Source organism: Protobothrops mucrosquamatus, unplaced genomic scaffold, assembly GCF_001527695.2.
Source record: "Protobothrops mucrosquamatus isolate PMUCROS unplaced genomic scaffold, P.Mucros_1.0 scaffold1983, whole genome shotgun sequence".
Classification (NCBI taxonomy): Eukaryota; Metazoa; Chordata; class Lepidosauria; order Squamata; family Viperidae; genus Protobothrops; species Protobothrops mucrosquamatus.
The window spans coordinates 182606-254005 of NW_015388099.1; the positions used below are offsets into that span (position 1 = coordinate 182606).

The following is a 71400-nucleotide window of genomic DNA, read 5'->3' on the forward strand; positions in this document are numbered from 1 at the left end:
TTTTTTTACTCTACCTCTCTCACTGTTCCCCCAGGATGGCCTGACTTCCCAATGCAAAAAGCAGCTATTTCTTTGTGATTATGGGATGGAAGGAGTGAAATTGGTAACCTCTGATTACTGTTACTTCATGTTTGATCTTCAGGCTTTGCAATCCTTCAGCATACCCCTCTCTAATATGACCAATTGATGATCTGAACCAGGATGGCTTAAATCTTTGTCATTACAGATAATTGTCTAAATGTATGCCCAGAGAAAAGCTCCGAACAACAAAAGCCAATTAAGGAGAGTTGTGACATCAAAGAGACCTTAGCCAATTTAGAAAGAATCGTTTTTCTCATCAGTGATGGTCCCTGTGCATATAGAATCAAAAATCTAAATGGAAGAACAATTGAGGAAATGTATATACTAAAATCTTTCCACATTATCTGAATCTGAATGATAAAAATCTATCTTTAAGGGAAAGATTTGCCATGTTCACCCTAAATGTGGATATGTAATTACTTCCTATAAATAAAATGGGCTGCTATATAAATGTTTTAAATAACTAATGTCAATGGTAGGGGGAAGTCCCTGCTTTTTAAAAGAGAATATTTGTAGCTCAAGGTTGAAATGAGGAGTCCTTAGAGTCCTCTCTAAGCTTGGTAGTTTTCTTGCAGACGTTTCATTACCCAGGCTAGGCAACATCATGAGTGTTATTCCTGATAATGTTACCTAGTTTGGATAATGAAATGTCTACAGGAAAACAACCAAGGTCAGATGTCTATGGAGATTCTCAGTCATTAAGAAGAGACTGGACAGCCATTTGTCTGAAATGGTATAGGGTTTCCTGCCTGAGCAGGGGTTAGACTAGATGACCTCCAAGGTCCCTTCCAACTTTATTATTATTATTATTATTATTATTATTATTATTATTATTATTATTATTATTATTATTATTATTATTATTATTATTATTATTATTATTATCATCCAGATCATGGTTGTCCCAAAGGTGCTTTTTCAAAAGGCAACTGGATGTTTCGCTTCTTATCCAAGAACTGAAGAACTTCTTGAATGAGAAGCGAAATGTCTTTAAGGAAAAACAAAGTCCAATTGCCTTTTGAAAAAGCACCTTTGGGACAACCAAACTCAGAGAGCACCAAGGACACCACCCTTTGGCCTTCATATATTTTCGAAATGAGAAAACCAGATCCAAATAAGCCATCTTCGGAAACATCTCTTCCAAAGTTGAATTAGAATAGTTTTACCTCAGCCTGAAAGAGAAACATCAGCAGAGATTCTTCCTCTGTTTTCAGATATCAATTATCTTCAAAAGATGAAGAGTGACAAAAATATACTGCTCACAAAAATAAAGGGAACGCAAACCCTTTCAGTTCCATGGTAAAATGTTCCCTTTATTTTTGTGAGCAGTAGACTTCTGAACATTAGACTATCAGCTCTAGCTAGGATAGTGTACAGTTATTTCCTGACTCATTAAATCTGTATTTTATTTTTTTTTAAAATGAGCCTCTTTATAAACAACGAAGACTAGATAAATTAATGTATAGGAAAATTCATACAATCCTATGCAGTTTGTTAGGAGCAAAAACTGCTGAATTCAATTAAACACGCACAAGTCACTAATATATAGCCATATACCTATAACAGCTTAAGTGTAGAAAAAGTCTTTGTGCAATTTTGTATACTAGTTGATATTAGATCTAAATGTATACATGTGGAATCATGAAGTTCCTATTATATTCCTATCAGGGAGAAAATATTTAGCCTTCTGAGTTGTTTGTCTTGTAAGACTTCATTGTAACTATGAAAAGAAACTCAATGCACTTCGGCCGTTGGCCAGCAATTAATTATATTGGAAACCACTTTGAAAATAGATCAAGCTTATTCAGCCATAATTTTCCTGGCTCAAGCGAACAACCAAAAATGTATCTTGCTGGACAGGCAGCTGGAGGACCAGCTCGGATTGTTATGTTAGTCCTCAGATGACTTCCAATTGCTGGCCCCTATAATTCTAACTCCAGATAAGAGGCTAGGAACAAACATTGGGCAAGACTATTCATTTCACATGATTATGATCTCCTCATCAACCTCTGGCCACTTACTGAAGATAAAGAGTTGGCAATGTACCTTCGGTTTGATCCAGTAAAACAATAAAAGAATCAGATGTGAGTGTGTAAGAAGGATGTGTTCCTTAGCCTTAGGAAAACAAGCAGAAAAACAAAATTGCAACGGTTCCCTCAAGGGCTAACGATTGCACTGGGAATTCTGGAGGTCTCGTTTTCCAATTCCTGACAAAGGAAAAGGCAAATACAATGCTTTCATTACAAGTTTGCACACGGAATCCTGAAATCAGTCTAGCTTCTCATGTTAAAAATAAAAATGTGTTTCTTGCGTTTCTTTTCCTTCTCCTAAAAATAGTTTTCTTTTAAAAAAAAAAAAGTGACTCAGGTCATTCAGTTGGAAGAAGAAACTTAAACTTTTTTTTGTAACTTTAAAAACAGAAGAATGGTCAATATTATATCTTCCTCTTCAGATAGCACGGAACCAAAAAAAATAGGTTTGAAATATTTAGTTTGTCTTGACTTGACAAAAATATTTCTCTGTTTCAAAGAACCCACTTAAACACCTCATATTTCAAATGTTGCTTCTCTGATTTTCTAATTATAAACAATTAGCAACATTAAAAGTTGGACGTTTCAGAATATTCTAGTATTAGAGTAATTGTGACTGATGTCATAGAACTCTTCTGTTTGCAAAGCAGAGTATGTTTTAGAAATCAGGTCAATACATTTTAAAAACTTGTTAACCAAAAATATCCTCACAATATGACTGCCAGTGTCAATTCCCCAGGTTACAGTATATTAATTCTTCTGGATTTAGAATAAAAAAAGTAAATGTGCTTCTGGACTGCATTTTTAAAATGTTTGTTTTAATTTTTTTTAAAAAAAGTATGTTTTTCTATGAAAAATGAGTAAAACAATTATTGCACTTTAGGCCTTCCTTCTTTGCTTGTTTTTATTTTACAAGATTGAGGCACTTTGCTGATTGAATCAAGTATAAAAGATAAAAAATAAAGAGAAAGATAAAAGGGAACCAGTTTGATCTAGTGGTTAAGGCATCAGGCTAGAAAATGGGAGACGGGGGGTTCTGGTCCCACCTTAGGTATGAAAGACAATTGGGTGACTTTGGGCCAATCACACTCACTCAGCCCAATCACAAGGTTGTCGTTGTGGGGAAAATAGGAAGAGGAAGGAATACTAGAGATGTTTGCTACCTTAAGTTACTTATAAAAAATAATGGAGGGATAAATAAATAAATAAGTAAATAAGTAAATAAATAAATACGACATATAGAACTCAAAATCTAAAACTTCTAGAAAAGCCACACCTTCCAATTCAAAGCACAGTCTGAGGTCTTTTGCAGCCTGAGGCAAAAGACGAGGTGGCACCAACTCATCCCAATCCATATATAGAAACTGACTAGACTGCTAGCTGAATGTCATGTCAAGATTGGTGGCACCACAACATTCACCATCACATCTGAGGACTTTGGTCTAGCCTGAAGAAGGCAAAGTAAAACTCAACACCCTTATTTCTCAACACTTTCAGTCAGTGCTTTTTTTCTAAAAAAAAAAAAAAAGGGTGCCGGAACTCACACACTTCATACAACCCACCTTGCCTACCCTACAAGGTTCCATCCCAAAAAGGTGCTGGAACTCTGTTCTGGGCGTTCTATGAGAAAAAAAGCCCTGCTTTCAGTTATCACCCAACCACATTTTGCTGGTTGGTAGGCCCTGCCCTGACTAGACTAGACCTTGAACACTCTTCTTCCTCTTTCTGCTCAATATCCTCTTTCTGCTCAATATCCATCCTGGTAATGCAACCAGTTTCCAAGCTTTTTGCTTCCTCCAGTTGGTTTTCAGACACGCTCTGCTTTAAAACTTCTTTTCCCTCAGGCTGCATATCGACTCTTGAGGGCCTCGGTTTTTGTTCACCATTTTGCTCATTTCTTGTTTTTATGGTTGAATTGTCTCCTTAATGGGGAAACAGCTTCAGGTTAAGGAGATGTTATTTCCTCCTGTTTTTATTTGTATTCTCTCTGCCAGCGGCATAACTGGGATATGGCTGTTTGTTTCACAAAGCACCGTACATCTATTTCCTTGCAAGCCTTTGTGTAGAGATACCATAGTATATTCAGTATGGTCTCTGCCCTTGTGACCAGGCTTAAGATTTTGTCCCAAATGACTCAAATGGAAAAGGATAAAGTAGCAGGCATGAAAGTGTCTTATCAACAGGCTGTAACTATAGCCAGAAGCATCCCTTGGTTAGTAAGCGAAATAATAATCTCTGGCCATCCGTGATTACCTGCGAGATGCAATCCCACTGTAGATTGTGATTAATTGGACAGCACACAACTGCTCTCCCTATTACTGCACCTGGTGATGGAAGCTGTTATAAAGGTAATAGTGCCAGTCCCCAGGGTTGGCAAGCTTTCCTGGCAAAACGTTTTTATATCCTTTTGCTTGATACAGATTTAGGCTGTAAAATCTGGGTGGCCATCCACTTCCTTGCAAGGAAATTGATGGAATGGAATCCCAACATGTCATTTTTTCCCCTTTGTAAGAGAAGAGCAGGCAGAATTGGGGGGGGGAGGATGGGGGGCAGAGTTAAGTGCATCATTAAACTGATTCGCATTCCCACAAGCACTCCAAATTCCACCCTTCCTGAATTCTGTTGACCCTTACCTAGCGCCAATTTAGTGTTGAGTTTAAGTTGACCAGATTCTTGTGTATAGGCTTGAATAGATCTATTTTATTTTTTTTATTTATTTGTATCCTGCCTTTATTATTTATACAAATAGCTCAAGGCGGGAAATACATCCAACACACTTTCCTGCTCCATTTTTTTCCTCACAAGAACCACCCTATGAGGTGGGTTGGGGGCTGAAAGAGAATTGACCGGCCCAAGATCAACCAGCTGACTTTCATGGCTAATCTTCTATGCTGCAACCTTATAAGCGGTCCTGATTCTTTGTGCCTGACAGCCTTCTTTGCAAGGAAATTGATAAGACTAAATCTCAGTGGGTTATTTCTCCCCTCCCCAGCTCAGAATCACTGACATCAAGTTGATCTAAAAATGCAAATTAAGGGAGCTGGTTTCCAGTGAGGAATTATCTGTTCCATTTACAACCAGCAACTGTTCACAGAGACTTTAAGACAGGGGTCTTCAAACTTGGCCCTTTTATGACTTGTGGACTTCAACTTCCAGAATTCCTCAGCCAGGCACGCTGGCTGAAGAATTCTGGGAGTTAAAGTCCACAAGTCATAAAAGGGCCAAGTTCGAAGACCCCTGCTTTAAGACTATGGCAGGTGGGAGCTGTGATTGAACACATCTGAAAGGGCCAGTTTGGATGAGGTGAACTTAACATTTCAGGCATAATGAGTATTATTATTTGAATTACGAATGTCAACTATATGTAATAGCCGTTCAAATCTTTTCAATATGTAACTTTTCTTGCACGGATGAAGTAAGTCATGAGCAAAGTAAACAAACTGATAGTATGCAGCAGATCAGCAATTCTCTTTTCCACCAGCCAGCCTTACTTCATAACACAGCCGTACTACTGAGCCAACCAAGACAATATATAACTCATGCAATTAGCTGAACATTTTTAAAGGTAACTTTAGGTTCAGTGTGTTCAAAGCAACTATTCAGGAAAATTACAGCTTTCCAAAGCACTATTGAGTTTGCTGCCATAACTTCCCCATTCTAAACTTCGCCAGCTCTGCTTAGTAGAGCTAGGATAACAGTAAGTTAGCACTGTCTTCTACATTGGAAAGACCCCACAGTAGCAAAATCATCATCATGATAATCAACATCATCATTTATGATCCAATAAAAACTTTTAATGTTCACTGAAAAAAGATCTGAATCCACTTGTAGGCTTGTTTGCTACCTTTTCCCAATACTGCTTTCCTTCCTTCCTTCCTCTCCCTTCCCTCTCTTCCTTCTTTTCTTTCCTCTCTCTCTCTTTCTTTCTCTCTGAGTGTCTTTTCAACACCATCTATAAAAATCCTATACTAAGCTGCAGCAAGACACACAAAAATACCAGGCATTTACCAGAAATTAACTAAAATGTTCTGGTGTCATCTAAACTTTCTTATATAAAATAATATAGAACCAGAGTGCAACTGTTTGCACCCATTTTCCTGACCTCTCTCCAAACACTGAAACGTTTATAAGTTCCCCTTTGATCACTGATTCCAGATTTTTATCTCTGGGTCATCCAAATGGGTCTTTTTGTTCTTTGCCCCTCAGAAGTATCAGTGGTGGACAGTGTAAAACAACATAGGAACACAGATGTAATCAACGACTAAACATTTTTTATTTAAAAGAAAAATAAATACTGCAGAAACAATAACCAACCATACAAAGTGACCAACATTTGTTAAAAAGTGATGTTCTGCTGAAACAGTTAACTTATTTCTCATTTTACAATACTTAAATACGGAAAGCACTTGCCAGCTTGTTTGTTTGTTTGTTTGTTTAATACTGCCATAAGCATACCATTGCATCAATCAAAAGCATTATCACGGTGGCAATAGATCTGGACCTTTCGTGTGGAAGTACTTCAAAAATGAAGCATTGGAGAAAACGCTGGCTTTTGACAAGCCAGAGAGACGTTCTCAGCAGAGCTTTGCAGTGTGTCTTCCAAAGCGCAACAACATCTGCAAACTATTTTTGAGATTGGCCTAGTAGATGTAACAATAGTCATCAGTCAGGGAAAAGGAATTTGACAGAATCTGGGTCACCCAAGTAATGTTTAATGATCACTGTCTGGATATGCTTGCATTAGACCTTCAGGATTAATGCAATATCCTGTTTCCACATGGGACCTGTTAAGGCTCCAACATTCTTTGGGCTCCTCCCCCCCATTTCCTCAGAGTGCTCATTACAAGTAAACAGAAATGTGTAATAAGAGACGGTCATCCATATGCAGCCATTTTTCCCCTCTCTTTCTCTTTCTCCGAGATACATTTTAATGGAGCTAATTGGAGAAGGTTGGTTCATGTGCTAGTTGAAACAGAAAATACCCAGAACTGTAGAAAAGGTCATATAGCAAAACAGCACTTACTCTCTTACACACAGTGCTGTGGCTGGCTTCCTTCATACTAAAGGAGCTGGTTAGGAGGGCAGTAAGACTAAACTCCTTTATAACTAACTCTTAGCACCATTTGTTGGAGGTTACTTTTCCGTCTATGCCATTCTTGTTGTATACAATTCCTGAAGAAGCCACTGAAATCCAACTTAATTTTCAGCCCATTATCCAAAATGATGGTCAACATGAAGGGAAAGATGTCGTATCCAAGATCTGCTCTGAAAAAGAGATTCTTAAAACCCTCTTCCTTATCCATCCGTGTTTTCACAATAATAGCTTCTGAACAATCTGAAAAAAAGTATTTAACTTCTCCCTTCACTCTAATCCTCTCACACAACATATATTTTTAAAGTCTAAGAGCATTGTCCTCCAGAATAACTCTTCCTATTTTTAAGGTTCAACTAAAAGGCAAAGATATATTCTTTGGGAAAAAACTAAAACTGCATCACAAGGCCAAAATTCACAATGAAAGGAGTAGGAAAATCTTGACTTTAGATCTGAGAGTATCGTTTAGAACGTAATCAGACTCAAAGTTGGTATTCAAAATAGACTGAAAAAAGCTTCCTCCAGAACATCATTTTCTTGGATGCTACTTAATCCTTTAGCCATGTTAGCACATTCAAATAGTTTCGCTCATATTTGGTATTTCATCCAAGTAGCTTCAACAACCCTTCAGGATCCATCTTTTCCCACTGATTCCCTACATACTGACCCCTCAAGTACAGTTCTTGCCTACTAAGGGGAAACTGTGGCCTTTAAGCATTGGCATGCCCACACAATAGGCCATTTTCACTGGGCACTTCTTGTTGAGTTGTCATCTATCCCCCCAAACACATGGTCCTTGGCCATCTTGAGTGAGAAACTTGAGTCTTCACATCACTGTACAGCTCTTTGCTTTGTCCTTCCGCAGATCTGTGGTGACTGTGGTGAGTTCTGGCCGGCCTGGCATGTGTGAAATTCGTTTTGTTGCCCTCTGCGACTTGTTCCGCTTAACATTTTTATTAGTTTTGTTCACACAGGCTAGGGTCGCCACATGAAAAATGTCTCGTACGCTGTTTTCAGACTGCAAGGCTGAGCATTCAATATAAGTGGCTGCTCCAATCTGTTTGGCCATGTTTGCACCCTAGGAAGAAAGACAAAAGAGAGGCAGATATTAGCCCTCAGTAAAAATCAGTTCAAATCTAAACAAATTCATATTTGCTTTTGGATACTGCTTTTATATAGAACAATTAGGCACATAAAAACAGACTTCTACACCTGGATATAATTCAGATGTGTTAGGACTACAATTCCCAGAATCCCAACCAGCACAGCCAATTCTAGGAATTTTAACCTTGATGAATTTGGAGGACACTCAACCAATAAAGGCTGATCCTAGGTCTTATTGTCCACATTACGGCCTTAAAAGATCTTTGACAGCAATTTAGATAGTGGAATTTTTAAGTAGTTTGATAGCCTAACAATAGTCCCATTGTTTTAAACAGCTCTTACTGAACCACACCTATTTCAAGAGAGTACTCAAGGAAAGCGATCGCATGGGGGACAAAAGAAGCGGTACAAAGACACGCTGAAAGCATCTCTCAAGTCCCTGGATATCGACACCCTCTCTTGGGAATTTTTGGCGCATGATCGACCGACATGGCGTACCCTGGTTTACCAGGGTTGCCAGACATATGAACACAGAAGGACAATCTTGGCACAAGAGAAGCGAGCACTCCGTAAAGCCAGAGCTGCAAATACTGAAGCAATAGTGTCCACATTTCTCTGTTCAGTATGTGGCAGAACATTCCATGCTAACATTGGTCTCATCAGCCATCTACGGACACACCGCTGATGGCCCATAATCCATAAGATGTCAAGGTCTTCATCGAAATCGATGGACGAACAACACTCATGGAGAAGTAACAGAGTCAGAGATAGGCAACAATCATCAGATCCTAAATTTTGGCTCAATGGTCTGAACATTTCATGTTCCTATCAGCAATCCTACAGTGAAGTGTCTGTGTGTGCTCTCATCAGCAGACCTTATGAAATGGATGAGATACGAACGGTAACAAGTAACAGCAAGGGGGAAAAGATCTAAAGATTCCTAGCACAATTTTATATGATGGGTTCATATACGGATCCAACATAGCAGACAAAGACACATTTTTCTTCCCAAGTTGAGCAAATTGCTTTAACTGCTGTGGTACAGACTGCTCTTTATGGGGCAACCAATGTAGTCTTTGGGGTTTGGGCTGTCTGCTATCTTTCCCTCTAAATACAAGGTTGAATAGTTCAGCTAGTTTAGATTATGACCTATAGTTGTTGACTTAAAAAACCCAACTGGCTTCATAAGATGAAGCAAGCCACTCAAATGTGGTGAAGTTAATCCACTTTCTCTGTTCTCTTAAAGGAATAGGGTAGAGCTCCTTGAAATAAGATTCTTGACAGCAGATGGCATCTTTTTTTTCACTGCTAGTCAAGACTGCTAAAACCTGTAATTTGACTCTAAAATCACCCATATATGCTTCAACATAGAAAAGTCTACTGTTATACTATGTAGGCAAAGAACAGTGTTTTCTAGAAGCCCTCAACTTTCACTAAGCCAACAATTAATAAACAAGATATATGTTGTCTATCAATCAGATTTATAATTTTATTCCTCTGAGCCATTTAGTGCCTTAAAGCATCCGGAAGGGATACAGGCCACGTAAAACTGGAAGAAAAACAAATATTTGACTTTCCTGCTGGGGTACTAATGCTTATTTGCTCAGCCTGGGACAGGGGAAAAATGTTGTTCAACTAGAACTTAGAACAGTTTGCATATTCTGGTTGTACAAATACGAGTCTCGCTACTGATGTTAGGAAATGTCTCCTGTACTTTGTCACTGACTGGAGAACTTCATGCCTAATGGAAATGATCTGGAAGGCATTCAGAAACCAAAGGTTGTTGGTTGCTTAGCTAATAAGAGCTGGAACTTTGAGTTGACTTTTGGAGCAAAGCTGGATAATTTTGTGCAAACTCAAATGTTTTGGGAGAAAAATAAATCAAGATAATTAAATGGCTTGTCTCATTACAACTGAAGGGGCAACCAGATAGCTTTTGGATTATCCATGACAATCAATCTGCAGTGAGAAAGTTAAATTCACCAGCACTAATGGGAAGCCACAGAGATGTATTTGTTTCATATGTTATTTTACAAAGCTACAATTTGGTGCCCACAAAAATGTAGTCCTCAAAGGCATAAGATTGTGGTCATGCTATACACCATAAAGCCCCGATTTAAGGCCATATGATTCTAGTTTGAAACTATTATCAAGATCACCCCACCCCATGAACCAAAAAAAGACTCTTTCCCCCATTTTATCACAGTATTCATCTAGGTTGAAAACTGTAGGTATTTACTCCTATTTGTTCCTATAGATTCTGTATAGCAAGGGTGTCAAACTCGCCGCGTCACGTGACGTGTTGCGACGTATTGCAACTTTTTTTGCATTGCCGGAGCTGGGGTAAGCGCGGTCTCAGTATGATGCAACTGGCCCGCGGGCCAGCAGTTTGACACCCCTGCTGTATAGGAATAAATTTGTTCATAAGACTCAAATCGCAGCTTGATAAAATTTAGAAAGCAAACATTGTGTAAAAAAAAAAATCCTGATTATTTTCTTGACAATTCAAATTGAACTAATTCCTGTCTCTTCAAGACAAAACTGGTTTCAACTGTAACTTGTTTTAAAAAAATAGGGAGGACTCATGACATAAGCTCTGTCACTGTTTTGCTTCTCTGCTTTTAGCAGATATCTCTAAATATCACCTTTGAGATGTAATCATTGGGGGAGGGGGGGTGGAGGCCAAAATTTCATGTGAAGTTTTGTGAACATTCAGCACTGTCTAACAAGGCCTTGTAACAATATTGCCAAGATCTCATCAGATGTGGTAGACGACCTAAAAAGGTTGACAAATATCCTGAAGCTGTAGGATTTGAAGAAACCTCAAGACTGGAAGGGAACTATGTTGTTTTCCAGACATAGCTGGACTGCAGCTCCTAACATCATCACCATCAACCATTTGGCTAGGGTTGATGTGATTTGGTGTTCAACAACAAACAGAAGTCCACATATTGTAAACCAGTTGTATGCCAGCTGAAATCAAATTTTTCTTAAAAGTATAATTAGTGTTTTCAATGCAGTTTGAATCCATTCGCCTCGGGAAATGTTCTGGAAGTGGATTATTTGACGTTTGTGTTACATCAGTTTTAGGATGATGCAGCTTTATAATAATATAAAAAAGTCCTCTGCCATGGGGGAGAAGGATGGTAATTCTCAGCTTGAGACATTTGTTAGACAGACTCCCTACTTTTTTTGCTTCTTTAAAGAAAAACAGCCAGTTTCTGCCTCATTGCTTATCGTGACAAAAGGAAATACACATTCAGTTCACTCTTTCCACAAAAGGGAGGAGAACATTTTGAAGCCAAATGGGACTCGTGCCCGGTTTAGCAATCTAGCTCAAGCAACATAGAAAAGAAGAAGGGGGACACAAAGCCTGCAGTTGTTGATAACATATTCTGCAGATTATACTCTGAGTTGTCAAGGGGAAAAAAAAAACCCATTTCCTTTTGAAGAGGATTCTGTTCACACAAAAGCTCTTGCACGAAGTCCTCAGAAGTTGTTGAGCAATTGGATTCTGGTAGGATACGTGTAAACACATTTCTGCTATTGTGCTTTCTTTATATACTGCAGAAGCCACAGCTTGCTTTAAACTCAACTTATGGAATAAGCTGCAATGGGTAGGTTCATATAAACCACCATGACTAGGTTTTACCTAACACGCTAATGAGTGTTGTCATAGCAACATGCAATCATTCATGCATAGACCATTCCTTTTATTTTTATTTTTTTGAGCTTCACAATCTCTGTAGCAATACTGGCATTGTTCAAGAAAAACCTTCCTACAAAATATCCACTTTCTGTATCATGATTTCCGGTCCAATGTGGAGCCTGTGCCATAGAACTACCTTCCCTGAGTCAATCCATTAGTCCATTTTGCTAACTTACTGGGCAACATTTCATTAGGAACGGTTGGGGAACCTGCCGCTCAAATTTACTCTCCTCCAGGACTTTATTTGCAACCCCCACCAGAATGAATGGAACCAAAATTGTAGACTTTCATTTGTGTTTAGGGGAAGTCTTTAAAGGAAACAGGGGTCCATATGCATGTCTGTTGCCCCAGACAGAACCCAAAGAAAATGTGCAGGCGCCCAAATGAAAAAGACTGACCACTATTGCACTAATAGTTCAGATTTCTATAGCCCTATCTGGACACACTACAAATTGAACGTGGGCTCTCTTAATGCAGGGTGAGCTCTGCGAGTAAGCAATGACTCTACAAGCACCACAAGTCAATAATTCATATTCTCTGGTTTCAAGAAATTCAACACAAGTTCTCAGTGGCCGTAGCAATTATGAATGGTTAAAATCAGTGTAGCGTATATGTCTGTCTTTTGCTACACTGTACTACAAATAGTGATGGGAAGCATCAGTAGAAAAGTTTGCCCAAGTAACAAGCAAAATATGGAATCTTCAGAACTTACCTGATCATATGACACTGGTGTCTGTCTGTGATTGGACAACTCTACAAGCGTACTAACATCTGTGCGCAGATCAGACTTGCAGCCAACCAAAAGCATTTTGGTGTTGGGGCAAAATTCTTGAATTTCTCCTTTCCACTGTAAAAATAAGATATTCTTGATCTTACCAACGCCATAAGAACAAAGTAGAGCATCTTGCTTCACTGAGAAGTTTAAAGTGTTAATCCCTATCATGATTAGCTGTATACTTGAAGTGCTATGTAACAGTAAAGCATCCAATTAAAGTATTAAATAGTGTTGGATTGTAATCCTATACACACCCTTATCTGTGAGTAAAATCAGTCACAGGTAATAAAAAATTTTTTCTGAGTAAACACGCATAGGATTGTAAGGTTCTGCTCTATTCTGGACTCAAATCGTAAATGTCTGCCTTGTGGTGTCAGGATGGACATTCAATAATTTTTGCATCATTTACATCATCTGCATTTGCAGATGCCTAGCATTTAAGTCCTTTTCTTCCAGTCAAATTTGCATGAATCCTTAAGTACGCATGGATTAGATTTCAATAGCTTTTTTCCCCACAGTCCAAGGTTCTCAACTACATTCATTAAAGAGTGCAGGATTAGTACAATCCATGGACCATAAGTAGCTCCAGCATCCACAGGAGTGGACAGAGTTAAAAAATAAATAAATCAAGAGTAATCACAGCATGGTGAACAAAGTCTTGTCCCTTTGATAAATATATGTAAAAAGGCTGGAGCTTTCTTTTATTTTTGTATTCAATTAATACGCCATCCATCTCATTATCTTGACTGACTCTGGGTGGTTTACAATAGTATACTACTGCTTTGCCAAGATCTTAATTTCAACATTTTTTTTTAACCTCTGGCCACAGATGTTGACCCTAATATCTTTCTCTTATCATCCTTTTCCTCCTTTCCCTCCTTTTTTTCCCCAGTGTAAAATCTCCCAACCATGTCCAATGCCAAATAACAGCAACAGATGGCTCTGAAGCAAATAGATCTTATAGGTCTAGAAACTGTTTCACTCTATCTAAAAATCTACAGTGCTACCTTGGTACTATTGTATATAAACAGGGAGCAAATACCACACCCACTAGAACTGATAATGTTATCTAGTTGGGTTATAAAATGTCTACATGCAAACAACCAAGCTCAGAGATCACCAAGGACTCCACATCCAACATAGTAGAAAGATGTGTGTGTATGCCAAGGGTCTTCAAGCTTGGCTCTTTTATGACTTGTGGATTTCAACTCCCAGAATTCCTCAGCCAGCCTTGCTGGCTGAGGAATTCTGGGAGTTGAAGGCCACAAGTCATAAACTGGCCAAGTTTGAAGACCCCTGGTCTATGCTATTTACAGCTACTGTATATCTATATATCTTTACATATATACGACTATCACCACTACTGTGTTTCTATGCAGAGTTGTCTCTTGTGGTTCACCAAAGATCGGAAGCCATCTTATGGAGAATGGGAGGTTTTGGCCTGTCAGGACAAGTCTTAAAATTTCTGTAGTGCTGCTAATTTTAAACCCATCCAACTCCAGAGGGCTGAGGAAGAAAGGCTGGCAAGATGAGCCTCAGCATCCCCTACAGATAGTGGCCCAGCTGCCCTGCATTTGAGTCATCACATCAACTGCCAGCACAGATCTAATCATGGGAGTTTCTGAGAGAACAAGTTTCAACTGCTCCCTAAATTTCGTGTACTGTAATCATTAAGATTAAACTGTGGCCTCAACCTGTGTCATGCGCACACACAAAATGCCAGTCCGTACAGTGTGAAAACTGGCTTGCTTTTTAATATAAAGCAGCTTAGCAGCAAGCACCTAGGTGTATATTTCCTTCCCACTGCAGAAAGGTGGAATGTGTTAAATCAGCAGCAGTTCTAGAAACGGGCTAGGTTACAAAATGGGTATCAGCAATGCAGTGAAAGAAAAAAAGAATGCAATCCAATTTAGTCACAATTAACCACAGAAAACACGGTAACTGAATGATATACAAGGCCTGGGCAGTTGTTCTTTTAATATATGTAGAAGATCACAGGTGCTTTCCCCTACTTCTCCTTATGGCAGAAAGTTTGCTTAAAACTAGAGCATATCTAATATACATGAATATATTGCTTGTTCAAAGCCCTTAGTTCCTGGGATTCCCATCTATTTATCTGTGTTGTTGTTAGTTGCGAAGTCGTGTCTGACCCATCGCGACCCCATGGACAACGTTCCTCCAGGTCTTCCTGTCCTCTACCATCTTCTGGAGTCCATTTAAGCTCACGCCTACTGCTTCAGTGACTCCATCCAGCCACCTCATTCTCTGTCGTCCCCTTCTTCTATTGCCCTCAATCTTTCCCAGCATTAGTCTCTTCTCCAGTGAGTCCTTCCTTCTCATTAGGTGGCCAAAGTACTTGAGTTTCAACTTCAGTATCTGGCCTTCTAAGGAGCAGTCAGGGTTGATCTCCTCTAGGACTGACAGGTTTGAACGCCTTGCAGTCCAGGGGACTATTTATCTGTAAGATCTACTGAACATAATAGACTGAATTTGCTTGATTACATTCCGAGTAAAGTTATCTTCAATTGATTGGTCCTAACTTATAGGAGTATCACGATTAGCACTAACATTTCTCTAAATATTTTTGTCTGGAAAGTAATGAAAAATCTACTTCCTATATAATAAAACAAGGAACAGAAACTTGGATGTTGTCAAACTGGCATTCCTCACCCATACTGCTTGGTTCAGCAATATTTGGAGGATTAACAGGTGAACCACCGCAGCAATACTAATGCGAAGGTGGATATAAATAGCCATGTGTTTAAATTGTAAGATGAAACCTTTACGCTGCAGGTTGGAGTTAGAGGCTTATTTGGGATCTAGAGAGGCTGAAGGTAAAAACAGGAGCCAAGATACAGAAATTTGTCAAGGTTTCTCTGTAGGTCAGAATGTCACTTTGCAACCTGAACTTTTCTTATTTTAACATCATTCACCTCTGTAATTGGAAGTAAATATGAAAGGGCCCTACTTTAAAAAAAATTCTATTAGAAGGGAGAAATATTAATCTCCCCACTCTGTTCCTCAGGGCAAAAGGGGAAGAAAAGGATTCTAACAAGGCCTTCATCATTTATGTTAAATGGCAGATTCTAGCTTGCTTCTAGTGTTTTGGGAAGCTGAAATTCAGTGTCTTCTGGAAGTCTCAAAGGTGCTTTTTTCTTTAAAAGGCAACAGAACTGGTTTTTTTCCTTGAGGAAAAAGAAAATGTTTTAACTCAGCCAAGAAACTTCATCAGTTCTGATGGCGGGGGGATGGAACTGAGGAAGCTTCTTGGACGAAAAGCAAAACATTTTCTTTTTTGTTCCTCAAGGAAAAAAACAATCCAGTTGTCTTTTAAAGAAAAGAAAAAAAAGCACCTTTGAGACTTCCAGGTGATACTGAATTTTAGCTTCCCCAAAAAGCACCTTTGATGCAACCATGACCTGGATGACTGAGAATCTCCACAGACATATCATCTGGAAGGACACGGGTTCTTAACCATTATCCTGTTGCATTAAAAAAATACAGGGGAACAGTATCCTTGTGCAAAGGCATCCCAGAAAACTAGAAAATAATGTTTCATGTATCTCATTGGCTTGAGATCCCGCCTTCATGCAGTTTTACAAATGCTTGATTAGATATCCTCCTTCTCCTTATAAGTATCCCAGGAGAGGAGAATGTTCCATTTTTTTTTTAAGACTAGTTCTTCAAATAATGTTTCTGGTCCCTCCGTAATTCAAAGAAATAAAGATGGATCCTTCTAATTTTAGTCCCTTTCAATTACATTTCTGGCTGCTTTACATGTCATTTCTTCATTAATCTTCAAGCATTTCAAGCAATCGCTAAAAGCAGATATTCCTCAGTATGTTTTATTTATTGATATATCTCCAGTTGTTCCTAACATTTTATGAAATTTTAATACAGTGTTAGGATTAGACATCAAAATATAGAAAATTATGAATGAGAGAATAGTCAATTATTCATAATGTATGAGATGAAAAAGACGTCAGATCATATTGCAATGAATAAAGATAAAATTCTACCCAAATCTAACAGTGATTAATTTGCAGCCTAAGCGGAACACCTTCTTTGAGTCAACCAAATTATTTCAGCTTCTGAGTACTTAATTTATGGGTTATTTATTTGATTTCTGTACAAACCCCCCCCCCCCATTTGAATCAATGACTCTGGGTGGCATACATCATAAAATATAAAAAGAATTAAAAACAAATGTTATATTCAAGAGGGAAAGTTGAAGAAGCAATGCTTCATGCCTTTAAGAAGTAAGCAGCTGTAAGAAATTCATCATATTAGTCAATTAAAAAAAGACATGGTTTGTAATTTGACTAATAATCAGATATTAATTTCAGTGTTCTCCTCCTTTTGAGGGCAATGGCTCTTTTTGTTGTCAATAAATAGTTTAATAATAACATTGCCTTACACTAAATTTGAACCAATGGGGAACCTGTTTTCTTCAGCTGTAGTCTATTGCAGTTCCTGTCATCTTGGCCAATGGTGAGGATGCTGGGATTTTGACAATCTAGTTTTCCAAGATTCAGATTATATGTTCTTCTACTGAGCTATGATTCCTAGATTGACAATCTAGTTTTCCAAGATTCAGATTATATGTTCTTCTACTGAGCTATGATTCCTAGATTGACAATCTATTTTTCCAAGATTCAGATTATATGTTCTTCTACTGAGCTATGATTCCTAGACTGACAATCTAGTTTTCCAAGATTCAGATTATATGTTCTTCTACTGAGCTATGATTCCTAGACTGACAATATAGTTTTCCAAGATTCAGATTGTATGTTCTTTTACTGAGCTACAATTCCTGGCCAACATATAGACTAAGAGATACATTCTTGATCCCTCTCAGCATTAAGCTAAATGTTTGCACTCAAACCCCAAGTAGAGAAACAAAAGTGGATGCCCAATGCTTATCATCAAGAGCTAAATATGCTTGGGAAAATGATGAACTATTCTTTTTTTTGTTGCAATCATCAGCCTAGAGTACGTATTTAAATATATAAAAATGAAAACAGTAGCATTTCATAGTTATGCACATTTCTAAAACACCTACCTTTTTCAATACACTGTCAAGAGTTTCTGGACGGCTAATGTCAAAGCAAATTAAGACGGCATCAGAATCTGGATAGGAAAGTGGGCGGACATTATCATAATAAGGAGACCCTGCAAGAATAAATTAAATTAGGGTTATACAATAGGAAAAAAAACACATAGGTATCACAAAATTATGTGCCCCAAGAGTTTTAATCGTGGCACATGACAATCATTTCTAATCGTGTGCTCCCCAAATGCACTAGACTTCAGCTCTGATGACAGTGCTAACAAGTGCAACCCGATCCAATCTGGAGAATACTAGATTAGAGAACTCTGTGTCACATGTACCATGACTTCCTGATCCTCACCTTGAAGTTTCTATTATCCATCAGAATTAGCACAACCTCATATTCTCAATTAAATGTCATACCATTTAGACTAGCTTCAGATGAAATGGTCACCATATTTTGAACATGTTTTACATTTACTAATAGAGAAGGCATAACCACATAGGGTAACCAATGGGCATGCAGATCCTCTTCATCCCATATGGGTAAGTCTTATGGGCAAGCCATAAATGAAGGATGTGCAACATTGCTGCCCAGAAACAGCTCTCACATACAGTTTGGACGGGAAATAACAATTTGAAATTGTTCCCGTCTCCCCAGAGAATTAAAACATGATTAAGCTTACTAAAATCTCTTTGCATTTATGCCCAGAGAGCCCAGGAGCTGTCTGCCTTCTTTTAAAAGGTCTACAGCTGTAGTCAAATGACGCACACCTCTAAGTTTCTGTTGCATGACTAATGTTCAGCTATTGTTACCTCAGCGTTTTTCAGAACTTGATTGAATTCTAGATCTAAACACTATATTAGGTTCACTTCAAGCCCGAACCCTAGAGAAATATACTCTCTCAGCATTGCTTTTGCAATACCCAAGATGGCCAGTTCCAAAATGGGAAAATATATATATGCTTTAGCCCAGGGGTAGGCAACCTTGGCTCTTTTATGACTCGTGGACTTCAACTCCCAGAATTCCTGAGCCAGCCATGCTGGCTCAGGAATTCTGGGAGTAGAAGTCCACGAGTCATAAAAGAGCCAAGGTTGCCTATCCCTGCTTTAGCCTATTCCCATAAAGCTGCTGATCCTTCCCAAGCATTATCTCCCTATTATATATCCAACTACTATAACTCTGCAGAGCTTTGCTGCTACAAAGAAGAGTGTTGAATGACCATTCAGTCAGTGACCGTTCAACAGCCCTGAACGATGGGGACTTATGATTGGTCCCGCTGCAGCAGCCTGCAGTCATGTGATTGCCATTGGCAACCTTCATTGCCAGCTTCCAACAAAATCAATAGGGAAGCTGGTAGGAGATCACAAATGGCAATCACCTGACCACGAGAGGCTGCAACCACATGGGACTCAACTAGGACTGCCACAACGGTCATCACAAGTTGGTGCCGACATGTGACGCTGCACTTTACAACTGCCTTGCTTAAGTTACCAGTTACCATCATTAAGCAAAGAATTTTAATTGTAAAGCTCTATGCACTTACACCTTTAGCTTGTCACAACTTGTGACCCGATAATGCAACCACCAGAAACTCAATAAACCTCTCATTTATGTTCCCTGCCTATCATCTAGCCAGAAACAACATCTACAAAAAAGAGAAAAACTCTCTACAATCAAAGCCATCATTCACTTAGCTTAGCATCCCATCTCTACAGAGTGGGCAACAAGAAACTATGTATTTGGCCACAATGAGGTCACAAAGACAATAGGACTTTTCTGCTGAAGCTCGGTCGTTAGTCAATCGGCAAACAGCTGGAAGGGTCCTTGGAGGTCTTCTAGTCCAACCCCCTGCTCAAGCAGGAGACCCTGTACCTATTTCAGATAGGTGGTTGTCTAATCTTTTTTTTTTTTTTTTAAACCCAGTGATGAAGCACCTACAACTTCTGAAGGCAAAACTGTTCCACTGATTAATTGTCCTCACTGTTAGGAAGTTTCTCCTTAATTCCAGGTTGCTTCTCTCTGTATATTTGACTCTATACAGTCATTATGATAACACTGATAGAATTATCAGGCTACCCACAGCTTTGCGGGTCACCAGATATGCAGCAAGGGTATAACTAAGTCCCTACCCTAAGCAGTTATCTAGCCACAGCCGCCATAAGTCTGGCCTGCCTTTACATGTAACTATTAATTTTCTCCATCCTATCTGTAGTGTCACTTCCATCATATATCAGTAAAAGAAACCTTTGGAGCACCCTCCGTTTAATGACCTGCTCAAATCTATGATAGGTCATTAGAGGGAATTGGTCTTCTGGAATGCAGAATTCCACATCGCCTCCAGCCACACTGTCTTTGCAAGCAGTTCCCATGAAACTAAAAAGGCCTGCTAGAACAGGCTGTTTCTTGAAGAAGTCAATGGCTTAAGTATTTTTAAATGGTTGACTGGTCTCTCTCCCAGGAATCTGAAGAATTAGTCTGCATCCTTAAAAACACATTTACTCCTGCTTATCATTGACGTGCCACAAAACAGGGCAGGAAAAAAAAAATCATTTTGAAGAAACTCAATCAACCAGTAGAATAATCTATCCCATACCTCTTTTAGACCTTTTTCTTTTCTTTTCTTTTTTTAAAAATGACATGGTGACTACGGCATATGCTCAGTCCTCGCTGGGGTAGATTTTATTTCCTGATGGTCAAAAAGAGGATCCTTGTTTTTTCTGATCCTTTTTTTGTATAGCACACCCTAGGGCTCTTGAGAGCCAGCCAAATCTTAGCAGGGATGGTGCCATGCTGACTACCAAGGGGTCTTCTCTTGGCAGACATTCTCTATCAATGCACTGGATAAGAGTTAGCTGCATACTGTTTGCTGGAAGATGACACGCAAACATTTGGTGATCAGATCGCATTTGGCTTTGGGGAACTAGTCATATTTTAAATCTGCAGCATGCTACAGACGAGCTAGGGGTTGTATAAAATTATAATTTAGCAGGATAGAGAGGACTCTGCAAAATGCCCCCACCCCACCCCACCCCATAAAACACCTTCTGCTGTTTCAGGGTGTTTAAGGTAAACAGCAAAAGGAACTCATCTGGGGAGGGGGGGGGAAAGGGCAGATGGACCAGAAGGAAGGAATTTGAGGAATGCTGCTTTTGAAAGAAACAGGAACATATGGAGCAAAGCCCAGGCCAGGAAAAGCTGATCTACAACTTCCTTTCACGTTTAATTCCAGGCCTATGTATAGATTGGAGAAGGTTGCTCCTGGACATAGGCTAATATAAGGCACCTTTCCCATTCTAAGAATCAAATGCTCAACAAGCTATTTAAAGTTCTAGAGGAAGAAGGAATTTCCTTAGTTTGTTTTTTTTTTGCACATGACCCAGTTCCATTAGCCCTCATTCAAACAGTACATACAATGAGGACAGGCATAATTTTCTCATCATTTCGGTAGGTTTTGGATTAGGAACCGAGAAAAAGATGAAGTTGGACATCTCAAATGGCCTTCTGTGTATTAATAGTGTCCACACCAGAGCTAACTTTTTACACAGGAACAATAAACCTGGAGTATCTCACTGCTGCTTCACTGACTCCTGCATGAACCTGGCAACACGGCCAAGCACTTCATAGGCAGAACAGTTACTACTGCAATAGGGTTGCTAGAGAGAAAAATGTGTACTTTCCCCAAAGCTAAAGTAACTTCTAGAATGACTTATCCCAAATCGGGATGTTGTCCAGATGTGTACACAATTCCCAGAATACTCAGGAATGATCAAGCTGGCCAAAGAATTCACATCTGGAGAAGAAAGCCTACGCTAAAGTAACTCCAAAGAGGCCTACCACATTACAATTCTTAATGTGATAGAAATGTTTAATAGCCATTAAACATTTGTGGAACAATGTATTCATCTGAGCTTAAATATAAACAGTGAGACGTATTCTGTGGCATGTCATTCAAAGTTAAAACATAGCCCTCACCCCCCAAAAGTGAATTACTCTTGGAGGATAAAGATGGTCTTAAATGAAGTGAGATTATTTGTCTATCTAAACCAGGGGTGGGGAACTACGGACTTTTTATAATCTGTGGACTTCAACTCCCAGAATTCCTGAGCCAGCATCGCAATTCTGGGAGTTGAAGTTCACAGATCGTAAAAGGGCCATAGTTCCCCACCCCTGATCTAAACAAACATAACTAACCTTGCTTAACACAAATTTACCAAGGACACCTTGCCAAGTTCTTTCCCATAATATGCCACCAGACTCTTTTCCCTGGGATATGAAAGCTGAAATCTTTTGCAATTAAGTTAATACTGTATTGACCCTACTTTAAAGACAAAAGTGTTCTTGTCTGACCCTTCTGATCTGTCTGACCCTTAATCATCAGGTACCTGCAACTGACGTGCTACAGATGTTTATAGTGTATTCAGACGCAATATCAAATCATGGTTTCTTGTGATGAGCTCAGCCTCCAAATGGTCTCTCCTGTCTATTTTTTTTTGGGTAGTGTAGTTGCGAGAGGTTTCTGCTGACCTTTCCTGAGCCACAATCAAAAAGTCAGATGATCACTCTTTGTTCCTACCTGGCCTTTCTCTCAAGAAAAAGGCACAAACTGTTGGATTTGGCCATCACAATCTGCTTTGCATATCTTTAAAGGACAAAGTCACTGGTCCCACCTGCCCTCTCCTGATAAAAGAATAGGCAGCCTTTAAGAAACGTATCTAAAACTCAATATTAGATATATTTTTGCTGGCAAGGCCACAGATTGGCAACAATTAATTAGCTGGCCAAATTCTTAAGTTATCCTTTTATGGCGCACCTACAGTCAACTAAAGAATGTAACAATGATCACATATTTTTAAGCTGCTATTCCAACACCACTGTTCTCTCAAGTGCAATCACTGACAGCCAGATATTATGCTCTTATCACTGTGCATATATAACCTTGACTAATTTCGGGGAAATGCATAATATTTTAATTTCCGACCTACAGCTATTGTATAGCTCTTAGCATGGGTGCCACCTTCTCTTCTCATTTGAAGATTCTTGAGACAAGTCCAGGCATGATGAACCCTTAACTTCTAAGGGTTTGGACAGAGATATTGCTTGCATAAGAGAAGAATGAGGAGCCTCGCCCCCAAAATATAATAACAATTCTTTAGACACATACCTAACTGTTCAGTCATCTCCCAGGAGATTTACACACCATATATGTACATGTATATGAATGATATACTGATATGCCAGAGTCACCTTATTTAATTATAAATTTGCTGAATCCAAGGATAGGAGGAAAACAATCTGGCATTCTTATCTGGGAAAAAAAATGTGAGGGAACGAGGGAAGAATGCTGTTGTATGATGCATCCTTCAAGAATATATAGTTACAGAATGTTTCCCAAGAAATTTTCTGGTTTCTTTCAAAAGCCATCCTTTATCTCTGCCCAAGTAAGACAGCAGTTTAGGAACAAAAGCATCAAGATGGAATTCAATAGGGCACTTTATCCTCCCAACCTTTTTACTTAGAACCAAATCCTCAGAGCTGAGGAATCTTGAGAATGTGTGCTAAATCTAAAAAGTCTCTTTTCAAGACAGCTCAATAGCACTCTGTTCAATCTTTCCCCAAGATGATTAAAAAAAAAAACCCTGAAACCCTGCCCAAAACACTGAAGTGGCACAGATTGAGTAGATCACTGTACATCCGATGAATATTTGGATTCAGAATTTATTCTATCAATGAAGTTTACAGAGATTAGGAAACTGCGTTTAGTGTTGACATTGTGTTCCATGTCATAGTTTACTGTTGTGAAGCTAACATTCCATGTCAAGCTTGTCTCTCCAACACATTAGCTTGTCTCAATAACCATTTGGGGACGGGGGGGGGGTAGCTCTAGTCAAAAATCATTCTCTATCCAACCTATATCATACAACTGTAGGCTACTTATTACAACAAAACCAAGGGTAACATAAAACCATAAGCATTTCTCACCACTGTCCCTGTGTTTCGGGAGCAGTGGAAGTTGTAGTTCAGCAACATTTTGACATGACCACTTTCTTCTTCCAGCCTAAAGCTAGCTAATTTCATGAGGGTATGAAAGGTAAACTACAATTATAAGGAGCCTCTGGAGACGGTGGAGGTATTTTTTAAAATCTTGTTTGGTCTCTTATTATTCTGTTTTGTTGAGATCAAGAACGCATGCCAAAACTTTGTTATGTATTAAAATAAATAGGCTTTAAGCAAATCATGGTCTGAAATGCATTTGGTTATATAACCGGGTCATGCCTACTTATATGAAGGCAAGGCAAAAGAAGAAGAATTACTTTTTCTCCCAGATGCTGGGTTTTTGATAGAGAATGGCACGCAATAGGGCTTCAATATTAGCCAGAAAGTAAAGCTTGCATCTTGGCTATTCAGGAAGTAGCATTTTGCTTTACAAAGTAGTAATTTTTGAAGTCAACCCATAAAATAAACACAGGAATGTTTCAGAAATTATCAAACGAAGTGGAAAACAAAGTAGAAAAAGTGAGGGAAGTTTAAAAAACAACTAGCATTAGATATGGTTTTATTCATATAATAACTGTCCAGATTCCATTCGTTTTCTACCTATTAAAAATTGGTACATTTGGTGACAGTTCCAAGTAAAGGCTAGGTTTCCCAAGAGGGAAAGGGTGAAAGTCAATTTTTTCCCAGTTGCTTTTGAAAGAATATTTGACAATAGCCAAAATTTTAACTATGGCTATAAAACAAAGACTTCGTGAATACATCAACCAGCTAGAACTTTCAATGTATTCTGTAATATTTATCAATTATTTTATCCATTAAACTGTTTTATCTACTGCTAAATTTTAGATTGCATTTGTACTTTGCTACTTGGATCTTTTTGGTCATAAATAAAGTTATTCCTTGAACAATTTTGGATAGTGAAGTTATCCAGAAAGGGGAGGGAGATAAGGAAATGTGTCCTGGTATTATCGCAGCACAAACTCTGTTCTTTATGTATTTGCATGCCAAGTTGGAACACAAATGCGAGAGAGCAGATCTCGTGTCACAACATCACCACACGCATTCCATATGTTGGTATCTTTGTTATTAGGAAAGGACACTTTAGGCTTCCTCTAAACCTGATCTATAGCTAACATCTTGATCCCGTTTGTCAACCTGACATAGCTAAATGCAGGTTCTCTAGCTTCATTCTAACCATTTCTCTCCCAGGTTTTCCTTCTTGCTGCCTGATGAGAGTTTCCCCTTGCTGCCTGATTAAGATTTTTAATAAACTTTCAAAAGCTTGTCTATTATTTTAGGACCATTGAAAAGTTGGTCTAATAAACACAATAGCAAGAGCACTTAGATTTATATGTAGCTTCACAGTGCTTTACAGCCCTCTCTAAGCGGTTTTACAGAGTCAGCATATTGCCCAACAATCTGGGTCCTCATTTTACTGACTTCGGAAAGATGAAAGGCTGAGTCAACCTTGAGCCAGTCAGAATCGAACTGTTGGCAATGGGCAGTCAGTCAGCTTGCAATACTGCATTCTAACCACTGCGCCATCACGGCTAATTTTTAACACAAAATGTAAAATATAAGAGCAGCAGAAAATGCCACTGCTGTAGAAGTGGAACCTGAAAGTATAACAATAACTTGTAATAACTGTTTATCACTATTTGGATCAGGGATCTGCCACTGATCTAGGAATGAAAGGCTGACCCATTGTCTCCAGTACCAGTTTCCTAAGCTGAATGGTTGTCAGTTTATAATGCTTACCTCCCAGATGTCATACATGAAAAGCCTTCTTAAACCCTATTAAGTTATCATGGATGGCTTTTAAAATCAATTCTACCATGTATAACAATCCTGATTATTGCAAAGGAATCAGATGGTGTTTATCATATTCTTTTCAGGAGGCAGGAAGTTTTACCCAGTTTGAGTTTATTAAGCCCTTTCTCCAAGACGATGTGATAACATTTTGGAAGAGTGACAATCCACAGTGATTAATATTTTATCTGGGAAACTAGTGGCTAATTGCTAAACTGATCAAGAAGATGAAATGTCCCATGAAATTATATATTTGCAGGCCACTCCAACATTCCAAAAGGCCACAGAATGCTTCAGTAGACAAATTACTTTGATCTATGATAACATTCTTTGAGGATTTATGGGAAATGAAGTCCAACCTATCTAGGAAAACTATGTTTGGATTACCCTAATAGATTAATATCAAAATCAATTAATTTGAAAGTCATCAAGGTCTCTTGGTATGCCATCATGTTTTTCTTGTAATTAAACTTAATCAAAATTCACATATTAGCCACCTTCAATGCCCTATGATTTAGCACTGGGTTACCATATAACTGAAACCTGAATGCCTGAAAACAATTTGAATAAGAGAATATAAAACACATCTGCTAGATGTGATAGATAATATTTAAGATGAGGAAAAAAACAAGTAAACACACATACAGTTTTCACTGGAAACACCTTTCAGGTGCTTTGAGTTCTTAATAAAATATAGCAAAACAAAGCTGCTAAAATTTTCTGTGGCAACAAGCTGTATAATAAGATTGTAAAAGAATAAATAATTTACTGCAAATTATTTTCTAGTAACTGCAACAGGGAAGAGAGTCATTTGTCCAATCTGGCTGGTACACTTCATGTGCAATTTAGATTAATGAGACAATATTAGAACACTCTCCTTGGGAGGGTACTTTTGTCTGTGGAGTAACAAATTAATATTGTTAATGCATTTTAATACATTTTACAGGTTATGACTTACAGAGTTGTTTCCCCTTTTTGGTGCCTTTGTATTATGTTGACTCCTCATAACTGCCTGGGCAAAGGCTTCCAGTTTTCTGGCAAGATTTTGGAAGTGGTTTGCCCTCATCACCTTCCTAAGGTTGTGAAAAAGATTTATGGACCCAAGGTCACCCAACTGGTTTTGTGCCTCAGGTGGGACTAGAACTCAAGGTCTCCTGGTTTCTAGCCTGATGTCTTAACCATTACACCAAACTGGCTTTCATCTTACAGCATATCAAAAGTCAAGATTGGCAACTTTCCATCTCAGGGTTGTACGCAACTCCCAAGTTGTGGGGGAGTCTCCTCTGAGCAAGGTAGCACAATCCTGCACAATTTTGAGTTGGGAAATGAGAACTTTAGATATAAAAGAGGCAGAAGATGGTTTAATAGCATTCCCATCAAAAAATCAAGGTCACTCACATGAATAAGGTGCTATTTTTTGGTCACTCCACAATTGTCATATATATCACACTTGGTCTCTAAAAGATTGCCCGCCCCTGTCATAAGAGGTCAGTCTGAGTCAGGAGTACATAATCAGAAGCTGGATTCCACCTTGATGGAAGAGAGAGTTGCTAGACTGTCTGCCCATAATATACATGCTTTAAGCATGTCAGAATGCCATTGCTGCCTGATCTAGTAAATCTGTTTACTAGATTTATGACACAAAAACACTGTGAAGGCTGGACTTTACTCTCTCACATTTTAAAAATGAGTTCTTGGCTTTTATGAAAATGGCTCTAAAATAACTCTATTGGTTGCCATTTGAGTGTTTGCAATCTCAGCAGGACTAAGGATAGATTAAAGCATAAAACATTCAGATATTTATTGTCCTTGTTGATTTCTAAACCTTTGCACACAATTTAACCCCAAATGGATAGACTTGGTCAAACAGCAATTAACTGCTGTTAACTGAGGACACTACTCATTCAGGAATGTTCATCCCAAATGTACAGTGAAAGTAGACCCGTTTGTTTAATGAGAACACAAGAGACTAAGAGTCATGTTGAAATATTTTGGGAGCCTCAACCAACATTTGAAGAATGAGCACTACCCAAGTGGTATCATTAAAAGTGAGGCATCATTTTCTTGAACTGTGTTCAATTATACAATAGACTAGCTCTGGTAGACAAGAAGCTATAAAAATTCACTGTTTTAGCAATTTATTTAGTTGTATACTCTAAATAAAGTACATAATGGAACATCACATTTTTTTCCATACGTAAACTTATACCAACTTTGGGATTTCCCAATGGGAAAATATCCTTTTGTTCTTTTTATTCTGTTTTGCCATCCTTTTGCCCCAATTATCATCCATAGTCAAGGAAGTATTTCCCCTAAGTCAGACATGTCAAACTCGCAACGTCACGACGTTGCGCAACGTTTTGGAGCTTTTTCCCCATTGCCGGCAATGGGGTGGGCACGGTTTCCTGGTGACGCGTCCGGCTGTGGGCTGGCAGTTTGACACTCCTGCCCTATGTGGTTAACAGGGTTGACAATGCAGCCCTGTGGGTGCTGAATGCCAGTTTCCTAGCTAGCACAGCCAATGATAAAGATGACAATGAAAGTTGGATTCCCACTATGAAGATCATAGGTTGACTATTTTAGACCACTGCTAGTATTTATTACTACTCTGATATTTGTCCTACTCGAGCAGTCAGACTTTAATGCAAAGTTTATGCAGTTCACACTAGGCCTAGATTTTGATTCAGAGACATGCTGCAATCCTATAATCTCTAGATGAGAATAAGTCTAGCAAACAGAAAAGTCCTTTCTCTACAGTAGGCTTGCAAAATATATGTTAATCTTTAACAAAGATGAGAAGGGTAATATCAGACTAAGGTTTCTCTTCCCAGTAATCCACAAGTGTGAGTAATACAAATGAGGATTACTTTTTGTTTATAGCCAGTTTACTGAGCACCTAAAAAATATCAGAGGGCAGTGTAGAAGAGATCATGGGACACAGATGAGCAAAAGAAATCAACATACAGAAACATAATAATTAAGAATCAAGGCAATCTCCTGAAAGTTTTTGAAGTCTGTTTCATCATATCCTGTTGGAAATGGAAGGCTATCTTTGATTCATGCCAGGAAGAAATTGTTCTATTTTCTTTAGCAACATAAAAATGCTGGGAAAATTAGCCCAGTAAATGCCAGATATTTTTTTTAATTGTTAATTCTCTTCACCTCCAGCTAATAGAGCATCAGGCCTATAACTATAACTCTAATAACTAACATATGTCAGTAAGATCCTAATCTAAAGTGGTTGGCTTAGATTTAGAATAAGGCCCATTGGGTTTAATGAAATTTAATTCTTACTCATTAAGTTTAAAAACAAAATGTTTCTACAGACTACCTTAAACACGCACCATACTTTAGGAGACCTCCAGCTTTGAATACAAGCATAAGTTCTGAGATTTTTATGTTAATTTTCCTTCTCTGCACTTTTCCATTTTATGCTCATTCTCCTGCTATGGGGTAGCGATTTTAATTTTGTTCCATCACAGTGGAGCAAGAAAAGCAGCACACATTCCTCTGTAGGGGGAGGAGGAGGAAAGAGAAAGAAAATCAGAGCTGTGGGCCTCCCAGCTGTCATCCACATCTGGAAGCTTGCATTCCAATGATGCCAACAGTAGTAATATATGGGGAAGATTGCTAAAGCAGAAAGAACTTAATTGTGGTGTCTTCAAAAGAGCTGCAGAAATGTTGCCCAATGTACAAGACAAGCAGACTTGCCATTTGGGACTTTTATTAACATCCTTTCCCCATCAGACAATTCTTTGTGCCACAATGTGATTTCATAAGGCTGTTTCCTGCAATCGGCAGACCAACGTTTGCTCTCATACTTAGAAGTGTTTTTTAAAACCAGCAAGAGCTTTGTACTTTGTGTTAGGCTGTAAAACAGACATCCTCTTCAACAACTCTTTGGGTTTCTTTGCCTTGGAAGAATGCTAACCCACTGGGTGGTCTTAGACACCCCAGGTTTAAGGCAATACAGGCAAGTGAGTTCAGATTGTCTTGCCATTTGTTCTGATCATCCTGTACCCTTCTTTGCCTGTCTTCTTCAGTAGCACGTGTTTTTTTTTAATCATCATAAATGACAGTGAACCAGGAAGATTGCATTTGTTCTGCGTTAAGAATTTTATAGCTCTCATCTCCATTGTTGGATTTATATATAAAATCAGTCAGAAGAAAGGGTGAGAGAGAAGTAAAATTCCTTATGCCCTTAGCCCTCTAAGATACCCTGCTAATATGTTACCTGTATATAAATTTAATAAATAAAATACTGAAAGAGTCCAGCATTTCCTGGTTTTGCTCTTTCTGGAATGCTGTGCTTGAATGAATGTATTTCATTGCTAAACGGAACTGGTTTTATTAGGCCACGACAGACTCTAGGACTCTAGTGGTTCTTGAGAAGACAAAATCCAGCCACTTTTTAAAGAAAGAATTCGGCCTTATGAAAGTCCTGAGGGGCATCAGTGTATCTGTGTACATTGCTTCTAGCATCCCCTAGCACAGTTCATTGCAAAGCCCTTTACACATTTGGCCTGAAAGTCTGAAAGAAGTTATAAATATAAATATATATACAGTATATACCAAATCTGTAAAAAATGAACTGTGCAAGGATCTATCTATCTATCTATCTATCTATCTATCTATCTATCTATCTATCTATCTATCTATCTATCTATCTATCTATCTATCTATCTATCTATCTATCTATCTATCTATCTATCTATCGCCACCAGAAAACACAGATTATTCTCTTTATACAACTATTGTCTCAGTCTCTCAGAAATGATCCAGGTTACATTTTCCCTTTAATTTCCCCCATCATCTCAATGTTATTGCCTTAGAGTAGAACATGGGCTGAGATTACAGTATCTATAAACCTAGCACTAAATCACTGGCCTAGGGGAAAGGTAAAAAAGACTCAAGAGGATGATTTATGGGGCAGAAAATTCATCTGGAAGATTGCGAGACAATCTGGTGCACAGCAGGCGGGGTGGGGGGTGGGGGGAGAACAGCAATGGTTTCCAGTGTTGTAATTTAGCAAGATGGAGGGCAGGGGAAGAGAAGGACCATCACTCAGGAGGCCCATGGTTCAGGCTCTGATATCCCCATGTAGGTGTGGGAATGATTCTTGTTTGAAAGCCACAGGATGATTGCTAGTCAATTCAAGCTATGTTGATTTGTCTTGCTACAAAACAACGGTTCCTAGATTTAGTAAACAAGGCTACTTTAAGCAGCAACTAAAAGTGACCGAATTATATCACATACACAACAGTAATGGCTCAGATGAGAGGAACTCCTGCCATTTATTTTCCTCAGTTAACCTTACATACAGAGGTGACCTGAATATGACAATTTCAAGTCTACATCCCAATTACTAGAGATCCCAAGACAAATTTTACAGCACAAAGAGCCCTTTTCTTGCTGCTGGTTGAACAACTCGAAGGTATAAAGTTTATTCAGCTGCTGAAATTCTGCAACCCATTCCTCAATTACCTACCTTGTCACAACCCCTTTTCTAGAATTACCTAACTGTACTTTGAACTATGCTCAGGCATAAAACTCAAGTTTGCTTTTAAACTTCTTTCAGCTTTTTGTCAAATTCCATTTCAAAAGCTTTTCCACCCCCTGCTGGATGTATTGTCAAATCCTCCAAGGATTACACCCCCAAGCTAAAAATCACCTCCTATCCACTAAGTGGAGGACTTCCTACACATTTTGCGGTGGAGAATATTTGGGGGGGAGAAAATATGTGGGAAATGCGTGCCGAAATGGCAGGGGAAAAAAACCCACACGTACACACCCCCAATCTACGCTGGCATATGTGTATTTACTCATTTTCTTGCGGCTGTATAATCACATATTACCAGAAGGAGAACACATGCCGGCTTCCCCCAGCAGTGGAGGCAAATATTAAAAAGAATGGCTCACAATAGGCCAGTATAACCTTCTCCCATCTGTTCAGCTAATTACCCTAAGACCCTTGAGAGAATTAAAAATAAGAGGGAAGGGGGGAAATCAGGTAAACATGATGGAAGCATTAACCACACTGCAGAAAGTGTTACAGTTAAAACAAAGAAAGGACGGAGGAGGGGACACAATACTTTCTGTCAAAAATCTGACACAGACACACAAGACACACACATAGCCCTCTGAAAAAGGCAGCCTTCTAGATGGCAAGTAATTACTTCATCAACAGGGTGTTAACAGAGGTTTGAGTGAAGCCTTATAATTATGGATGCAAGGCAGCTATGAGTCATTGGAATGGCATGGAAACAGAAGGAGAATTCCTGCTACACAACCAGGCTCTTACCCGAAGTGTCCCAGAGACTGAGCTCTATCCTCTGTGTGTCTATTTCAAAACTGGCGGTGTAGTTCTCAAACACCGTGGGCACATAATTCTAGGCGACAAAAGAGAGAAGCACAGTGTTACGGTCGCTTGAAAGTTAACATCACATCACTTTTAACATTTTTTTTGGTTCCTCCTTCTCGAAGATTCAAAGACTCAGACGGGAACACAAATCTTTCCCTGGGACCGCTCAGCCATGGGTCATCCCTTTATTTCTATACCACTTTCCTTTATTGCTTTGGAACGTAGGTACATTGCGGCATCAGGCTCCGTTCACCTCCTCCCACCAAGTTTATCCTTCTCAGATCTTGAAAGTCAACCTAGCCTCTCGGTTGTTCACGCTTGGTCAAAGGTCAGGGTAGATGGGACAAATGGGAGTCATTCTTCCAAACGTTTCGTGGGCACCAAGCTTGGAGAAGGACAAATTAAAATGGATTCTGCTCCCAGATGAGGAATCTTGTCTCCTTTGCAGTACTCAATCAAGGGGGCAGAGGTCTGGATGCCCCCCACCCCCATGATTGTTCTTTCCTTCCCCATCCCTCACAAAAATATTTTTTACAATCGGTGCATAGTGCAGCTTGACAAAGTCCTGCTGGAGTTTATCTGCATGCACAAGTATGCTTTTAAACAGATTCTTAGGGTTTCACCCACTCCCCACTTAAACAAGTTAAATTTACTAAATCATGGAGACAAGGATCTATTACATTTAACTCAATTGCTATACATAAGTTCACCAAAGCTTTACTGAGAAGAACCCAAGCATGGTTTCTAAACAGCGGAGGGATAAAGGACAGCAACTAGGAGTTGAGGGCATCCAGTCCATTTCCTCACTAGTGATTTATAAGGCAATGAACCAGTCCCGGGCTAATATATCAGCCAAGGCGACAGGCTTTATGTCACCAGCGGGGTGGCTAGGTGACACTATCAATCACGAGCGAGGAAGCGGCTTTAATCCTGATAGCACAATCGGGATCCAGAGCTACACTGAAGTCTCTCAGCGGAAAGGCTTGGAGAGCTGAGATCCTGATGATCACAGTCTCTCTCTCTCTCTCTTGCCCCCCCCCCTCATTACCAGCCCCAAACCCGGGTCCGGGACAAGCTAATTTCTAAATTTCTAATCCGGATCAGGTCGCATTTCTTTGGCATCCCGCATTAACCGAGGGCCACGAGAGACTTGTTCCCCGGGAAATCCGTCTCGCCTGCAGCCGGGACGAAGCTTCAAAAACTTCCGAGAGATTCCCCGAGGCCGGCGGGTGGAAACTTACCTCGGGAAAGCAGTCCTTGGCGAAGACGTGGAGCAACGCCGTCTTTCCACACTGCGTATCTCCCACCACCACTATTTTGCACTTCACATTCTGATTAGGGTCCATGATCGATTTGCTGGATAATTTCTGGCTCGCTCTTCTTTCCTTCATTGAGATGTCCGTAATCTTTTGATTTCCCCTCGCTCTCTCTCTGATTAAAAAAAAAAAAAAAAAAAAAACCACGCAAGTTACCAGTTTCGAGGAAAGGGGGCGGGGGAGGAAGGGAACGATCCAAAAGCTCAAAAGGAATCTCCCGGATCGCTGCCAAACGAAGGCTCGCTCGTCGATCCTTTGAATGAAGCAGCTCGGCTCCCACCTCTCCGCGCCGGATCCTAAGGCAAACTGCTTTGTTTCACTCCGCCCCGCCGGAATTTATACGCCCTGCCGCCTTCCAATCCGAGGCTCAAGGAAAGAAAGCAGCGATCCGCCTCCTGCCCTTTTATGGTTGCTATAAGCCGGCCAGGCCCCGACGGCAATCGGCCCCGACGCGCCCTCTAGGGGAGAAACCACCGGGAGTAACGCGGCGATCGCGGGAAGGAGAAAGCGGCTCGGCCCGCTAGAAAGCGGCGATCGGATGATATTTGACAAAGGACCTCGCTCGATGCAGGTGGTCCTCGATTTACGACCACAATGGAGCCCAAAATTTCTGTTGCTAAGTGAGTCATTTGTTAAGTGGGTTTTGCCCCGTTTTACGACCTTGCTTGTCACCGTGGTTAAGGGAACCGCTTCGGTTTGTTAATTTAGGAACAGGGTTGTTAAGTGAATTAGGGCTTCCCCCGTTGCTTGTCAGAAGGTCACAAAAGGGGGTCACCTGACACCGGGACACTGCAACGGTCCTAAATACGAATCCGTTACCAAACATCTGAATTTTGATCGCGTGACCATGGGGATGCTGCAACGGTCGTAAGTGTGAAAAACGGTCGTAAGTCACTTTTTTCAGTGTCGTCGTAACGTTGGACGGTCACTAAGTGAACTGTTATAAGTTGAGGACCATCTGTACTTTCCTTCAAAAAAAAGTGGTAGTGATTTCAGTGGCATTAACTCAAAGTACGTTCAAGAGGGGTCAGCTTCCTGCGCTCTGGAGTGAAGTTCCAGAAAGTATTTTCTGACAAAAAAAAATATGGAATCTGGTTGGAATTGCCATTTAAACGTTGCAGTGTCAGCAAGGAGTGATTGTCTTCCATGCTGAGTGTGTTTTTTGCTCTTCCTCTTTCAATGTTAATTTAGAGCAGGGGTAGGCAACCTTGGCTCTTTTATGACTCGTGGACTTCAACTCCCAGAATTCCTGAGCCAGCCAAGCTGGCTCAGGAATTCTGGGAGTTGAAGTCCACGAGTCATAAAAGAGCCAAGGTTGCCTACCCCTGATTTAGAGACTGAGGTGGACTCTGAGGAAGGAGCTTCGCCTTGAATGTACATGTCTATTTACAGGCAGTCACATAGGGATGAAAATAGAGATAGTCCTTGACTTACAACCATGCATTAAGTGACTACTTGAAGTTACAACAATAGTCCGATACTGAAAAAAGTGACTTAAGATTGTTTTTCACATTTAGGACCGTTGCAGCATCCCCATGGTTATGTAATCAAAATTCAGATACTTGGCAAACTGGTTCATATTTATGTCCAGGGTCACATGATCACCTTTTATGACCTTCTGACGAGCAAAATCAATGAGGAAGCCAGGTTCACTTAACCGTGTTACTAGCTTAACAACTGCAGTTGTTACTAGCTTAACCACTGCACTTAACGGTGGCAAGAAAGGTCATAAAATGGGGCAAATTCACTTAACAACTGTCTTGCTTACCAGCGGCAATTTTTGGGCTCAATTGTGGCCGTAAGGCGAGAAATACCTTGTACAGATACAGGTAACTGTTGATAGACCAGGGCCAAAATCACACAGCTATGCATCCCAAATGTCATCCTGGGTATGGTAGGGCAGAAGGCACCTGACTTTTCAATGTTCATGTATTGCATCCCAAAAATTCCCTTGTAGAAGGCCTGCTCAGCATACAATGGTGCTTAAAAGTTTGTAGACTATATTGAACTTTCAATATTACTGCATAAAGATGATATAAAATGGATATATTATCCACACAATTCCTAAAACAAGTGGGTGAAGAGACCCCAACTGAACAAATGAGTCAAAAATATTATACTTCTTCATTTATTTACTGAGAATTTTTCCCCCAAAGCTACATATGCAGATTTTGTGGTTATGGAGGGAGAATAATTTATCAAATTTCTTTCCTTCTTAGACAAGATGAAAACCGCACCTTAAGGGGACGAATCCACAAAATTGGAGCTAACATCATCCTTAGTGACTTCTAGTTCGGCCTCTTTTTCAGTTGTATCCTTGCTAGAGGAAGTTGCTCCTAGTAGATGACGCTTTGAGGAAGTCATGTCCTTGGCAGCATTACAGAAATAGTTTGCCATTGCTGTTTCCAGAATGTCTTTCTAGAAGAAGAGAATCACCAATCTGATTTTGGAGCAGTTCTCCCATGCAAATTCTAACCCAGATGTATCTTGCTTAGTTTTCAAGATCAGGCAACACTGGCTAAGTGAACCATTTGCTTAATAGATAACTAGTATACAAATTGGTATTGTTATCTGCAGTTGAGCTCTAATTCACAGAAGTGGATGCCATAGCAAATGTGTTTAAAATATTATGTACATTTGCTGTACATACCTTGATCAACATGCCTTTTGTTATAGTTGTAAAAACTTCTAGACAACTTGCAAATGCCATGTCCTCTCACCATTTCAAATTGAAGATGGATAAGGTAGATAATGTTCTCTTTTAGCTTGACTGTCCTTCATATTCTTTGTCTCTAAGATTTCCAGATTCCCCCCCCCCCCCCAGTTTTATCTGCCCATAATCTCAGGGCTGGATTGGTAATCAATTCACTTTGCACCTATTTATTGATCATTAATTTTCATTTGATGAGTAATTCATAGGATCCAAAGAGTTTTGAGTGAGGAATATGTGTCCTTTATTTGGTCATGCCTTGACTGCATCACCTTTTACATATAATACTGCAATCTAAATCAGATTACTGTAATCTACTGCAATAGTCTCCAGACAGGTGTTCTTGATTTTCCTTTCTGTCTTTTGATCCTAGTCTGAAATAGTGCCATTCAATCTGCTCTGGATCTTCTGGGGTATTATCACGTTGTGTTACATCACAAGGCTGTTAACAGGCTGCCTATTTAAGCCAGAGCCCAGTTCAAACTACTTGTCAAATTCTTTGTTGTCCCACTCCGCCATAAAAACAAGATTTTTTTTTCCTAGAGTTTCTTTACCAAAATTTATTGAAAGAGGAGAGGTTGTAGAAATGTCAGCAACTGGATTGTTTCCCTCTTTAGAATTCAATTTACTGCCTATGTTTCTATGGCAGAGACTTTTCAATATTTTATTCATGGCTCCTGTGTGAAGTGTGAAGATCAAATTCTGGACATAGGTTAAATGTCAAACTATAGCTGATTCATTGAGACTGGAAGGAAAAAAACAGTTCGCATTACACATAATATGAAGCCATTGATAATTCTCCCTGTGGTTCATTGACTTAACCACAATAGCTAGACGCACACTTTGGACTAAAGCCATCAAACATGATTTAGAAACCACAATGACTAGGTTTCCAGAATAAATTAAATCATATTCTTAGTGTGATGTGGAAACCTTGTATATGTGTCTGCACAGGATGGAAGAGAAATGTTTCTGATGCAGACTTTTGCCTAAGCTTAGAGTTGTTAGGGTGTTGGATTTAGCAAGATTATAAAGCCGGGAAGCTGCTACAGCAGACATGTCAAACACAAGGCCCAGGGGCCGGATGCGGCCCACGAAGTGGTTTCATGTGGCCCGCGAAGCCATCCTGGAAACAGTGAGGGAATGGCCCCCACTGCCTTGGCCCTGACCCAGGCCGGCCGGGAGCCAATGTACAATTTTGTGGTGGCCATCTATGCTGAAACACATTCAGTCATAGTTCCACAAGGCCGTCTAGAAACAGCGAGGAACCAGCCCCTGCCGTGTTGGCGCGGCCCCTGGGTGCATGTTGGGGAGGTGTCACCCTTTGTGAGGAATGAAGAAATGGACCATGCCTTGGCGCTTGCCCTGGTCCCACCCCCTTCTGCCAGAGACCCTCAGATCTGTCCCACTCCTGCCCAGGCCCCCACAGGCTCCCTTGACACGAATGATGTAGAGCTGGCCATGCCCACCCAGTAGGCCACACCCACTCCATCCACACCCACCCAGTAGGCTGCACCCATCCTGGCCACACCCACCCAGCCCCCCGAGGGCAACCGCAATGTTGATGCGGCCCTCAATGAAATTGAGTTTGACACCCCTGTGCTACAGTATTAGATTTTAAAAAGAGAAACTGCACTATGTGATTATTACTTTAAGGGAAGCTAATCAGGTATATATGGGCAGGTAGCTCTGTTTCAGGATCCCTTCTGGATTGGAAAATAACTAAAGACCTGTGAGAGGAATTGGGAATATGTATACAAAGTCTCTTCCAGTTATTGAATTTACTGGAGGAAATAGAACAGGGAAATGAGAACTACGTGACCATTTTAAGACCAGATTTATACCAGAAATGTACCATGTGTTGCTTCATGAAACAAAAATAAATAAATAAAAGGAAGTAAAATCTCCTTCAAGTCAAACAATTCCTGGTGACTTCATATTCATATCCATGTTGTTTTTGCTGGCAGAATTACAGAATAAGTTTGTCCTTCACTTTTCCTGCGATGTCTTTTGGATTTCCCAATCTAGCCCAAGCATTTCTAAGAGGTGTCTCATCCAAATACCAACCAGGCCCAACCCTGCTTAACTTCAGAGTCCAGATATGGTTGGTTAGATGCTGTACCTACAGAGATGTAACAAAATAGAGCAGAGCTCTATTGTTTATATGTGATATGTAATGCATTAAATTAATATAGATATTGAAGGAGAGAGAAGAATGAATGGATTAACATTTTGCATTAATAGGCCAATATCAGGTGCAAGAAATCAGGAGCCAAAGCCGTTCAGGTGAGTACAAATTTAATCCACACTAGCTCGCTACAAGAGTCTGAACTACTAACAGTCAAGGCAAATTGGTGGTAGATAAGAGTCAGTGGAATTCAAGGATGGCTGTACTTAGATCTCTTGCGGGTGCGAAGGGATTCCAAACTGATAATATCCTTGACTCCTCCCTCGGTTTCAGCCTGATCATCTCCTATAGCCACATTACTATAAGTTTAAACGTACAATTCAAGCCAAAATTAATTGGGGTATATTGGAGACTTTAGGAAGAAATTGGTAGATTTAGCTCCTTACTGGAAATGTAATATTGGTTTTTACAATATGCTTATATACTTATAATGAACATGCCAAAAGTCGAAAAATGAAATAGGAGATAACGTAAATACATATCGTATGCTTTTATGATTGCAGTAAATATTACGTGTAGGAACAGAATGAAAAGTTGTCTGTTTTCTATCAAGCTCACTTCCACATATTTAAACAAGAATTCTATGGCTCAGAATCCCATTTGAAGGAAATTAAGGCAACATATCTGTAGATTTGTTTTCTTCTTTTTCACTATTTTTAAGATAACTGATATATTAACACACACACACACAAACACACGGGAGGGGAGAGAGAGAGAGATCAATCTTGCTTTTGTGGATTTCGCTCTCTTTTCCCTCTGTTTCCATATCATAAACAAATTAAAACAGAAACTGTGGTCAAAGGGAAACATGAGGTCTGCTGTCATTTATGCTTAGAGGGGCTCTAGCAGTTGAAAGTTGCCATTCTCTGCCCCTATAAGTTGAATTCAGTGGGAATGTTTCCGAAAGGATAAGATTGCACTGCTAGTGTTGAATCGAGTTCCCATATCAAAAAGGATTAAAGTTTGATTATGGTCAAAAGCGTGAGAAACGCTCTGAAATGCAGAGGGAAATCTTATACGGAAGCTGAAGACAGAATGTCTTTCTCCTCCCAAAGAAACAACTTGGAGTGGGGTGGGGTGGAGTAAAGAAGAGAAACCACTCTGCTTCGTTTCCAAGAACTATTTGCTTTTTGGTTTATAGCATTTGAAGGAGGGGGAAAAAAAAACAACAATCTTGTTGGCATGACAATGCATCTAAGAAATGCTGCCAAGATGAATGAAAGGAATAAACCTTGCTGAAGATAAGGAAAAAAAAAATCGGTTGGCCTCACCCCATCCAGGAAGTGTCTTTAGATCACCTCTGATTATTACAGATCAAAAGACCAGCTGGAGTTCCGTTCTGTCAACTTGTTCCTGAAGGATGTTTCACAAGAGGCCAATTACAGATTCGCTGGATAAATGCTGACATCTTAGTACTCTGGTTTGAATTGCCGAAAGGATATAGGTGTATTTACACATGCACACAAGTGGCCTCACAGATGAGCATGAAGCTTGTTTAAAGCAGGGGTGGGCCACTATGCTCCCTTTACGACCTATGGACTCCAATTCCCAGAATTCCTGAGTCAACCATGCTGACTCAGGAATTCTAGGAGTTGAAGTCCACAGGTTGTAAAGGGGGCCTAGCTGCCCATCCCTGCTTTAAAGCAATGCTATGTGTTTGTGTTCATACTAGGAGGGGGGGATCCCCACACTTCACCAGATGGCAGCATGATTCACGGGGTCCTTAATCTTAAACTTTCCCATAGAAGGAGAGCTGTAAACATTACCTAAGGGGCTATAGTACCCTCCTCCGTTATTTATTGATTAGATTTTTATCCCGCTTTTATTACTTTACAAGTAACTCAAGGCCGTGAACATGCATAATGCATATAGGTAGTCCTCGATTTATGACTGCAAATGAGCCCAACATTTCTTTTGTTAAGTGAGACATTTGTTAAGTGAGTTTTGCCCCATTTTATGACCTTTCCTGCCACAGTTGTTAAGGGAATCACTGCAGCTGATAAGTTAGTAATCCGGCTGTTAAGTGAATCTGGCTTCCCCATTGACTTTGCTTGTCAGAAGGTCGCAAAAGGTGATCACATGACCTTGGGACACAGCAACGGTCATAAGCATGAACCAGTTGCCAAGCATCTGAATTTTGATCACATGATCATGGGGATGCCGCAAAGATCATAACTATGAAAAACAGTAATAAGTCATTTTTTTAGTGCCGTTGTGGCTTTGAATGGTCACTAAATGAACTGTTGTAAGTTGAGGACTACCTGTATGATGTTGTAAGCTGCTCAGAGTCACCTCTAACTGAAAGATGAGTGGCATATAAATTAAATAAATAATCTACTTCTTCCTGTTTTCCCCACAACAAAATCCTGCGAGGTGTGTTGGCTTGAGAGGGAGTGACTAGCTCAAAGTCACCTAGTTGGGCTTTCATGCCTAAGGCTGGACTAGAACTCATGTCTCCTGGTTTCTAGAGCCAGCAATTTAACTACTACACCAGGCTGGCTCACTTAATCATGAAGTGTATTGCTTCAGGTCAGTTCAAGTTTGGCATCCACCAAACAGCTGGTGTTTTCTGTGATATTCTGAGGTACAAGTTCCTCTTTAGGGTGGCATAGGATCCAATCCTTGAATCATCTTATTCTATAACTACAGGTCTTCCTGCACAAATTCCCCAGTTCTTATTTCAGCATATATAATACTAATTTAATCAAGAGAAATGCCACTAATTAGGTTAATAACGTGGCTGCCAATACATACCACAACATATTCTGTATTTTCTTTGTATTACAACACAGGTCATATACATCATCCTGAATACATTTTTCCAGCCATTTCTGGCTTGGTGTTAATGAAACATTTCTAAGATAAATAAACCGGTAACAGAATCAGTCACCATTTGAACAAAAACATTCCAGTGCTTTGTTTTTCACATATGTGATGTGCAATCTGTTTCTTTACTCACTTCAAAAATACAGACTGCATTCTTGTGCAACAATTGTCTTCAGAAAGGGTAAACAATAAATCAGTCACAGAATAATTCACGATAAAGAAAATCTGTGTTTGGGGTTTTTAAATATACTCATTGGTATTCATTTGATGTGAATGATTTAAGTGCTTTAAAAGTAGAGTTTTCCTTAATTCAGACCTGTCACTTAGTGACTTCATGGACACAGACATATCCGTGGCATTTATAACTAACTGCAAGATGCCAAATATGATATCATATCCATGCCAGGACTATATATTTGAGTCCCAGCATGTCATACATGTCCTGTATGCAAGTTGCAGCATTTGCGTGATAAGATTTTTTCATACATGTGATCATTTGCCTCCTGCAGTCATCCATATACACACATGCAGTTTTCTTGCCAATGTTCCAGAAGTTGTTTGTCATGGCCTTTTTTTCAGCTTCATAATCAGCTTCAAAATATAATATTCTCTGGGGGTTTCCTTCCGAGTCCAGAGAACATTACCAAGTTTTTGACCTCTGCTGAGATCTTTAAATTGCCCCAGACAACGTTTAAAAAAATTGATACCTCTTTTAACATTATCCTTCTTTACTTCAGAAAAAATAAAATAAAAAGAAATTTCACCAAACATTGGTTCAGATGAGATAAGGTAAACTGCTTAAGGTCAGCTGCTAGAAAATTCACACATGATTTATTTCAATCATGGTTTGTTGAACAAGCTCATGCATTACATTCAGTTCTGTAAGATATTTAACGAGCGTATGGAGAACTCTAAAGGATAATATGGCTTGTTTAAGGTGTGTAAGTCATGGTTTATGGCTCAATGCTAGTGTGCACACGTGAAAAGCAAACACAGATTTGATTGTCACTATTGTGGTTGCCGTCTTGATTTTTTTTCTTTTAACCACATCCTATAGACACTCTGCTGCCAGGCTGTCAGCCTTTAGTTATTACATTCTGCAACAATAAAGTCAACTCATGCTTTGACTGTGATTCATTTACAGAATACCAGTTATTCTGGAAGTTTGTTGGTTTGGTAATATTTGTTTTTCTTTTCCTTTTTTAAGAATCTTGACTAAAAGGGAGGGCTGGCTGTGGGTCCCAGGACTGGGCCTTCTTAACTGATGCCACAAAAGGACTTGCTGAAGAATCAGAATGACCCAACCTGGTTATGATTTTGGAAAGCCAATAAAGATCTGGCTTTTCCAAAAGTATGCCTGTGTATGCAGGTGATTTGAGTCTTTGTTCCCTTCAAGAAAAAATTGTGTATTGCCTACTGCTGAGTGTGTGATTGTCGCATTTATCATTGCATTATAGTCTTCATTTTAAACCTTTTTGTTATATCTGAACTTGTAAGCTTCTCAGAGTTACTTTCAACTGAAGCTGCAGGCAAGCTTCAGTCCATGCAATAAATAACCAGGTTGTCTTAGGCAGGTAACAGTTTTAAGGCTGCCTCTTAAGCCATACTATTCTAGCCAGGTGCTTTCTGCGTTCAGATTAAATTAGATTACAAGTCCCATCCTCCATGGGAACCTTGAACAATAAAAGTGTTAGATGGGGATAATAGGAGCTGTAGCTTCCCTGAACAAATGTTTAGAAACTTTCTAGAAAGTTTGCCTTTGATAAAAAAAGAAGAAGAAGTTTCTTGCGCAAACAAAGGGCTAACAATCCATTCCTTTTGGATCTCGGTGAATTTTATGAATTGTAGGTGTCCAAAATTCATGTTTAGAATATCTCAAGTGCAGGTGTCGGGAACGGAAGGCGGAGGAGGGGGGGAGAGGAAGAGGGAGAGGGAGAAGGAGAAGGAGGAATCCATTCCTTGAATCTTTTCCACAATAAGGAGAGCACAGACAAGTCTGACCTGTGAAAGAAAGACTTAACTATATCCATCCTGTGATTTTCTGAGTTATGTAAATTACAAGCCAAAAACCTTGGGACTGGATTAGGCTAAGGAATGTGAAAATGGTATGATATGTAGATATGGTAATTATTGCCTAGAGTGTATTTCAAGGAAATAGTCCTATAAAGTACATTAAGAGGAACTGCTCCTTAAGCATAATTACATATATATTTTTTTCTAGTCCTTTCCCATTGTTTGGCAAGGCAAGCCTTTTGGCTTTCTCCAGAAGTATATTTTTTGCAGTCATAAATAGGTGAATATTTTCCTTTACACATTTCATTTTGCATATTCATATACACCCATATGTATGTACAATCAAATTTTAGTATGGACAATCTCGTTGCTGAAGTCCCTCTGCCTGAATCCTGCTGGGGAAGCACGCAATGATATTGGTGGACAGCAGCTCCTCATGAACCATGATTTTAACTCAGTAACATCAGGCAAGCTTTTGGCTCTTCATCAGGGCCTACAGGAAACAACCCAGAAGGATACCAGAAAGATGTAGCAGGTTTACAGCTGCTACACAGCAACCATCTTGATAACATGTGATAACAGGGTGTGTTTGCTGTGTGGCGGAGGCAGGAGAATGTGCCTGTAATAATAAGATCTTTGATTGCCTCTTGAGTTTGTATATGGTGTCATCTCTTGTACAGTCTGTAACTGGAAAGCTAAGGCATTGGTATGGTTTCTAGGGACACTAGGAATGGACCTGTTTTTTTGAAGACTATGTGCATTGTCTAGTTACCTCAGTTTGTACACATTGGATGCAATGGTCACTCCGTCAGTGGTGCAACAGTATATTTCCATGTCTATTGCAACATACATCTGTTGATCTTGACACAAGGTCCAGGCAGAAAACCAGAAGAATATTCACAATTGTTGGAGTTCACTTTAGAGAAGCTGAGCATAAAGTTGGGGTTCACAAGCTGCTTTCCTAAAGCCCCTCTGATGTGCATATTATTTTAACACGACTCATTTAAAGCTCCCTCTGCCAAAAGGGAAGTTACGATTGTTGGCAAGAACAGCAAATCCCTACCCCAAATAAACAGGCAAATGGAGAACAAAAGAGGAAAAGTCTCTGAAGGGAAAAAAAAAACCCGAAAACCAGGAAGATGGTCTCCAGCATGAGTCCAAAAACTCAGAAGACTAAAGCCTCTGGTCCCAGTGACTGACCCAGATTGGATCCTGCAAGATATTCCTGGGACACATATATTCTCCTTCATTTGTGGAAAAAGGAAAAGTATGTCGGAAAAGGGAAGCTATCGATAAATGAATGACTTCTTTTCTGGCTCTATCTCCCACTTCCACCCAATAACTGAATGGAATCCTCAGTGAGGTCTTTGGCCAAAAATACTTTTTTTTTTTAATGGCCATTCATGACATAAAGAAGTAACATATCAAACTTTAGAAATTGAATTGTTATAAGACTTTGGCAAGAAGTAGTTCTTCTAGATCAGTGATGGCGAACCTATGGCATGCGTGCCAGAGGCGGCACTCAGAGCCTTCTCTGTGGGCACGCGTGCTGTTGCCCCAACCCTGCCTCCCCCGGCCCCCTCCTCACCAGCAGCCCCCCCAGAGGAGAGTCGCCGCCAGGCATGGCCTGCACAGAGCAGCGCAGCTAAGGACATGGCAGCCGAGCAGCGGGGACAAGACTCCGCCCTCTCACCCCATCGCATGCAGATGATGCTGCGGGCCATGGAGGCAATGGGTGGCCCTGCGGGTGGATGGGGTGGGGGGCAGTGCGGCACAGGGGCGGGGGCAGGTTTTAGGCACTCGGTCTCTAAAAGGTTCGCCATCACTGTTCTAGATCCTCTTAGCTTCCTAAAACTGGTCTTTCTTTTGATCCTCCCCCTCTAAAATGAGGGGAAACTGGCCTGAATTTTTTAGAGGAAATTCAAGGGATCTGAAGGATTGAAATGGAGGGGGGGGTCTTAATGTCAGTTGCCCTAAGCAGAGCCTTTCCTATTCCTGGTCATCTGGTCTTAGATGTGCATCAGCAGTAATCCTGCCCTGTCTTCTCCTTCCCTTCTGAGTCGATTGATGATACAGAACACTTCTGGAAGAAACAAAGGCACATTCAGAGAGAAGCATGTTTATCTTCAGAGTGTTTGGAAAAAGTAATGAGACGTTCACCAAAGGTCATCCTTGAGAAATTCTCACATGAGGCACCGTTGGAGAATTCCAGAGAATGCAAAGGGTTTGTAGAATTTTTCAGAAACTTACTTCCTTTTAAATAAAGTCACAACTCAGATTCATTCCTCTACACCTGAGATGAGCAGACATCTGGCAGCTGGGAGCTGATTTAATATTTGGGGGAGTTAAAATATAAAGTGGGTAGGGACGATGATGTAAAGCAGCAGACCCAATTGGGATTTTCTGGGCAGGCAAAACTTAGAAAGAATTGTTTGCTTTTTAACTAGGTTAACTGTACTATGGCGCTCAGCCAACAGTTGTCCTATGTTTCTTGTTAATTTTCATCAGTTGCACCACACCACAATTTGATGGTATCCTCAGAAGGACACGGGGCCTACTTTGGCCCTAATACTATGTGAAGTCTTGATCTCAGCCACTCAATCCCATATTACAGGTAGTCCTTGACTTATGACCTGGCAACTGGCACCTGAATTTTTGTTGCTAAGCAAGGCAAATTAAGTGAGTCATGCTTAATTTTACAACCATTTGTTAAGCAAATTATTGCAGTTGTTAAGCAAATTATGTGGGTGTTCAGAAATGTGGAATTATGCGGAAATTCTGATTCCAGCTGTGATCATAAATCTAAAACTACCTGTAGGTAGTTCTCCTTAATGGTCATGCTTACTTGGATGAATAATGATGATTGCTTCTTTGGACAATAATTGTAAGGCTTAGTACCCATTGACATGCCCAAATTTCCATGGCTCCTGCAAAATTTTCCTTGGAAATTCTTCTCATTGATACAATGCTGGTAGTAGAAGATTAACTACCTCTTAGGTTTGCATCCAAAATCAGTATAATCAATCTTCCTGTGTTCATCCTGTACACTTGCAAAAGCATTCAGATGGAAACAATTATTTTGAAGAAAAATACTTCATTTCTTTATTATTAAACTTTTTCTGTCTTTATGGTTTAAGCTAAATAATGAAGGAACTGTTGCTAGTTAAAAGGAAAAAATAGTATTCTGTTGGCATCACAAGCCTAATTTTCATTCACTGGAAATTTGCAATTTTTTTTTTTTTAAATGATGCATTTATAAAGGTAATGGAACAATCTACCAAGAATTGCTGGAGGAAAAATAATTAAAATGCTTATCTTGAGTAGTATCTGCTAAAAAAAGAAGATGAATGGGATGAAGTACAAAATCATTATGGTTTATTCAAAATGTTGCAGAAATAATAGAAGGATCATAAGCGCAATGCAATATTCCAAAGTTCAAGGGATTATTTTTAGTGAAGTCCATATACAATTTCTATTTCATTTCTTCTTTTGTCAATTACTGTTAAAATTATTGTGCAACTTTGAGAAGCATTTCGGGCCCCTCAACAAATCCCTTTTGGGACAATGAAGAATATGACCCACATTGTAGCCAGAGAGAGACTATATTCTTGTTTAAGTATATAAACGACCTATATTTTATAGAATAATATTGGCTATTACATTGCTGTGGGAGATGGCCTTGACAGTTATTATACAGGAGAATCCCAATGAAATCAAGCTTTTATCATAATTTATATGAATATAGTTTGAAGTAAAATTATTGAATTGATTTAAAGTTATTTGACTCTGAAGTTGACTTTACTTTTGGTGGAAGATCAGCCTCATGACCAAAAAAAATAAGATTACTTAATTAAAAAGGAGAATGCACAAAATTCCTTTATCATCCTTTCAATAGCCAGAAACCAATCATTCAGTAGCAAAGGTGAAAAACTACAGGACTGTTCAGAGCACAGATTTTGACATTAAAAGATTTCCGGTAGAAAACTAAGAAAACTACAATTAAGTTTCTGGGTAAACTCAGAGTAAAGTCCTAGAATCTAGAGAAATCCAGTTGTAAAGAGGTTCTAACTTGCATAAAACCACACATTTTTTTTCAACATGTACACAGAGCTCTAAAATATCAGAGACCATTAAGCTTTAACTAGCAGAGACAGAAAAGAAATTAAGCTTAGGGCAGTTCTTAGTTAATTTCTCCTTGCTTCTTTAGAGAATAGATGGCCCTTGAAACAGATGTACCTTGTGCCAATTTTACTATCTGGAAAATCCTGCTTTCCACAAAAATCCAGTTTAAATTGGAGGTTGAGTTGAAAAAGTCTACTGGTGACCAGCTCGTCGGCCCCTTCCAGCTTGATTTTTTTTAAAAAAGCTTTTTCTATTTAGGGGAAAGAAGTGTGTGTGGGGGAATACTGGTTGTGGAGGTGCCAAACCCCAACTATTTCTGCTTGAGATGCCTAGCTAGAGGAATAGTCAGGTGAGCTGCTGAGAAAGGCAGGAGAGTCAGCCCATTCACTACCAATAATAAAAATAATGGCATAGCACCAATTTAGTGAATATGGATGATCCTGCAATCGGTAAGAGAATAAGGAATTCAGAAATTCCTGAAGGAGTTTAGCTGGAGAGAACATCCCTAGCATTTTGGACACAGCCAGATCCTAGATACATTCCGTCATGATTTCCCAGGCACGTCTAGACAAGGAAATCTTGAACTTTCAGTCCTTCTCCGTTGTATTTTATAAATTTTCACCTAGATCTAAACCTTGTCTCTTGTAGCCTTTGTCTTACTTCTGGAACTTATTTCTTACTCATTGGGAGCCCTTGATGAAATCTTTCTGATTGAAATCAAGACCTTGAACAAAGATGTTGTGTAATAAAAATGGTTTTTTTGCATTATCTTAAGCATCCTCCCAGGAAACTCTTTAAGATAAATGTATTTATGTTGTAAAGCCTTCAGATTCAAGTGGTTGTCATAGCAATCCAGCTCTTCAAATGGAAGTAAGAAAAAGGAGGTGACATTTCCTATGCCAGCTTCTGTCCCACATCATCAGTTTCAAAATTGGATTTTAAAGAAGGTGGGGGAAAGGAAGAGTTGTAGATGGCACACTGTATGAATCTGATCACGGCTGGGTAACTAAGGATGCCACCAGCTTCATCAGGCAGCAAATATTATATATATATAGTATATCTGGGAGTTATAAAAAAAAAGAAAATAATTTGACTTGTATTTTCCTTTTCTGATGACCTACATCCTACAAATAATTAACTAATTAGGTAACAGACTGCAGCGAGAAACAGATCCCTTTGTATTTCGGAGTTCCAAAATGAAAAGAAAAAATGCAACTAATTTGAATTATTGTCCCTTTCTCTTAATGACCCGCCTTTTGAATGTTATAGCGAATATCATTTGTGCTAGGAAAAAGGTGAGCGTGTTATGGTGGAATTAAAACAAGAGCTTATCTAAATCAGATATCAGAGATAGGCATTTGTGCAAGTTAAAATAGTGGATCAGGTGGAGAACTTGCTAAGAATCCATTAGCATCTTGGAAAAAATTAAATAAGCTTTGATACTTAGCTTCTTCATTGCAGCATCATAGCATCTGCAATGAATTGCCCATCTAAACTTGAAGAATTTGCAAGTTATTGGACAAAAACTTTACTTTTTTGGATTCCATATGTCTCTGCATGAAGCTAATGATAGCATCTTATTGTAACATTTATGATTACCATGAAATTAATGTGTAAGGGCATAACTAGGCAAAAATGCATAACAACATCTAAGATATGAAATTCAATGGTGAAAAAAGTAAGGTTCTACATTTAGGCAAGAAAAACCAAATGTACAGGTATAGTATAGGGGGTACCTTGCTCAATAGTAGTAACTGTGAGAGGGATCTCGGAGTCCTGGTGGACAATCATTTAAATATGAGCCAGCAGTGTGCTGCAGCTGCCAAAAAAGCCAACACAGTGCTAGGCTGCATTAACAGAGGGATAGAATCAAGATCACGAGAAGTATTAATACCACTTTACAATGCCTTGGTAAGGCCACACTTGGAATACTGCATCCAGTTTTGGTCACCAGGATGTAAAAAAGATGTTGAGACTCTAGAAAGAGTACAGAGAAGAGCAACAAAGATGATTAGGGGACTGGAGGCTAAAACATATAAGGAACGGTTGCTGGAATTGGGTATGTCTAGTTTAACNATTATTATTATTATATTAATCTACAAAAATTTAAATTGTTGTATAAACAGTGATGTCTAGAAGGGGTGATGTCAAAACAGACAAGATGGCAGGCAGAGCTTCCCAATCACAGCCCTACAGTTTGAACATGTATCTGATGTCAACACATGTAGAGAAGAAGCCGGGCCTGGATCATGGTGCTGTAAGGGCCATCTTGCCAGTTTTGACCCTTCCTGCAGATGCCACTGCTTACAAGCACTAAGGGTTTGGCACTGCAAAATGTTTATAAAACAAAAACCAATAACTTTGTTCAGATTCTCTATCATATTCATTTGCCATTATGTGGGCAGTTCACATGAGCTATATATAAAGAAAATACTGAATTATGGAATTTATAATTAACTCAGATGACTAATGACTGTTTTTCTATATCAGTGGTATATATATAAAAAATCCCCTTCTCACCCCTATGGGTGCTCTGTGTCTGCCTCAGTCTTGGGTCCTCTACAAGAGATCTGGGAGCTTGAAGCTTCTGCACAAGGTCTTAGTTCTTCCTAGCACTGCATTCTTCTGAACAGAGAACTCTGATCTTGTTCTTGGGATCTGTTGGAGCCACTCTCTGAGCTTAGGAGAGTGTGTATATTTGTGTGTATGTGTGTATGTGAACACATAGATAATACATACATACATACAATTGAGCTATAGATTAACAAGGTCTCTTCAATTAGAAAATTTCACCTCAGTCTCGCATCCCCTAGAAACTAAACACACTATTTGTAGGTGGCCATGTGTGGAAGAAGGTTGCTCCTTTGATACTAACAAGGTTGGAAAAGATACTTCTGAGACCCTGTGCCCTTATTCTGCAAGCCTATTTTTCAGCCTATTTTACGATCTACCAATCTGTTTTTCTCAATTCCCCACTCGATGTGATTCCTGAAGATCAGAGATTTCTAAAAGCAAGTCCCTACAGCAAACACGATGCTTCAGGCTGCATGGGATCTGATGGCCTTTTATTTCTACTTCAGCTTCAGTTTATGTTAATGCTCAACTACAGAAAAAAAAAATATGAGAGTTCATTAGAGAGTAAAGCACGTTTTTGACTTTTTTAGTGAAAATGAAACAACAAAAATCACAAGTACTTCCAGAAAATAAAACAACAAAATAATGCACAATATACTGTATTAATCGGCAAAGTTTGATACCACATATCAGTTTCTGAACTCGAAGCCTTGTGCTTCAAACTAATCCCACACCAATATATGCATGGCCTTTCCCACTTTAGAGGCGACTGGAAGGGAGAAGTTGAGAAAGAGGTCATGTTCCCTCTACGCTGGCCTTTCTCCACCTTACTGTTGTTCACCCAGGTTTGAGCCCATGGCCTATATGTGTTTGATGGAGCTTACTTTAAAAGCACTCCTGACAAGGTTTACATTCAGAGATAACTGCACAGAACAACATTAGAACCCTTGCCAAAGAGAAATAGAGGGGATATATCCAGCGTGTGTTTCAGGATTTCACCCTTGGAACTTCTGCTTTGAGCAAGGTCAATGGCCTACAAATGTCTCCCTGAATCGTTATTTAAGGAAGATTCTTTGCTGTGTTCTGGGTTTAATTCTTGCCCATTATGAGTGCCAGTTTGGTGCAGTGGTGATGGTATAGGCCTGGAAAGCAGAAAACTATAAGTTCTATAAGTTTCTTGAGCATGAAAGCCGCCTGGGTGACTTTGACCCAGTTGTTCTTTCTCAATCCAACCCAACTTACAAGGTTGTTCTTGTGCAGGCAGGCAGGAATATAAGGCATGCCCCCAGCCTTGAGTTATAAACAAAATAACATGGGATTAAAAATATCATAACAGAAAATGAAGAAGCTAAAATCCTCTGGCATTTTAGAATTCAAGCAGGGAAGTATGCCACATAACTTACTAGATTTAACAAATGTTGATAAGAAAAGATAAAGAAGTCTGGATTGTTGCAGTTCCTGGAGACAGCAGAAGAGAAGAGAAAGAACTGGAGAAAATCACAAAACATAGGGACCTGCAAATAGAAGCTGAATGTGGCAAACGAAAACAAAGATAGAACCAATAGTCATAGGTGCCTTGGGTGCAATCCCAAAACAAATAGAGCATCACTTGAACATCATCGGCATTAACAAAATCAGTCAATTGCAAAAGGCAGCTTTACTCAGAATAACTTACATCCTGAGATGAGACCTTTAACACCAGCAAACAACATGTACCTATCCCAGGTCCTTGAGAAGGACTCGATAGATGGATAAAAGTGCCAAATCCAGCCTAAACATCTGATTGATTGTGCAGCCTACCATAATAATAAACTGTTTCCTATCTGAGAACTTCACAGGGGTTGAGGATGCAATGCACACAGGCCTATTCTAGTTCTCTAGCATGCAGAAGTAGCTGATGCATTGTGACAATGGCCTTTTGGAGTACGACCTTTTGACATTGATTAGGTATCAGATATAGAATTTGGAAATCAGAGAGAGAGAGAGAGAGAGAGAGAGAGAGAGAGAGAGAGAGAGAGAGAATTCATAAAAAATAAGAAGAAAGCCTTTCAAGCTGAAGTGTTTTGCTATATCACCCTGTGACATAGGAAGGAATGTTACTTCCTCCCACATTCAGTGTTGTGTTCTATCATAGACCTTGTCACTACTTTCTCCTTTTGTCTGGCTTGTCTGAAGGAATTCCTGACATGACCTTGCAATTAATCATTTTGGAATGAAAGCCTATCATGCACTCTGCAAGGGCCTAGTTCCCAAGGCAATTATGATCTCCCTGTGACAAGGAACTCCATATTCTTGTTTGAATTATTCTGCCAGGCTGAGCCCCATGACTAAAACCCATTTCTGGCGTCATAAGGGAAATACCTTTCTAGATCGGCTTCATTTGTTATATTGAGAGACTATCCGGGAGGCACTGACTTTAAAGCATGCCAATTTTAATGTTGCTCATGTTAGAACACATGGAGAAACTTGGCACAATTGTTTTGCAATCGGTCCCGATTATTCTACCTCAACATCTCTGAATGCAAATATTAGCATGCAAGCTGCACAGACCTGACCAAGCTTGCCTTGAATTAACTAGGAAGTTGTTTGATCGAAAGCCAACTCCAGAGATGGAGAATCTGGGATTCTCTACATGTTGCTGAACTTCCAGCATCCCTCGTCTTTGGCTGTGGGCTGGAATTTCAATAGCCCAGCCTTATGAGGGAAAGTCAGGTCTTACCCAAAAAAGGCTGGACTTATTGCTAAATCCATTTTCCTTACAGGCACATCCTCTCTTTTAACAAGATGAGTAATTAATTTATGCAGCTTGCTTTTTCTCTGGATTGAAGCTCTTAATTCCCCGTTTATATATTTGCCACATTTTCCAAATCAAATGTAGATATTTGTAGTGCTGATAGTTTATTAAAGATCACTCAAACACTGTTTCCCTCTCCTTCTCTTTTTCTCTCCCTCGCCCTCTTTCTCTCTCCCTCCCTCCCTCTCTCCTTCCCACTTTTTCTTTCTCTCTCTCTCCCTTTCTCCCTCCCTCTTTTTCCTTCTCTTTCTTGCTTTCTCCCTTTCTCTCTCTCTCCCTCCTTCCCTCTCCCTCCCTCCCTCCCTCCCTCCCTCATCTCTTTCTCTTTCTCTCCTTCCATCTCGCACTTCCTCTCCCTCTCCTTCTCTCCCTCTTTTTTTCTCTCTCTTCCTCTTCTTCTCTTTCTCTTTATCTGTCTGTCTGTCTCTCTCTCTCTCTTCAACATTTTGACAAAGATCTAATGTCTTCCCCAAATCAAACATTGCATCTTTCTATAATTTAAAATAGTAATTTGCAAACTAGCGTATTTAATGACGCATCATTAAATGCATAAGAGTAGTATAGGATGAGATTATGTTTTAGATTGCTTTTCAAATGTGCTTTTCATGTCTATACTGCCTAGGTGAGAGAGTGTATCTCCTTTTAGGTAACCATGGGGACCATAAGCCTTATGTAAATAACCAATAAGGAAGTGTAAACCTGAATTTTCTTTTAAGCTTTGATATGAATTTCCCTGTGAACAGGATTCACAGGATGGTGTGCTTTGCCAACAACTTACAAATTCCTCAATATATACCTGAGATGGTGTGTTGCACAACTACTGAAATGTATCTAAGCTTTTTTTAAGACCTGAAGGAGCTATTAAAAATCAAATGGGATTTATTCTAAGTTTACAAGTCAAATGAACCAACATTTGGAATTTTCTGTTTTGCACAAAACAGAAACAAGCTTAGAAATGGAGGAAAAGCAGCACTATGGCAAACTTCCATGGGAGTTAAACCCCATTAAAGATGGTGAAATGGAAATAAAGTTGTTGTTTTTTTTGAAGAACTTAATTTTGAAGTCAGCCTTTCAGTAAGTAAGCTGAATGTTTGGCTAGGTACTCTTAATCTCAGTTGGTTAAAGGACGGAGTGGGTTGTTTATAAGGGATCAAAGTAGTCAAAATTGTTAGCGTGACCATTAATTTAAAATCCTGGCCCTCTTTCATGAGTCATATTGATGTGAAAGTGGATAGGGGTTTGATTGCTCAGTTGTGCCTACCATCTTGGCTTGTTTGGTCCCTCCCGGTGGACATTCTTGGGGTGGAGTAGACTTGGAAGTCACAGATCTAGCAGATACTTTAGGCCAGGGGTAGGCAACCTTGGCTCTTTTATGACTCGTGGACTTCAACTCCCAGAATTCCTGAGCCAGCATGGCTGGCTCAGGAATTCTGGGAGTTGAAGTCCACGAGTCATAAAAGAGCCAAGGTTGCCTACCCCTGCTTTAGGCTGAAGCTTTCAAGGCATCATATTGCAAGAATTCTGAAGTACAGTTTCTTGGGGATAAACCCAGTTGCAATCAATGGATAAAATCAGACTGTTTCAGAAATGGCTATATTTACTGGAAGGGATTTTTCAGAGAGAAACCTAACTGAACTCACTGGGGCTTGCTTAAAGTAAGAACATGAAATTCAGAGCATGCACACTACCGCAAGCTCCCCGGTGTCATCAACCAATGTATTGCATTGAACTTTCCCCACCCCCCACCCACCCCGCTTTCTGAAAGAAAAATAAACAGGCAAATGCATTAAATATCCAAAAAAACAGAATGCTTCTATTTTAACCAAAGAAATAAAAAGGCTTTTAAAATTCCAGTCCTGCCATCCTCCAGCGATGGCACTCACCACCATATCTCCTGTGACCTTGGTAGCTAAAAAAAAATCAATGCCGCACTTGGTTACAAGAAGATTGCCTGCCTGACCTTCGAGTTAATATATACCAACTCACAATGTCCCTTGCCACGAAGTTTTAGAAGGAGTTTGGTTTTTTTTTTTTTTTGACTGTCAAAAAAGGGAAACAGATTCTCCTGCTGAGCAAACATGATGGTTCTTGATTTGTTGTCTTCTTGAGATTCTGTTGGTTACCCACGGCTTGTTTTCTCACTTCTTTACGAACCCAGGAAAGTAATATTTTGAAGGGCTAGAAGGAGGATTTGTTACATTCTGTCAGGAAGTGATGCCTTGATTCTATAAAACATAGGTGTCAAACTCGCCATGTCACGTGATGTGTTGCGATGTATCGCAACATTTTTTGCATTGCCGGAGCTGGGGTGGGCGCGGTCTCCATATGATGGAACTGGCCCACGGGCCGGCAGTTTGACACCCCTGCTATAAAAGATAATTTGAGGGATCTTATGTCAATAGATTTAATAAAATAATAGAGTTGAAGGGGAGCACTTAAGGCAGGGGTGAGGAACTGTGACCCTTTTATGAACTGTGGATTTCAACTCAGCGTGGCTGATCCAGGAATTCTGGGAGGTGAAGTCCACAAGTCATAAAGGGGCCGTAGTTCCCCACCTCTGATTTAAGGTATGAAATCAACCTCCTGTTCTGTGCTGTGGAAAGTCAGCCCCCCAGAGAAGAAAATATTAAAAGGGCAGAAAAATATATTTCCTCAAAGGATCTTAAAGAGGCAGAAAAGCATGCCCAGTTTTTTTAATAGCCCCAAGTCTCCCTCCCCCAAGCAGAAACCAGCTCTGTAGAAATGCAGATTTAAATAATCCAGGAAGGTTGGAGGCCCCCAGCTAGAAGATTAAGAAAACAAAGACACCTAAAATCTACATATCCCATCCAAACCCTAAAACAGGACATAATAGGATTAACCCACAGATGCCAAAGGGACACAGGTCAAAATACATGACACAGGAAATTCAAAGCCTCAAACAGGAAAGGAAACAACCTCAAGAGCCCCAGAGGGTATAAAAACCCACTCCCTACATGTGCTCTCTCTTCTTTTCTTCCAGAGCCATCTTTCTGTCTGGCTCTCCTCTTCAATAAACTGCAACCTTCTTTCTAAAGCAGTCACCATGTTGTTTATTCCCAGCTTGGACTGAACCATGATGAAGACTTTTCCTTCAACACAATGCATCCACAACAGATGACTTAAATGGGGAGAGCTCACCACCTTTTGGGGGAAACTGGCTCCATTGTTAAATTACTCTCATTCTCAGGAAACTTTTTCTTAATATTTAACAGGAAACTGCCTTCCTCTCATTTTTATCCATTACTACTTGCCAAGGATTCTGCAATGATGAAGAAGTTAATGTTCTTTGCTATCTGTTGTGTGGTGTCTTTTCAGACATTTGAAGACATTTGGTCTTTAAGGGATAGACAATCTCAATTCTCTCAGTCTCTCTTGACTGGTTTTGGTCCCTGAATTCTCTTTACTGTCCTTTTATGAACCTAAGGAGTTGGTGGGGGGGGGGATGACTAAACTAAACTTAAACAGAATTATATTCGTGATTTAGAAACTATGCCTCTGTTGATGAAGTCTGATTGCATTTGCTAATCAAAAATCATGGGGCAACTTTTTAAAATACTTCGTTGAAAATTTATCACACGACAATACAAGGCTGTTGACATAGAGGGTTTGATTTAGAATATGTTATACTAATACATTAAAGCTGAATCATATAGCTGACAGATCACAATATTTTTGCAACACGGTTTTATGACACCATTCTGCCCATTTTCTAATAACAGTCAACTAGAAAGTACGGAACATAGTTTTGTGGTTCAGTAACTCTGTACATTGCCATTTATTCATTCATACTATCTGTGCAATGCTTAGATTTGATCCAATTACATGCATTCTACAGGTACTTTGTATGTATGTGCTTGTATGGTGTAAATGCTGATCTACAGACATGTGCTAAAACATAGTAGAGCTTTATAAGGGCAGAGCCGCATTTTGCTTTTGGCCCACCACCAAGAAAACTAACCAATGGATAATTGAAGAAATCAATTCAGAGGCACCTGGGTTCACTCAACCTCACTCGAGGCACAAATAACCAGGCTCAAACTATCTTACTTCAGACACATTGTGGGAAGATCTTGCTCCTTAAAGAAGTCTTGAATCCTGGAAAAGAAGGAGGAAGAGGATGTCTAGCAGAAAGGAGGATAATCTAGGATAGCTAGCTAGCTAGCTAGCTAGATAGCTAGCTAGATAGATAGATAGATAGATAGATAGATAGATAGATAGATAGATAGATAGATAGATAGATAGATAGATTAGATAGATAGATAGATAGATAGATAGATAAGATCTATTTTCCAAGGCGCCTGAAGGCAGGACAAGAAGCAACAGATGGAAACTAATCAAGGAGAGAAGCAACCTAGAACTAAGGAGAAACTTCCTGACAGTTAGAACAATTAACCAGTGGAACAACCTGCCTCCAGAAGTGGTGAATGCTCCAACACTGGAAGTTTTTAAGAGGAGACTGGACAGCCATTTGTCTGAAATGGTATAGGGTTTCCTGCCTGAGCAGGGGGTTGGACCAGATGACCTCCAAGGTCCCTTCCAACTTTATTATTATTATTATTATTATTATTATTATTATTATTATTATTATTATTATTATTATTATCATCATCATCATCATCATCATCATCATCATCATCATCATCATCATCATCATCATTATTTTTGCCTAGAGTAGCCCCATGGTGAGATAGGTGGCAAATAAATTTGACAAATGAATTAAATAAATAACCAGTTATAATGGTACTTCATTGGAAAAACTAATCTGTCTATTTGGTTGCTAAGGTTCAACAATGACTTGATGGCACATAATTAGTTTCTTAAAATCCATCATTGATACTGTACAGGCCACTCATTGCTCCCTGAGTTCAAGAACAGGTGACATCTTCCTCCTCCCACGCTCAGCCCTCTGCAAATGCCCCCTGCACCTCCGTTTCCCCGCTTTGATTCAAAGCTCCTGTTGCCCAACTTGAGCCTTCTGAGGTCCTTGAGAGGAGATGGTTTCAGACCTTCCTCCACTTCAGGAGCAGCCCAGCTCTGATTGGCTGCAGTGCCTGGCCCAGCCCTGCCCTCCAGTGGGTTGTTTCTGCTGACCAGCAGTTGCTCTTTTAAAAAAAATATTAATCTTGAATTGATCCAGGGATGGCCCCATATGTCAACATTCAAGGAGAATGGTGGCTCACATGGTTAGGATGCTGACTTGACAAGCAGCAAGCTTGCGTTTGAGACCCAAGTATTGCCACGGGCAGGGTGAGCTCCCATTCTTTGCTCCAGCTCCTGCCAGGGACATGAAAGGAGCCCCCAATTGGGCATCCTCTAGTTGACACTGGCTGGTGATGTCACCAGCTAATCCTTTCAACCAGGAAGCATCTTAGTGCCTCCGATACAAATGCCCAAAAAAATGTCAATGGATGATCCTCAATGTTGGAAGCTCATGTTCTGTTCAATGCTCACATTTCCCTGTGGACACCCTTTTACTTTCTGCCCAGGTTGGGTGAAACATCCTTTCCTTGCTTTCGTTCCCTGCTCATAGTACTGCAAAGCTTTCTTTCCCTTCTTTTCATTTATTTTTTGAAAAGATATTTAAGTTGCAAGCTAGAAACATTGCTGTGTTGTTTCTATAAAACTGACCCATCAGTTCTTCCTTGTACAAGTTTCCCTGAAGCTAGAGAGGAAGTAAGAGTGAAAGAGAAATTTTTCCCCTATTGTGTGAAATATGATGGTACCGTAAGGCAAAAAAAAAAGAAGAAGAAGTCTGATTTAGTGTCAAAGGAGATAGAGTGCAAAGGATGGAATATTATTTGAGAACCGTTTTTTCCCAGTTATATGTACCTGACTCACCAGAGTGGGGAGTCAGGGTATGTTAAGAGTCCCCTCTCTTAAGGAGTGGGACTAAGAAACAGGGCCTTCTTCGTGGTGATTCCCTCCCTGTGGAAAATCATCCCTACAGAAATAAGATTGGTCCCCACTTTGGCACTCTTTTTTTTTTGAAACACATTTTATTGGTTTTTTAATTCTTAAGACAAAGTGCTCAGGACACACCGTGGTGTTGGGGTAGTCAAACATTCAAAAATACAACCATATATAAATAACTCAACTCAATACATTCAGTGTCCCCTCTCCATTTCCCTCAAATAGCATAATACGTTTAAAATATTCCATTTCTAATTTAAATTTCTATAAATGCTAAGCCTGTTTTTAAAACTTTGTGAATTTACAATTACCATAATCAAATTTAACTTTAAATCAACAAGTTATCAATTCAGATATCCCTTCCAGATATATTCTAATTCTTAATCTCTCACATCCCTCATTTTATCACAAGTCTCATTTATTTCTTCTTCCAGTACACAATATGTATCCTAATTAAAATAAAATATCAATCTACCCTATGCATATATAATCCATCAATCAATCAATCTCTTTTAAGATAACAAAATAATGTTGAGTCTTAAGTCATTGCAGCTCATTAAACAAGATTCAAATTTCATCCAATTGATTATCATGTCTTATCACATCTATGTTATCATACAAAAAAGTCATCTTACTAATTTAAAACACTCAATTAATTATTAAAACAATCCAAATCTAAAAGGCCACCTTTTTTTCCATTCCAATACATAATAATTTTCATCAAAATAGACCTATTATCCCCCAAAATACATTCTTAATCTATTTAAAATATCTATTCCCACTTTGGCACTCTTTGAAAGGCCCTGAAGATCTGGTTTTGCCAACAGGCCTGAGGTTCCCAAGGTGATATGGAGTCCATAAAGTGATTGGCTTGATTGCTTTCACTAGGAGAATTAGGGTTCTTGGGTTATATATTGGGATTTTATTACTGTAAGCCGCCCGGAGTTACCATGAACGAGTTGAGTGGCCGAATAAATTTTCTTAATAAATAAATAAAATTTTTTGAAGGCAGGCATATGTTGTGTGCAGGCCTCTGGGAAAGCCAATAAAAGGTACAGGGGATAGTGAGAAGGGAATAAACCCTGAAAGGAAAGATCAGGCACTGGTCCAGTTGTCCAGCCAGCCAGTGAGCCCTGCCTTCCTTGTGCAGATGGGAAGGACGAGTGTTATGTCTCAGGTCATCAAGGCAAGGCAGGCCTCTAGAGAGTCCTTTATTGCTCTAAAAAAATATTCCAACAAACAGCCTTCCAATGATGGGTAAAGACTCCACTCCACTCTACTCTGAAAGCAGTCACCCCTCAGTCTCCCAAACAACAGGCCTTATATAACAAAGTCCGCAGAATAGAAACACGCTCACAAGGCAAAGTTCAGGGTCTCAAGTGCAGTCCACCTGGCTAAGCAAGTCCATGAGGCCAACTGTAGTTCACAAGGCAAAGTTAAGGCACAAGGCAAAAGGCAGTCCTCAGAACAAAGGCAAGGCACAAGGCAAAAAGCAGTTCTCAAGGCAAGGCAAGGCAAGGCAAGGCAAGGCAAGGCAAGGCAAGGCAAGGCAAGGCAAGGCAAGGCAAGGCAAGGCAAGGCAAGGCAAAAGGCAAATGGTAGTCCTCAAGGCAAGTCAAGGTATAAGGCAAAAGTCAGTTCTCAAGGCAAGGCAAAAGGCAGAATGCCGTTCTCAAGACAAGGCAAGGCAAAAGGCAAAGCTGGGGGAGTGTAAGCCAAAGACTAACTCCCCATGACTTCTCCTTTAGTTAATCCACTCCAAGTGTTTCTTGTGAGGAAGGGTGGGTTGACCACCTGAGTAGCCACATTGCCCTTCTCTGAGCTTGTCTATGCTCCATCTCCATGCCCTTGGATTGAGTGGGGGAGGCAGCTGTTCCTCATCAGAGAGGATCATCTGCCTATCAGCATCACTGCCTGTCAGCAGCTGATCCTCCCCAGTGTCTGGGAGGGCAGACAGCTTTCTGTCCGATCGACCACTTCCCCCAATGCCTGAGCCCTTGGCCTCTCCAAACAGTCCAAGGGAGATGCATCATCCCCATCAATGGTCCCAGTTCCTCCTCCTCCACCACCACCACCACCGCCGCCACCACCAGCTCCTCCTCCTCCAAATCAGGCTCCGATGACAACAAGAAGTAGGGGAAAGACCAATCAGTCCAAATCTGGACTGAGACCAGCCCTGTTCTGTTATCAACTCACTGCAATCTGAACTGGAATTTTTGAAGTTGGCTTAAGAAATAGCTGAGCACATCCTGGGAGACATTATATGTTCAGGACAAGAAATACGGATAAAACAAGGAACCAATGCTATGAAAATCTGGAATGTTAAGTTTGTTACTAATTTTCATAAATGACACATGTTTACCAACCTCTTCTAGGAAATATCTAAGGAAGAGAAATAAAGTGAATGTTGGCTCTGAACAGCATCTGCTCAAAGATACAAATGGTGCCCACTCTCCTAGGGTTTCAGAAGGTGCTGGGATCTGGCTCTGTTCCCAGGCTTGGAGATGATGTGTTGGCAGTGGGGTTTGAGAGGTTGGGGGGGGGGGCTGTCCTGTTGTTTTGACTGCAATGGTTGTTATATTTTCCTGTTATGTTTCAACTATGTTAATTATATATTTGTTATGCTGTAGGCCATCCAGAATCCTTGGAATGGGTGGTTACACTATACTGTCATCATCATCATCATCGTCATTGTCGTCATTACCATCATTATCATCATCATAACACAGATCTACTCTGGTGTAAGAGTTAAAGTGCTGGTCTAAAACTTTGGAATTCATAAATCCCTTAGGCACAGAAATTGCCTGGGTGATTTTGAGCCAGTCGTTCCCTAACCAATTTCACAGAGTTTTATTGTGGGGAAAATACCAGGAGGAAGCACTGTGCAATTACCTTGAGTTGTACAAAATAAAGATGGGAGAGTAATCAATCATATAATAAAATAATATCAAATAAATAAATAAATAAACAAACAAACAAACAAGCAAGTCAACTAATATAACTATCAGTGGACTAGCATTGTTGGAATTTATACTCGGCTACAAGAAAACCAAAAATCCTAGAAGGTAAATATGTAAGAAAAGGCCTGCTAGATCAGATTAGCGATTAGGTTCTTTAGTCTTCTGTCCTTCCAAGGCCACCAGTTGTCTAGGAAGGCCAAAAGGAAAGTCAAGATAGCTCTCTTCCACTCATTCTTTGCAACTGGTATCAAGAGTTCTACTGCTCTGTATTACATGTTGTGCAGAAAACAAGAAGGGTCTTCTAAAGGATCTGGAGAGATATAAACAAAGTTTGGACATGGATCTATGGGGAGGAAATCCATCCATTCATTGCTTTTGTTAAAGCTGCTGAAGCAATTTAAGATTTTGCAAAATTTTCTGGTCATATCTCCTTGACTCAATACTACATTTGCTTTGAATTCTGTTTCCTGACTCAAAGACTTCCACCTAGATACCATAATTTGGTTTACTATGTATTTAAAAAAAAACCACAGAATTGGCAGACCCATGCTTGACCTTCTGAATCAAGCTTCAAGTCACAAGGGCCTTTGAATTCCTGTCAAAGTGCATAAAACTTTACAAGAACAGGAATAGGTTTTGAACCATGAAGACATTTCATGCTAACAGTAGAAGTCATCGTAAATAGGTTTATTTGGGGGGGGGGGGGAATTATGTTGTATATGTTGTCTTCAGAAATGATGCATGAGGCAGTACAACAACAAAGAAGCAATTAATCACCACTTTGTGTACTATGTGCTATCCTCATACTTCCAAAATGAATCATACTTTAACTTCTTATTTAACTGCCTGCTCTGTTGATGGAATTTAAAAAAAAAAATCCTTGATGATAAACATGTTCTTTTGCCAATTACTGAATATTTAGAATAGCTTCTCTACAAGCCTTGGAATCATCCGATAATTGGGGGAAATTCTAATGGCTATTTGTATAAATTAGAAACACCCTTGATAAAATGGTTTTTTTTAAAAAAACAAAAAAAAACAAAACTCATCTCCCACTCATCTGGAAACAAAACTGAATAAATCTGAGCTTAATTCCATTTTTTTTAATTGACATTAGATACAGTTACAGATGACTAGCACTTGAAAAAAAAATTGAGGTTAGGGTTGCCAGGTGTCCACTATTTGAGTGGACTTTTTTCACATTATGTTCACTATTTTTTTTCACAAAATAGTGGACATTTTTTTTATTCAAAAGCTTTATGATGAAATGGTACATAATCTAAAGCTGTACAGTCTACTTTTTTTACTACTTAACCCCCCCCCCCCCGCTTGTCCGCTATTTTTTGGAAGCAGACCTGGCAACCCTAATTGAGGTATATGCCATTTTTCTGTCTCTCCTCATATCTCCATCCATCTGTAAGTGTTTATCTCTGTACGATTCATACATTATGATAAAAAATTATAAGGTTCTTTCTTGAGTCTGGCTGACTTCATAACAATGTTTTTAAGAGAAACCACATGGAAGCAGTGGGTGCTTATTTTCTTCTCACTCACTGGAATAAACGATATAGACTTTGGTGGTTCACATAACCAACTAGCTAGTAATGTAGTTTTAATTTGTGATTTAGAATGGACTGAACCTATTAGGTTGATATGCAGCCTTGATAATGTGGAAGTCAGGCCTACCTTTTATTTTGTTCATTGTCAACAGAGTTGTTTTACATATGATCTATTTAACAATGAACAGCCAAGGCACCTAGTTATAATGAGAACACAGACTAAATTTTATTTGGATATCTCATCCAAATATGACAAGTATCTGGAGGATGAGAAATGCAAGCCCTGAAGCATGTAGCCTACTGTAAAAGAGAAATCAAAATGAAAGGGCAGCTTTGTACTACATATTTAATTCGCCCTGTTATTTAGTTCTTGGTGCTCAAACACTCGTGCGTGAGAAGAACTTTGGAAACTGCTTATAAGGAACCAAAGCATTGGTTCAGCAGTCTCATAAATATCTGAAAAGATTTCTCCACGGTTTTAAATATATAATAATTTTCCGTACAAATGTCAGTCTGGATAAAAGTTATAATGTGGAATTTTAAAATATTTGTATTTCTTCTTTTGATCCCTATACATTCATATCTCTCTCTCTCTCTCTCTCTCTCTCTCTCTCTCTCTCTCTCCATATTTGGGTTGAAATATCCAAATGTATGAGGTATGCATATTTATGGATATACATTATATATAATGTATATATGTAATTTGTGTGTGCTATCGTGTTTTAATTCTTGCTTTTGGGGAGGTTCCTTTCCCCCGTGCTTTATTTTTGTTTTATTCTTTCCAATATATTGGGATCATATTATGTAAACGAGGGCAGAACTCTGAAAGCACAATTACTCAAAAAAAATAATAATAATTCTCTAGTGCATCCCTGTAGGAGAAATAGTTGGGTAATGTTGGCAACTGTTCTATTTTATTTATCTTTTTGTTGTTCGTTTATTTTTCTATCAACTTGCAAGTCCCTTCAAGCAGCAAAGTAACTCTAGCACACTTTACATGATAGAATTAAAAACAGAAATGTAACAAAAAATTATGAATTATTTATGAATAAAGGCTGAAAAGATAGGCATCTACCCTAAAAAAATAAAAAATAAAAAATAAAACAAAAGGAAAAAAGGCAAGAGACAAAAAGACAAAATAATAATAATAATAATAATAATAATAATAATAATAATAATAATAATAATAATAATAATAATAATAATAATAATAATAGGAAAAATAATGAAAATACCCTATTCAAATTTCAGTTTTCACTCTCATTCTACAATTTCAAACTCTTAAATTTACATTGATAAAAATAATCACCACTTAGTTTTTAAGCAGTGAATTGAACCTAGACTATACAAAATCAGATTGTCTGATCTTGCCTCTGCTTCAGCATAAAGCCAGTTCAAAAGCTTTGTACTGAAGCAAACTTTGCTAAGCCAACTTTTAAAACTTGGGAACAGATGTGTTCTTCTAGGAATGCCTAATCGTCAGTTTTGCATTCTTTGGACACTGAGAGATGCTTGATCTTGACACTCAATTTCAGTGGTGATACAGACAAAGATGATAGATTTCCTAGAAATCACGGAACCTGCAAAATTACAACAGTTTTATCATAATTAAAAATGTGTAGTTTTCCACCTTCGGCATTTTTAAGGCAGAGATAACCTCAGGGGTAGGCAACCTTGGCTCTGTTATGACTCGTGGACTTCAACTCCCAGAATTCCTGAGCCAGGCTCAGGAATTCTGGGAGTTGAAGTCCACGAGTCATAAAAGAACCAAGGTTGCCTACCCCTGATCTAACTGAAGGACAGTTCAACAGCCTTCAAATATTGTAGCTCAAAGAGCATTTCAGAGGTACCCTGCTCAACTAATATGAAATCACGATGCAGAATGGGATGTGGTATTAATGCCATTTTTTTCCTTATTTCTGTGGCCTTGAGGAAAATCTCCCTCCACCCTCACAACCATCTGCCACAGGAGAAAAACCGTTAATTGTGTTAATAGTGATTTTGTCCCAAGGCAAATAATAGATTGAGATATGTAGCAATTTATTTGAACCACATTACCGGAGAAATCTATTCTTAGAACCAGAGAAAGAATGCAATTTCAATCATAAAGCTGTGTTTTAGAACAGGTTTGACAGAATGTAAATTCCCCGTAAGTGATCTCATCTTCTATCCGTACCCTACGGCATTTCGAAAGACCTGTTGGGAAACAGGTAATACAACAGAAGCTCTGGTGGCACTTTAAATGACTTGATCAGATGTTTTGCTATTGTTCGGTTCAGTAATTAAGACGGATTGTTCTTTTCTTTCTTTCGGAAGGATATTGTGAATAATTTATCTGCCTTGTTTTGGGGAAATCTCTGTCTGGTGCCGGTTTGTGTGACATAAAACTCCAGGTCTGAAATTTCATTCTTGAATTGTCTCTCTTTGCTTCAAAGGATCACACGTATAATAGCTACTGGTTTTTTTAAAATTTTATTTAATAAAATTATCTTAAGTCCTAAAGCGGTATTTGCCTGCCGTCTGCATTGGGTTAAAAGGATGATACCTGTCTATTTGTGGTTAAGTATGTAATATGGACAGAGTTGGGTTTTTTTATTGCAAAGGCCAAAAATCTGATGCTTTCAAAACTATGTTAATATAATGGCACTTTGAAAATGAAAATGCTGAAATATGATGGGCACCAGCTTTTGATTATATTACACCAAAATGTGAAATCCAAGATTCTCTTTCTGTATAGCTCAAAGAGGCATATAACAGATTCAAAATATTACAATATTTGCTTGGTAATTGATTTCTTTTTAAAGTAAGCAAATTCTCTTTAGGCTTTATGGCCTGATCTTAGATAATCCCACAGACCTTTTTTTTTAAATTTGTAGATTTTGTAAGTACATAAATTGTCATTGTCCTCACGGTTTTAAATATTAGACATAATGAACCTTCCTGGAATTCTCCAAATACTCATTGTTACGTTAATATAAACATTTGAAGTTAATTTGTTCCTTTTGGACTTGTTTCTTGGTCTTGATCTCAGTCTCATTCACTTGTTGAATTGCAGCCAAGATCAGGTGTGGCTCTCGTTCCCAAAATAGAATTGCACATTCCTACTTCATATGAGCAATTCTGATGTAAGCCTTCTAAAGAATAGCCCAAAAAAAGTAATTCAAAGGGAATCTGTATAGCATAGAGGGAAAGAGATAGACCAGCAACCATGCTGCTGGCGGAAATGAACCCTCAATGGCTTTGCTTCACATTATTTATGTGAAAAGGTAACTATAATATACAGTAGCTCTTGCCTAATGCTGATGGTGGATTCATAAGTCACTTGCTCTGAAAAAGATGTCCTGAAATATTTAATCATACTGAAGGATGCCAAACAAAACCTTTGGGGATTTAAAATATATCAAAAGTATTTGGGATTGTTTCTTATTAGTGTCAATGCTTGAGATTTAAGCTTGAGGAAAGGGCAATAGCCTTTCACAATAGCTACAACAGTAGAGATATATTCCATCATTATAAAAACATGATTGACTGTCTTTCCCTGAAGTGGTTATAAATTATAACAGACTCCAAAGGGTGAACATCGGAGAGTTCAGCTAGGAGCAATTTTAGTTTAGTATTTAATTCTTTCTGGCAGACATATCTCTTCCAAAAAATCACATAAAATCCTAACTTTTGAATGCAAAATACACTTCATAATCTAAATGCTGAAATGCACCTCTACAAATTGCCAACAAAAGTTACAACTTTAAGATTCAGGTAAAATCATACACTAATCCAGCCTTTCCCTTCTTATAACCAGGAATGGGAATCGCTTACTAAAGAAGCAGCAAAAGTACCGCAGAGCAGTGCCTTGAACCTCTCACTCTTTCAGGCAGTTTAAAAGGATAACATGTTTGATGGTTCTGGAGGCTATTAAAATATCTAATAGGACCAAGAGGAATATGGTCCCACCATCTGGGTCTCCAATATTTACTAGAATGAGCAATGTTTTCTCCATCCCATCTGTCTGAAAAAGGTGCAGATTATCAGATTCTTCCATGATGTTCCATAGTTGACCTTCCACAGCTATCTCAATAATCTTTCCTCAAAAGAGAAGTTTGTAACCAAGCAATAGTTGTTTAAAGCAATTGGATTGCAAAGAGGAGATTTAGGACAAAATGAGCCATAGTTCTTTCAGGGCTGTCAATCAGCTACTTCCTTTATCTAGGTAACTATTCCCTCTCAGAATCCTTTAGAAACCAGGAAGTGATGACATAGTATCATAGACTGCATGTTGTAAAAGGAACTGTCTCATTATTTTATAAAAGGCCCATGCATTCACCCCAACGCAAAAAAAAAAAAAAATTCAATATGGTTCAGTAGGGACTAAGTACTGAGCAGAAATTCACATCTTTCTTCTGGTTTGTTTCTCTAAATGTACATATAACATTTAAGCTTACCAGCAGTTGTAAAATTATTTTTGGAAGTACTTTTCCACAATAACTCTCTGAACAAAATTAAACACTACACAGAGAAAGCAAATTAAGAAAGCCAAAACGCTACACATTTGCAAAAAAAAAAAAGTCCAGACCCGTTAAAAGAATCAAATGATTCTTGTCAAATGATACTGCATGTCCTATAATAATAATAATAATAATAATAATAATAATAATAATAATAATAATAATAATAATAATAATAATAATAATAATAATAATAATTAATAATAATAATAATAATAATAATAATAATAATAATAATAATAATAATAATAATAATAATAATAATAATAATAATAATAATAATAATAATAATAATAATAAATAGTAAAGTTGGAAGGGACCTTGCTCTTCTCTGCACTCTTTCTAGAGTCTCAATATCTTTTTTACATCGTGGTGACCAAAACTGTAATATAAAGTTAGGTATTAGTAACATATTGATGATTACCCAGAAATGATGGATGATCCCAACAGCTTCATGTAAATGATAAATAGTAGAGAGGGATGGAAAAGACTAAACTCTGAGACATTATACAAAAAGGATATTCAGAGAACTAGAAGGTTGGGGACCTCTGGTCTACCGTATTCTTATCCAATTCCCAGTTTAGGTTACCCACTCAAGTAGTTTCCATCCCATTTGCCATTTGAAAGGCCAGTTGAAATAGTTCATTACCCACCTTCAAATGCTTATTGAGTTCTTTGATTAATTCTGGATATACTTTTTTTTTGGGGGGGGGGCGGCGGCTATAATCTCAAAAACTTGAACCCTATGGAGGAAGCCTAACCTGGCCTTGTACAAAAACAGGTTAAATCTTAATTGTAACTTAGATACACTTTATAAAAATAACCCTTAAATTAAGTGCTTGCAAACAAATCTTAATCCTGAAAAAAAGAAAATGATTGGTGCATAGTGGATTGATTTCTCTCCCTTAATGCATATGTATGTGGGGTTGAACCCCACGATTTATATGAGTGACACCTCATGTTCACTCATATGTTCTCTTCATTGTGCGGCGCTACATGTTTAGGGTTAAAAAAAGGAGAGATATTAAAGGAATAAGGGGGAAGTGAATAGCTGATGCACCATTAAGTGTTTAATGTGGCAGCCACCAGTACGTGGGCATCTTTCCTAATAGCCTTAAAATGAGTCATATTAAAAGTCTCCCTGCACTTGGAGGATATAATTGGTTCACAAGAACCATATCTCCTGTCCTTCTATATATTTAATTATACAGAATTGTTTTCTGTTCTTAGCAATTCCAAGAGTGAAGAAAAAGCAGAGGAGGTCTGTAGCAACATAACAAAGCTGGCAAAACAACAACAGCAAAAAACCCAGGCATGGATTCTGACACAAAATTATCTTCTGCTAAAGTTTGATTGGGGGGGGGGGCATTCCCTGAAAAGTTTGAAAAACTCTAAGTGAAAAGCCCATATAGAGCCAAGATAGTGGCTGGTCAGTCTAACAAACAAGGAGCTATTGATCAACTCCCAAATCCCCTTAACAAAAAGGTGATTATCAAGCCTTGAGTAACAGCCTTGCTTCCCACAAAGTGGAAGAGATCATGTTGAGCTGGGTTTGAGGGTGTTACATACTGTTGACAGCTCAGGCTGTGTTTGGCCACTCCGATACTTCTGCTTAAAAAAAACAACCTGTCAAATCAAACCAGAGAGAACGAAGCACAAAACAGTTGAAACTGAAATTGGGGTTTGGCACCATTCAGCTCCCACATTTCAGAATCTCATTACGCTGATATACCCTGATATACCACCAAAGAAGTCTGGAGGCTGCCCAGCCTGATGGGAAAAACTGCATTAGTGTCCTGCCTATCAGCTCACATTGGCTTAATTATCTACCCAGAATTAGAAAGGGTCTGTAACTGCTCTAAGGGCATCCATGTTTCAGAAAAGCATTGGCTGGTTGTTGTCTTCTTGCGTGGCTGATTATTGAAGTGCATGTCAATATTCCAGGCAGGTGTTCTTGGAAGTATAGTCAATGAGTCTTGCCAAAAAGGTATCATGATCATTTGGACTAAACAAAACTCCCCCCAAAAAGGTAAAGTTGGTTAGAAAACTTCTAAGGAGAAGAACAGGAGCTCTAGCATAAGCTGACCCAGTGCTGCAGCCGCCATCTTGTCTTTTTTTTTTTTACTCCAACTTCCCCCAGGCATTGTTGTTCACCATCCTTTCTGGATACTCAAAAATCCACTGCAAGAGGCAGGCATCTCATTTTGACGATAAGGCCTGCTCTGCACGTTGTGCCACATTTGCTTTGTTTTTCTTCTGTCACTCCTCTTTTCACTTTCCTCATACTAGGGAGAAGCTGATTTTCCCAATCCATGGAAATTCTCCACAAGATGTTGCTTCCTTTGCGGGTGGACGGGTGGGGGAGGGGGAATCCATATTGTATGCTGAGCCTCCATGGCAGATGAAATTTAGAACTTCAGGAATTCCCTTGAAAGCAGAAGGGAAGAGAATTAGATTGCCAATTCTTCCTTCTCCTGTTCTTTCTGAATGCCAGAAGCAGAACAGCACTGGCATTATCCCATCGATCCAAGGGTCTCCTGTGATGCTTGCCCTCTGGAGCAGCATCTTCCCAAAGAGCCATATGGCATCTACTCAGGCTATGCTGAATAAACATGGCTGCTCTCCAAGATTTGAGCTAAGGTCCATGCTGGGCTTCTTAAGGGAATAGGTATGTTAGGTGGTGTGTTTTATGGCTCTAGCTGAATGTCACTGTTCTTTCTTTTTTATTATATTATTTCCATGCTGTTTTTTTTTTTAGTTATACCCCCTGCCAGAATCCCTCTGGCCAGGCAGCTTGTTAAACTGGATTTAAATAAATAAACAAAATAAACACCCAAGTAGGGGAAAACTCTATTACATATCTCCTTTCCAGAGCCCATGGTCTGGAAACAGCTGACACTCTCTGCTAAGCTTCCATTGCACCTGTCAATTACAACTTGTTTATCTCTTTTTAAGGCATATGCGTTCCTTTGCCAAAAGCATCAAGAAAGAAACGTTGGCTCTTACAGCTGATTGAAAGAAGCCTTCCCATATAGTGTGCTGCATAATGTTTGAAAGAATAAATACTTTTACATTTCCATATAAACTGGAAGCTTTGGAAGTGCAGACCTGGAATTCAGATATTTGGGTCTACACCTTAATGGAAGCCCCATTAAAATCAGTAGCCCTTATTATACTTTTGATTATGATTTTAGCCCATTGTTGTTGTTGTTGTTGTTAGTTGCAAAGCTGTGTCCGACTCATCGCGGCCCCATGGACAATGTTCCTCCAGGTCTTCCTGTCCTCTACCATCTTCTGGAGTCCATTTAAGCTCACGCCTACTGCTTCAGTGACTCCATCCAGCCACCTCATTCTCTGTCGTCCCCTTCTTCTATTGCCCTCAATCTTTCCCAGCATTAGGCCCTTCTCCAGTGAGTCCTTCCTTCTCATTAGGTGGCCAAAGTATCCTGACCTTAGGATTTCCACACTACCTTGCTTGATATAGTAGTCTGTTCAAGGCATTGAGAGGTGAAAGATGACCATAAAAACAAGCTACCACTTGCAATAAAAAGTGAATGTTATCTTCAATATTTCCTGCTGTATTTTCTTTTATAGCATCCGATCTCCAATTCATGATACCCTCCAGTTATATGGACTACCAGCTCTGAAATGCCCCTGCTAGCATCTGGAAGTTGAAATCTAGACATAAGGGTGGGGGGCAGGTTTGGGAAAGCTATCTTACATGGCAACATACAGATAGTCCTCAATTTATGACTGGTCATTTAGTGACTATTCAAAGTTACTGTTTATGATAGTAAAAGCTATCTAGTTCCAGAGTTCCACAGGCTGCACATACATAAAGATCACAATCACATTATTGCATTTCAGATGCTTCAGGTGCCAACCTGGTTGCAATC

The 71400-nt window shown here is 39.2% G+C and overlaps 1 protein-coding gene across 1 annotated transcript; it reads right to left on the reverse strand.

Moving 5' to 3' along the window:
• Positions 1-7248: 7248 nt before the first annotated feature.
• Positions 7249-33452, reverse strand: RND3 (Rho family GTPase 3). Its single transcript, XM_015823777.1, has 5 exons — positions 33251-33452; positions 31950-32037; positions 17854-17963; positions 12729-12863; positions 7249-8281 (listed from the first exon to the last, which is right to left on the reverse strand). The coding sequence occupies exons 1-5, from the start codon at positions 33398-33400 to the stop codon at positions 8030-8032; spliced, it is 735 nt and encodes a 244-aa protein (XP_015679263.1). The 5' UTR covers positions 33401-33452; the 3' UTR covers positions 7249-8029.
• Positions 33453-71400: the final 37948 nt, after the last annotated feature.

What these genes read in the sequence shown, in the direction of transcription:
- RND3 (XM_015823777.1), bottom strand. Translation starts at nt 33,400, where the DNA reads ATGAAGGAAAGAAGAGCGAGCCAGAAATTATCCAGCAAATCGATCATG. An exon ending in CCAAGGACTGCTTTCCCGAG is followed by an intron (nt 32,038 to 33,250) that starts GTAAGTTTCCAC and finishes TTTGTCGCCTAG; the next exon opens with AATTATGTGCCCACGGTGTT. An exon ending in TTGACAGTGTATTGAAAAAG is followed by an intron (nt 12,864 to 17,853) that starts GTAGGTGTTTTA and finishes TTATTTTTACAG; the next exon opens with TGGAAAGGAGAAATTCAAGA.